Source organism: Lemur catta, chromosome 4 (assembly GCF_020740605.2).
Source record: "Lemur catta isolate mLemCat1 chromosome 4, mLemCat1.pri, whole genome shotgun sequence".
NCBI lineage: Eukaryota > Metazoa > Chordata > Mammalia > Primates > Lemuridae > Lemur > Lemur catta.
In genome coordinates, this window is record NC_059131.1 from 12684532 (window position 1) to 12756620 (window position 72089).

At 38.5% G+C, this 72089-nt stretch overlaps 2 protein-coding genes and 1 non-coding gene across 10 annotated transcripts; all 3 read right to left on the reverse strand.

Moving 5' to 3' along the window:
- Window positions 1-16866: 16866 nt before the first annotated feature.
- RDH14 (retinol dehydrogenase 14) lies at window positions 16867-21851 on the reverse strand. The gene is made up of 2 exons (XM_045549082.1): window positions 21353-21851; window positions 16867-17564 (listed from the first exon to the last, which is right to left on the reverse strand). The coding sequence occupies exons 1-2, from the start codon at window positions 21740-21742 to the stop codon at window positions 16947-16949; spliced, it is 1008 nt and encodes a 335-aa protein (XP_045405038.1). The 5' UTR covers window positions 21743-21851; the 3' UTR covers window positions 16867-16946.
- A 2521-nt stretch (window positions 21852-24372) lies between these two features.
- NT5C1B (5'-nucleotidase, cytosolic IB) lies at window positions 24373-45835 on the reverse strand. Of its 8 annotated transcripts, none has more exons than XM_045549076.1 (10): window positions 45785-45817; window positions 44899-44987; window positions 44393-44522; window positions 43669-43800; window positions 41895-42332; window positions 41468-41635; window positions 40201-40330; window positions 37845-37967; window positions 37267-37451; window positions 24373-24733 (listed from the first exon to the last, which is right to left on the reverse strand). In XM_045549076.1, exons 1-10 carry the CDS (start codon window positions 45815-45817, stop codon window positions 24401-24403), a joined length of 1761 nt encoding a protein of 586 aa, XP_045405032.1. In that variant the 3' UTR covers window positions 24373-24400. The 8 variants fall into 8 exon arrangements, with proteins under 8 accessions (XP_045405032.1, XP_045405036.1, XP_045405030.1 ...); XM_045549080.1 differs by lacking the exon at window positions 44393-44522 and adding an exon at window positions 42708-42710 and having other exon boundaries at window positions 44898-44987; XM_045549074.1 differs by having other exon boundaries at window positions 44393-44572; window positions 44898-44987.
- Window positions 40704-40807, reverse strand: LOC123637574. Its single transcript, XR_006734942.1, has one exon. It is a non-coding gene; the product is annotated as a U6 spliceosomal RNA (small nuclear RNA).
- Window positions 45836-72089: the final 26254 nt, after the last annotated feature.

A 72089-nucleotide genomic window follows, 5' to 3' on the forward strand; every position in this document is an offset into this window, starting at 1 on the left:
ATTAGCTGCCATCTCTCTGCCCCACCCACCGCCAGGGTCTCAATTTTCTCATCTCTGGAAGGGGTTAATGATACCCATCTCACAAGATGTTACGAAGATCCCAGGAAAAAGTCAGACACTTATTTCCATATATGATAAGCTTCTTAGATGTGTGTGAAAGTCACATATATTTAAGTTGAACAAGCAAATTTGATACATATTATGATGAGCGGCTGGTCCCAGACAAATATAAATTACAAAATCCCTAATTATACCTTATTATTTTTACACAATCTTCAATCTCAGAAAAAATATGTTCAGCATTTTATTACTGTTCTTTAATAGTTGTTTAAAATTTTATTTTACAATTGAACACAGCAATAATAAGCTTAAGCCCAGTGAATATTGAGGCTCATTCATTGAGGTTATAGATTGTTTGCTCTCAGTACACTCATTTCTCTTCATTTCATTCATTCACTCATTCATTTATCCAATCATTCAATAAGAAAAACGAGTATACATTACTTGGTGATTTAGTCTCAAGTGTGTTAGGATTATGAGACTTAGGTTGCTCTGTCACTTTCTTTTTTAAAATTATAACCTATTTTTTTAAAAAATGATAAAATGCAGTCAATATCCAAATAAGTCTACAAACACTGCAGAACATAGATAATGCCACTACCAGACAGAACTATTGGCCAGCAGCAATGGACTAGGGCTAGTTCAAATGTTTTTTATTAGTGATGGTGAACTAAAAGACATGTGCATACTAACTGATCAGCACTATGGTGCTCACACGATAGTAATATTCTCCAGGGATTAGGCAGTTGGGGGGGAGGTAAACTCACAACTAAGGGACACGGTGTGCATTGTAGAGGGGAAGGGCATGCCTCTAAACCTCGTATGGGTGAGGCAAAGACATAAAATGTAACCAAAATGTTTCTACCCTCATAATATCTTGAAATACAATAAATAAATAAATAAATACATAAAATAAAAGACATGTGCATAGACATATGTTTTTAAGTGTGTCAATGTAACATATAGATAGTAGAAGAGTTAAGAACCATCAGTAATGTATCTAAAATGTTTTGGTTAAGACACCACCCAAATCTAAGGAAGTATTAGAAATGGGACATCAGGGGGTGATGATGCCGGGGAGAGAGAAGAAAGCAAGAAAACATGCAGAGGAAGGGGAAGTCCTGTTCAGACACATTGTGCATTTCCCGAGAATCAGCTTAGATCCAGGATAGAGATGGCCTGCTTTCACCATGGGAGCTCACTTTTTTCTTTTGTTCAAGGCAGCTTCTTTAACGCAGTAATTCTCAACGCTAACTGCTTATTCAAAACATTTATAGTCCCTGTCAAATATGGCAATGCCTGGGCCCCACCTGAGATTGATTAAATGAGAATTTCTCATTTAATTTAATCTCATTTAATTTCTCATTAAAGTGGCTACAGGTTCCTACTTCACAGACAACTGTCTAGGTTTATACCTGATACCTAGAAACTGCTCAAAGTATACTATTTTCCTCTGTATTTGTAGACAGTGCTAAAATGGGCAGATGGGAAGAGCATTTCTGAGAGAACTTACATTATCAAATGAAGCAGGCTGGTAGGTTGAGGGGATACAGATGCCAGAAGGAGCCAGATTAAAGAACATGCTTCTATAGGAAGTCCAGCCATTCACATACCATCTTCCGGGTTCCTCAGTCATAGACAGGTGAGCATGACTGCTCATCTGACCTGTCGATGGAAAGCAGAAAGAGAGAGCTTGCTGGTAGGGTATGGTGGAAGGGGCTCAGCACACCGGTGTTTGCTGACAATTCACAGCTGAGTTTTTCCCCAGAGATTTCCCTGGGTTAGAGTGTGCTGCTTTACCCCCCAAAGACAGTTCAAATCTAGGGACTGACTGAGCAGGATGAAAAAGCCCCACTCACTTGCCTCAATTGCAGACATGCCTGAAGGGCATCTCAGGTTAGAAGTGCCCTAGGGGATTGATTGCCTGAAGCCTCCATTGTTTCTCTAATGCCTTTTCTCTTCCAATTTTCTTTTCCCTTTTCCCTTATATGTGTGTTTCCTGAAAGCAATTAAACCACTGGTTTGTAGATTTTTGTCTGAGTCTATTTTTTAGGCATCTCTTCTTAAGACAGTTGGTGTATTACACATTTTCATTCTATCCATCACATTTCTTAATCTCTCTTTTAAAATTTCAATCTTCTTGTCTTTCTTTGCAGCATTCTGGATTACTTCATCTGACTCCTTCAATTCATTACTTCTCTTTTCTATTTTGTTTAATGTGCTGCCAAATCCGCCTCTGAATTTTCATTTCAGTTATAATAATTTTCATTTCTAGACATTCGATAGCATTATTTCCCAAATCTGTCACTTTTATAGTTTTGTTCTCTCTTCTGAAATTTTCAAGTTTATGTTTATTTCTTTAAACATAAGTACAGTGACTTTATCATCATGTTTGATAATTCCCATATCTGAAATGTTTAGATCAGTGCTGCTGATTCTCACTCATGGTGCCTGTACCTGTATCCTTAGTGCTACTCATTGTCCTTGAAAAAATTATTTACAGAGGCCGCCCAAGCCCTTTTATAAAGGTATCTTCCTCTGAAGAGCATTTGCATTTTTTTCCTGTGGTCACTTAGGGTACTATCAGTCCCTAACAATTTTAGACCTAATTGATGGTTTAAGCTTTCGTGGATTGCTTTGGTGAAATCATTTGCACTTCTGCATGGGGGACAGTGCTTCATTTACAGCCTTCCAGGGAAAGGTTTTCTTTTTTTTCTTTTACACATTCCTTCTTTTGCTCAGGGTTAAGGCAACCCTCCTGTTCCATGGGATAGTTGGGAGTATAACAGTGCAAATTCACGCATACCCTTACCTCGAGTGTGTAGTCCTTCAGAATCTAGCTTAACGTGAACCTGTGTGGGTGTCTATCAAAACCCAGATTTTGTGCAGACTTTCACTTCTGTTTCCATTCTATACATTTAAATTTCATCCAGAATTTTTAGTTGTTCTTAAAGAAGTATTGGTCTATGTAACCTACTAGCCTGTCATGTCCAGAAGCTGACATTCTCTCAAATAACATTTTTGAAACAGAAAACACAGAAAAGCTTTTCTCTGTCACCTCTCACTTTATTCAGAATATTTTACAGGAAATAAATAATATTGGTATGCCAAGTGTTATTAATTTGCATAGTGGAAAACTATTCTAAATGTTTAGAGTCTCTAATTAGTGTGTTTTCACTAATAAGATATGTCTACTCTCTGAATTCTCAGCAGATGTTGAAGAGTTAAAACTGTTGCATTTCAAACGAAATGAATCCATTTACTATAAAGAACTATAATATGGTTCTTTTGATCATTGTATTATGATTTAACTCAGACATCCTCATTGTTTGTGCAATTTCCCCAAATCCCTGAAAGATGATACATATCCCTCTGGCAGGAAACCAACACTCTAGGTTGGGCACTGCATTATTTAACCACTTGATAAGTAATTTACACATGAGGATATTATGCAGAAACCTTTTCAATTAACTTTTTTTGATAGAGAAACTAAATATAGTAATCAGTGAAAAAAAAATGTTAACACATTCTTGACTTATCAGGCAGAAATAATGTTATCTAAAATATCTATCCTAGAATATGAATATATTAAAGGGAAACATTGTAAATAATAATTACAAATATGAAAATTAAATATTTAATATTATTTTAATTTCAGAAGAAATTTCAAATTTTTCCATGTACACTATTTTAGTTGACTCTGGGAAGTACCTGCTGGTATGGTAAAGGAGCTACAGGCTCTAAATTCTGAAAGATTTTGGTTCAAATCCTGGGTTCATTAGGCTTTAAGCATGTCACTTAAGTTTTCTGAAGTCTGGTTTTCTTATCTATAAATTAGGAATAAGAATATCTTGCAGTGTTGTTACAAGGATTAAAGGTGATATATGTAAAATATGTCAGGTAAATGGTAGTTATTATTCTAGAAAGAACTTCTCTAGTGAGTTTAATTACGTGTCCTATTTTATTCTTATAATTGATGAGCCATGGTCTTAGAGATTTGTGAGAATGTGGCATTATTTTAAAAATAAAATAAGCCCTCTTTAGTTTTATATATATATATATATATATATATATATATATATATATATATATATATATACTTGCTTGAAAATTAATTAATGGACACAGTAATATAGGTTATGGCAGAATTAATTGTGTTGGCTTTAGCAAATCATATCTAATCAGCTGACGGCAGGCTGTTTACTAGAATATATAGGCGTCTGCAGAGAAAGCTTCCTGGAGAATTTGTGGTAGGATTTTCTTTTTCTTTTGTGCCTTCTTTGTAGACATTCTAGCTTCCCTGATACTAATTCCCAATTACCATTGACTCTATTTGTCAAAAATGATGATGTACTTACCTAAGGGTCTTTGATACTTATCATTTTGACTACTGAGTAAGGGTGTGCAGGAGAACCTGGCACTGGTTCACAAGCCGGAGGGCCCTCTTCTCCCTGGGAAGATTGAACTCATTTCCTAGGGTGTACAAGAGACCATCTGCCAGGACAGCTAAATCAGCTCCATCTACCCTGGCCATCAGTAGGGTGGTAGACATCTTGGCTTTCAAGTTATTTATTAACTAATTAATATGTCAGCCTAATATTTTGTGAGCCATTGACATACGACAGCCATATGCCAGATGTTAACAGGATGCAGAGAAGTTTCAGACTCCTTCCTCAGTGCACTCAGTCTGGTGCTCGACCACTCACACCTAGCCTCTGAACTACCTCTACTTCTCTGATGATTTGCAGCAGAGAAACAGAAATAAATATTCCTGGGGTAGCCAGGGATTCAGTTATGAATGCCTTTCTAATCCATTCACACCACCCAAAACACTTACACAGGATTATCCATCACAAGTCATTCTACAATCTTAATCACACAGCCTGCTGAAGGAAGCCCAGTACTTAATACATTTTTTCCTAAATGGAAAACAGCTGTGATAAATTAATCCATTCACCAGAAATATATTAGAAAAAGACATCCTTCTATTCCTCATATAGGAATATCTACCTCCTCATATAGATATTTTCTTAACTGTCAGTCTGTTCAACTATGAATAATATCTTCCTCTATGCTTACCTGTGTCTATGTGTGCAGCTGGTTCACTTGGCTCCTTCTATTTCTCTGTGAGATACGGTAGGGACAAAATGTTTCCTGGACCAAAGAATAGCAAGATTTAAATGATAAACACATATTTTAACTTTAAAAAGTCACTCAGAAGGCAGTAAAGTCAGCAAAACAGAACACATAATTGTAAAAACCACTTAAAGAGATACAGCCAGAGCATAAATCTCCTGCTTAAGGATTCATCGAATGCAGATATTACTGCTAATGTCACCAAACATTCAGTCTCAGAATTCACTTCCTGTCTCTGAATCTGTAATAAGTAATCAAGATTCTGATTATAACTTGGTTGCCCAGATGGATTTCCTTATTGGGATTCACTTTGCTACCAAAAGGAAAGAAGTTTTCTGTTCTTTTGTTGGTTTTTCATTATTAACAGAAATTTTGACAAATTCAAACATCTAAGGCTGCAAAGCTAAGGCTTAACCATCAAACAATTGTGATTTCACCAAAGAAATGCCATGCTGGCTGTCTCTCTTTCATGGGCTCCCTGACTCCACCCAGGTCCCTTCATAATCAATGTCTTTGTTTGTGCCTTCCATATATTCCAAGGCTTGGCCATTTGCAAGGTGGTTTTATTTACAAATTTATGTTTTTCCTTTCTGGTCAGTAATCCTCATAGACTATTTTCTTTATATAAAACTATAAGATAGTTTTATAAAAACTATTTTCCTTACATAAAATCCATCCCAGATATTTTAAGGAAAGAGGAACGGAAAACAGTAAAGTAGGTACCTATAAAATAATGGGAAGGACTGGAAGAATGGGATAGGTTGTAGAAACAGGAATGACTCCAAAAATATTAAAGAAGTGACCTGATAGGGGAAGCTACTACTTCTGCCATAATCAGGAAGGTGGAAAACCTGGAGGCTATCAATGAAAATGCAAGTTATAACACATGGCATCACGTGTCATGCTATAATCCAGGGATCAGGAAACTGGGATCAGATGCCAAGACCACTGAAGCCGCCTCTCAACACACATCGGGAGGTGAGTGGGCATGGAATCATTGTAGAGTCTGCCCCAATTACCTCTTATTATTTAAACAAAACAAAATAAAAAGCAACTCAACTTCTATGACCTTTCTTGTCAGCAGAAAATAACCAAAAATAGTATGAAGAAGGCCTCTTTCTCAATTCTCCTCTCAACCCACTTTAGGGGCATCCCTAAAGTGGTGGAAATTGTTTTTTATCTATGATGTAGGCAATGCAGTTTTTTTGTTTTTGTTTTTATTTTCAACTGCTCAGCCAATGCAAGATACTGATAAAATGGGCACTCTCGATGTAGGTAGGAAAGAAAACTGAATACCAATTGACCATATCCAAGATATTTTATGTTTCATTTCTCTTCTTATGTCCCCTGAAACTTAATATAAGTTTACGCAAGATACCCTATCTTGCACAGCGAGTACTGTTTGCATGTAATCTCTTAATGAAGGTGTATGCATGCATTTGCAGATGTGATCCACATTGTGCCCTGGAGTTGGTTGCAAGTTATTGAAGTTAGTGTAACATACTGCATGAGATTCCATGTAGTACTATACCTATGATGCTACAAATAATGATTAAATGTGTAATAAGTGTATCATTGAATGTCCCTGTGTCATATATAAAGAAAAAGCAACGCAAACTCCCATCGAAAAGAAGGGCACACTCATGTAACTTCTTATACTCCATATTTACATTAATGAGATACAGACCCCCAAACATGCTGTTCCTTTCCTTTCTACCCCACTACATACTTTTCTTATTATAGGCACTTTTTTGTAGCTTCAGTTATTTCATCCAAAATATCCAAATACAGTTATCTTTCTCTTTTCCTATTCACAAAGAAAAACCTACAGTGAAAAAATATGTGTTCAGAGAAGAATGAAAAATATACATCCAAGCTTTCTCCAAAAAGGCCTCAGTGACTTTTGCAACATCCCCAACTTCATTTATCTATAGGATGGCTCTTGATAGCTTTGTGTGAGCTTTTTAAAGTTCAGCCAAGCCAGCTGCATGATCAACACAAAGACAATAGCTCCCACACACGGGGTTACATGGATTAAAGAACCCGATCCATCAGTAAATCTGCCAGATGGCAGTGGAAGAAAGCTTGTAACTCTCTCACTTTCATTTCAACAGCAGCAAACAATGTTCAATGTTTAAAATAAACTCTTCCAGATGAGCTAAAGATAAACTCTGAGGTGGGTGGACTTGAGCTTGCTAGGCTGCAGCTCTGAAGTGTTTGATTACATTAACACAAAACCCCTGGGTAGAACCCGCTTCTGTCAACAGAATGCCTAGACTCAAACACCTACTACATGAAGCCATTTCCTGTGCTTTCATGGCTTGGTGGCAGAAACTTGCTTTGCTTTTTTCACAAACTAATAATGATTATATATTTCTCTGTGCTCAGCATTTTCTCAAACCATGTGTACAACTTCAAGCTATACCTAAACTGCCAACATGAATGTAGATCTGCATAGATAAAAGCTTTTAAATCTGTTTACAACTTACAGTTCTACTTACTCATTGACCCTACTACTCTAATAGTAGCAAAGAAAAAAAGTTGGGAAGGGCCTATTGATAATTTAGAACCAATTCCATTCTGCCAATAGCTAGATAATGATCTAGATCCATGGAGTATGCCAAAGGAAAGAAAAGAAAGAAAAGCACAAGTACTTTTCTTAAGTCTGACTTTACAAAGGAGGGTAGAAACCTTTTTTGTTGTGGTTGTTTTTAATAGACTCTACAAATCACAACTTAGGGCAGACCAGGATATAATACATAAATGTAACATGGCAACTTCTGAAGATAAAATGACATACTGAAAAATAATTGTATTAAATATTCAGGAACTCACCTATGTAACACAATTAGTAGGAGCTTTTCAAATGAAGGAGACAGAAAAAAAGCTGATGATGAAACTACATATTAAGATCTGACTGCAAAAACACTTCAGGACCAAATATATCAAAGTATCAATTAAATATATTGGTGTATTAAAAAAAGTTTCAAATTTAGATTGGAAGTCTTTGGAAAAATGTGATTCATTACACAGAATACATTTATTGTCAATCCCTCTAAACCCTTCTGATATGTCAATGATAGCTCTGTTTTACGATATAAGTCCTCTTATTTGGAATGGATTGGTTACATAAAAAAGTTGATTAAAGCAGGAAATTCTAAAGATGAATCATATGAACCACAAAATTATTATATGACCTTAAAATATATAACATGTTTATTCACTTGCCCATCTTCTGGCATAAGGCTAGGGGGTTAATTGGCATCTTTGTTGTTTTCTGAGCATGGATCTACTTGGAATTTCACTTTACAGTATACAGGCATACCTCATTTTACTGTGCTTTGCTTTATTATGCTTTACAGATAATTACATTTTTTACAAATTGAAGGTTTGTGGCAACCCTGCATTGAGTAATTCTATTGGCACCATTTTTCCAACACCTTGTACTCACTTCATGTCTCTGTGTCACTATTTCAAATTTTTTCATTATTATTATATCTATAATTGTGATCTGTGATCAGTGATCTTTGATGTTGCTATAGTAATTCTTTTGCGCACCATGAGCCATGCCCACATAAGATGGCAAACTTAATTGATAAATGTGTGCATTCTGTTCCACCAATCAGCCATTCCCCCATCTCTCTCCCTCTCCTTGGGCCCCACCTATTTCCTCAGACACAAAATTGAAATTAGGCCAATTAATAACCCGATAATGGCCACTAAGTATTCAAGCAAGAGTCTCACCTCTCCCCACTTTAAATCAAAAGCTAGAAATGATTAAGCTCAGTGAGGAAGGCATGCTGAAAACTGAGATAGGCTGAAAGCTAGACCCTTGCACCAAACAGTTAGCCAAGTTGTGAATGCAAAGGAAAAGTTCTTGAAGGAAATTGAAAGTGCAACTCCAGTAAACACACAAATGATAAGCAAGTGAAATAGCCTTACTGCTGATATGAGAAAGTTTTACGAATCTGCATAGAAATCAGCCACAACATTTCCTTAAATGAAAGCCTAATCCAGAGCAAAACCCTGACTCTCTTCAATTCTATAAAGACTGAGGGAAGTGAGAAAGCTGCAGAAGAAAAGTCTGAAGCAAGCAAAATTTGGTTCATGTAGTTTAAATGCAATGCTAAACAGCAAGTGTTGATATATAGGTTGGTGCAAAAGTAATTGCGGTTTCAGACGTGACTTTTAAATCATTATAACTAGGCTGAAACACATCTTTATTAATCAAAATAGGAACCATTACAATCAACACATTGTTGCCAATGAGAAATAAGTTTGTCTATTTCTGTAGCATAAAAATCCATGCTTTAGGATTCCACAAACTCTTGGAAAGCATTTTCTGCACCCTTTTGGTTGTAGAAGCGTTTTCCCTGCAAAAAGTTGTTGAGATGCTTGAAGAAGTGGTAGTATGTTGGAGAGAGATCAGGTGAATGTGGCAGATGAGGCAAAACTTTGTAGCCCAATTCATTCAACTTTTGAAGCGTTGATTGTGTGACATGAGGTCAGCCGTTGTTGTGGAAAAGAATTGGGCCCTTTCTGTTGACCAATGCCAGTGGCAGACATTGCAGTTTTCCATGTATCTCATCAATTTGCTGAACATACTTCTCAGAGGTAATGGTTTTGCTGGGATTCAGAAAGCTGTAGTGGATCAAATGGGCAGCAGACAAACAAACAGTGATGATGACCTTCTTTTGGTGCAAATTTGGCTTTGGTAGTGGTTTGGAGCTTCTTGGTACAACCACTGAGATGGTCATCGCTGGTTGTCACATAAAATCCACTTTTCATCACGTCACAATCAGAGAAATTGGTGTATTGCTGTTGCATACAAGAAGAGATGACACTTCAAAACAACGATTTTTTTTGATTTTTGTTCAGCTCATGAGGCACCCACTTATCGAGCTTTTTCACCCTTCCAATTTGCTTCAAATGCCCAATGACCATAGAACAGTCGACGTTGAGTTCTTTGGCAACTTCTCTGGTTGGAAGAGGATCAGCTTCAATGATTGCTCTCAGTTGGTCATTGTCAACTTCTGATGGCCGGCCATTGTGCTCCTCATCTTCAAGGGTCTTGTCTACTTTGCAAAAACTCTTGAACCACCACTGCACTGTAGGTTCATTAGCAGTTCCTGGGCCAAATGTGTTTTTGATGTTGCGAGTTGTTTCTGCTGCTTAACGACCCATTTTGAACTCAAATAAAAAAATTGCTCGAATTTGCTTTTTATCTAACATCATTTCCATAGTCTAAAATAAATATAAAATAAACAGCAAGTAATAAGGCATTAGCAAAAAAAAAACATAAAGTGAGAAAGTGCATTAAAATGATGTATAACATAATCCCATTTACTTAAGAATGTATTCCAATATCAAAAGGCAAATTTCAACAATGCTAAAACTGCAATTACTTTTGCACCAACCTAAATAGAAGCCACAGCAAGTTGTCCAGATCTAGTTAAGATAACTGATGAAGGTGGCTATACTAAACAACAGATATTCAATGTAGACAAAACAGTCTTCCATTGAAAGAAGAGGCTACTAGGACTTCTATAGCTAGAGAGGAGAAGTCAATGCCTGGCTTCAAAGCTTCAAAAATAGGCTGACTCTCATTAGGGGCTAAAGCATCTGGTGACTTTAATTAGAAACCAATGCTCATTTGCCATCTTGAGAATCCTAGGGCCCTTAAGAATTATGCTAAATCTACTTGGCCTGGGCTCTATAAATGGAACAACAAAACCTGAATGACAGCATGGTTTACTGAGTATTTTTAAGCCCACAATTGAGACCTACTACTCAGAAAAAAAACATTCCTTTCAAAACATTACTGCTCAATGACAATGCACATAGTCACACCCAAGAGCTCTGATGGAAATGTACCAGGAGATTAGCGTTTTAATGCTTGCTAACACATTCTGCAGCCCATGAATCAAGAAGTAATTTTGACTTCCATGCCTTATTATTTAACACATTAACTGCCATGTGAGTTGTATTTAACTCATGCTAGTTTTGAGCCCGGGGTCTTGTGAAGCATTTGCAACTGTAGTTGGTTCACGAAAATCTTACTTGTTGATGTTTTTATTGTTACAATTAATACTGACAATTTAATTGCATATAACTCATGCACAGAAAACAAAACAAAATAAATTTTTCATTAAATTAGAAAGGATCAATTTGTTTTCAAAGTTTTTATTCTATTTTCATAATAAAACACCATGGCCTCAAGGAAAAAAAAAATTTTTTTTCCTAGTGTAGCAGTCAATGTGTTAAGAAATATATTTCATAAGGCTATAGCTGCCATACTTAGGGATTTCTCTGATGTATCTGGGCAAAATAAATTGAAAACTTTCTGGAAAGGATTCCTCATTCTAGGTGCCATTAAGAATATTTATGAATCCTGGGAGAAGGTCAAAATATCAACATTAACAGGATTTTGGAAAAAATTGAGTCCAACACTCATGGGTGACTTTGAGGAGTTCCAAACTACAGTAGAGGAAGCAACTGCAGATGTGGTAGAAATAGCAAGAGAACTAGAAGTGGTGCCTAAGGATGTGACTAAATTGTTGCTATCTTATGATAAACTTTAACAGATGAGGAATTGCTTCTTATGGATGAGCAAAGATAGTAGTTTCTTGAGATGGAATTTAATCCCGGTGAAGATGCTATCAAGAGTGTTGAAATGACAACACAGGATTTAGAATAGTACATAAACTGAATTGATAAAGCAGCAGCAGGTTTTGAGAGGACTGGCTCCAACTTTGAAGTAAGTTTTACTATGGTAAAGTGCTATCAAACAGCATCACATGCTACAGAGAAATCTTTCGTGACAGGAAGAGTCAATTGATGTGGCCAAATTCATTGTTGTCTTACTGTAAGAAATGGCCACAGCCACCCCAACCTTCAGCAACCACCATCCTAGTAAGTCAGCAGCCAATAATTTCGAGGCAAGACCCTTCACCAGCAAAAAGATTATGACTCGCTGAAGGCTCAGATGATTGTTAGGCATTTTTAGCAATAGAATATTTTTTAATTAGGATATGTACTTTTTTTTAGACACAATGCTATTGTACACCTAATAGACTACAGTATAGTGTGAATATAATTTTTTTTACTCTGGGAAACCAAAAAATTTGTGCAACTCACTTTATTGTGATATATGCTTTATTGTGGTAGTCTGGAACAGAAACAGCAGTATCTCAGAGGTATGCCTGTATTCAAATAGTATAGTCCATGACTTCCACCTCTTGTGTCTTTAAAATGGACTCAAAGTTTAAAGTTACTTGCAAAATCTAGACTCCTTTTATATTTTTGTGATTATTTAACTTTAGTATTTGACAGTTGTCTTGAAACTTTATTCAACAATAAATTTCTAATGTTTTGCATTCATTTAATTTTTGCAAAGCACTCAACTTACCTTTCATAGAAATTCTCTTCGTACTCATATTTCATAGGTTTGTGATATGATTAATAATCTACATTATGACTAATATCAAGCGCAGATGACACATGCACACACAAGCTGTGTTTTCCTTGTTGCCTCCTGCATCCCAAGAGCCTAGCATAACGCCTGGCACATAACGGGCACTCAGTAAATATTTGTTAAGTGAATAAATGAATGGAACACAACTCAGAAGGGAGCAGAAGGGCTGTTTGTGTGCTAGAGGGGAGGCTATCAGCCTAGGAGGTTCACATGCTATGGGCATTAGTCAGTATATTTTTCAAAAAGCATGGAGAATCAGTTATCATAGCAAATCTGCTAGATGGTGGATGCTTAAAAGTGCTTCCACTGTACTTTGATTAAATATCTGTCTCAGTAAAAACTCTTCCTTATTGTCTGCATAAAACTGAGCACTACATCTAAGTTTCCTCTAGGAATAAACTACCTTCCTCCATGTTAACCTGTAACTAATTCAACTCCCCATTGTCCAGAGGTTTGTGAAACATCTGAAACTGTCTCTGGGGGCCAAGCTCCTGAAGGGTGATTAGTAACATGTTCTCTCTTCAGCGATCCTTAGGACATTTGGAATCAATTAAATATTCAAATATAGATTCTCTCAGATCTTTGGCCAGGCCCAGCAGGTTTGTCAGGGGAAAGAGTTGAAGGCAGATAACTGCTATTCCTCACACCAGAATCTGTAGCTGGAGATAGATTTTAAAAATATACTCTCTAGACTTCCTGGGTCTGCAAGCAAATAGTCACACAAGATTAGAAATAATATGGAAAAACAATAGCAGCTCTATAGAGCAATAAGAGTTACACCATACGGGACAACTATTCTTACACATAATATCTTAAAGACAAATCAGTGAGTGCACTGGGTTTGGAATACTGTACTAGTCACATAATTACAACAGTAAGTATAGCCTGCACTAGCTACGAGTGGTTTTATAATTTTAAAAGATTATAAAATAAGCCACTATATAAGAATATGTAATACAGATTGTACACAGCACAAAAAAACTTAAATATTTACAATCTGACCTTTTACATGAAGTTTGCTGATCCTTGGCTTAGAGTTTTTTTCCCATCATATATACTCACCTGATCATTACTACTAATTACTATTACCATTAATAGTAATGATTGGGTGCACTGAGGAAGGAGAAATGGATGTGTGCCCACGTGTGCCAGGCACTGTGCCAGCTCCTTTAACTTCTGTCACTTCCATTCACTGAGCAATCCTTTAAAGTAGGCAGTTCTATCTCAACAATGCAGCCAAGAAAATAATAACTCAGAGAGGTTAAGTAACTTGCCAAAGTCATAGGGGAGTTAAGTAGTGGAACTGTTAATCAAACTCAGTGTGATAGTGTGTTTAAGCTGTGAAACCCCTTTTCCAATTAAATGCTATTTAGAACCCCACTATATACAATAGTTACTCTGACTGAAGTTGAGGCAGAAGGCCCAGCAATCTCACCCCTTTTTGGAACAAGATGCTTGAAATAGAAGTCAATTTTTAAAAAAGTTAAGCCAAGAACCAGCATGGAAAATGGATTTTCAACTCACTTATTCCATTATCTGGCACATTGCTGAGGATGAGAGCAAGTATCAAGGTAACAGGATTGCCTTTTACTTCTTTGTCCCATGAAATGGTTAAAAGTGCATCAACAAAAGGGAGAAAGGGAGAGAAGCAAAGGGCTTAAACAATCTTCAAAATCTAACTAGTCATACTGGAGCTGTTTTCCTTGATTCCATCAGACACAGTGGTGGGAAAGACATCTTCCAAATGGCAGCTCATTTTGCCTTAATAGTTGGTGTTTCCAGATAAGTTTTTAGTGTTCCATCAAGATAAATTAATATATCCTATTTTATTATGGTGCCACAAACAAGAACTCTGAAAGGTTCAACTCTTACAGAAGGTCCAAATCCCCTGAAAAGCATCAGGTATCAAAATGAGGCCAGAAAAGATGGTATTAAACAAAAAAAGGGGGCTCCTTTTTAATGAAGTTGAGGTGTAGGACAGATTTATTAGTTTCCATTTTTCCAAGTTGCATTCTGTGTATTTCCTGCCCATATTTCTAAATTCAGCAGGTCTCTTTGTAGGATTACTTTTTAAAAATACAATGTTTCAAAGAACATGATGCAGCTATACCCACTAGACCTGCAGAGGCACACCTGTGATGATACAAACAGTGTTTCTCCTATTCACAAGGTAATGGTCTAACAGAAAACAGACCTTCCACATGATCTGCCAAGATCCTGCCATTCTCAAAAAGAACTGATACTGGTAACCAGATATTATAAATAGTCTTAAAAATAACCAATTAAGCATTAGCCCTGTCCAAAATAGTTATTAAACTCAGTGTAGCTGTGTATCCTTTAGTGTCATAATTCCTCTTTCCAATATTAGATGGAAAGACAAATAATTCAGATTATTAAGTAGATACTTTTGATGCAATAACACAGATGCCTACAATATTCCTATTTGGGATCAATTATTTTTATGCACACTATTCACTCATTATTTATTCAATTTTTACAAACATTGTCAGGCACTACACTCAACTCTTGAGGGAAGAAAACTAATAAATCTCTTTTCCTTAGAGAATTCCTATTCTAATAATCTAACTGGACCTGTGAAGAGATAACTCGTGCACTAAACTCCTAGCAAAACCACCAACATCAATGAAACCAAAGTAGGAGAGAATTCTGTCTGCCCACAGGGATTAGGGAAAAGAACACACTTGAGAAGAACCTAAAGGGTAAGTTGTACTCACAAGGAAAAGTAGAGTATCCAGACTGAAAGAACAACATGAAGAAAGGTCCAGAAGCAAGTGAGTGGGTGACTATTCTATACTCAGGGCTGAGTAATCCTAAGGAATGATTAGAGGTGTGATGGCCAAAATACTAGTCACTAGACATGTGCCTATTTAATTAACAGTAAATAAGATTAGAAATTTAGTTTGTGGTTGTATTTCAAGTACTCAATAACCACATGTGTCTAGAACCCACCATACTGGACAGTGCAGACAGAATTTCCACCACTGCAGAAAGTTCTGTTGGATAGTACTGAGTTTAAGGGTATAGGGTAAGCCTGTTGCCAGCTCACGGAGAGTCTCAAATGTATACTGAAGTCTTTAAACTTTAGATATTAATAGAAGTAGTTTATAAACTACTATATTCTACAAAGCCCTTTTAGGAATAGCCTTGGGGACTCCACCTCTGCAGCAGCTATGATCCCTTTCACACATCCAGCTTCTACATTTGAGCAAAAGACTTCTTTTGAAGAAAGAATTCTGCAGATAAAAAAAAAAAAAAGGCTGAAAACACACTTTTTCAAGTGCGGACGTGACAGCATGACACAGATTTGGGTTTTATTTTTTATTTTATTTTATTTTTTTTTTTTGAGACAGAGTGTCACTTTGTTGCCCGGGCTAGAGTGAGTGCCGTGGCATCAGCCTAGCTCACAGCAACCTCAGACTCCTGGGCTTAAGCGATCCTACTGCCTCAGCCTCCCTAGTAGCTGGGACTACAGGCATGAGCCACCATGCCCGGCTAATTTTTTTGTATATATATTTTTAGTTGGCCAGATAATTTCTTTCTATTTTTAGTAGAGACGGGGTCTCACTCTTGCTCAGGCTGGTCTCGAACTCCTGACCTCGAGCGATCCACCCGCCTCGGCCTCCCAGAGCTAGGATTACAGGCGTGAGCCACCGCGCCTGGCCAGATTTGGGTTTTAGAAATACCACCTCAGAGCAGTATGCAAGACAAGTGGCAAGAAGAGACTGGGCAGCCCAAGATCAGCAGAGGTTAGTGAGGACATGATAAAGGGCTGTGTTCAGTGAAAATTCTAAAGAACTACACAGTTCAGAATTTGCATCAGTAGATTTATTCCAAGTAAGATTTGTGTGCACACACCAAGTATATTATTTTCACACAAAATGCAGCATTACAGTAAAAATATTTAACACTTTGGCCATAAAACTCTAAGATATTTGAAAAGCCTCTTAAGATAGTATTTTAAGTTAACAAATCCTTTAATATTTGTCATCCATGCTTGCTCAGATATAATTTTTGAAATATATTTTTCATTATGCTTATTACTCATTATACTTATTACATATAACATCTTTGCTGAAATTTTATGCAAAAAATAACCTTTCAGTAACTTCAAAATATCCGTATGTACCTCTTTGCTAACGTAAAACCAAAATTGTTTTTTATTCAAGTATTAATGGCAAGTGCTCAAGCCACACCATTCCTGATCACAAATAAAACTGATACCCAGTTTTATAAATAGCTCTTTTACTCCCTGTTTCTATTTTAATATGCCAACCATGACTTCACTGATATCCCAGAGTTTTCTTGCAACAGACTCATCCACAGCTTTGGGCAATAGTTCTTCCTCTTTACAATCTCCAAAGTACCTTCCTGACACACCTTCTACCTCAGGTGAAGAGGCTAAATAAATGGAAGTCTGGGCACCTTCTACTGGAGTTTTAAAAAAAGCCCATGACACCAAATTGAAGAGTGGTTTGACCAACAGTGGAATGTGTATGTGCCTCCCAAGATTAGTCCGTGTAATACCAGGATGTAATACGTTGACAGTAACGTTTGTGCCTTCTAAGCGGCGGGCTAGTTCCCTAGTAAAAAGAATGTTAGCCAGTTTGCTCCGACTATAACAAAAGCTTTTATCATAGCTTTGTTCACTGTTCAGGTCTTCGAAGTTGATGTCTCCATATTTATAAAGTTTGGAAGAAACTACCACAATCCTGCTGGGAGCTGAACTTTTGAGGAGTCCAAGGAGAAGATTGGTGAGTAGGAAGTGCCCCAGATGGTTCACTCCAAACTGCATTTCAAACCCATCTTCAGTCTTCGTATAAGGGCACTGGAAGATCCCTGCATTATTGATCAAGACATCCAGCCTAGGCTCTTCCTTTAAACGTCAAAAAGAGAATGGCAGAAGTAAGAAAATATGCCTTTTATTGCTTTTTCTCTTCATGATAAATATGTTTTAATAAAAATAAGAATTTGAGACTAAAAGTATTTAATTTTAGTTGTTGGCCTATGGATCAGAAAACTACTTGAAATATTGGCAATTTTGTTTTTAGTTAGTGGAGGAAGGGATTCCTTTGCAGAATGTTCCTCAAATACTGATATTCATGATCTTTCACTCAACAGCTCCTTTTTCTCACTGAAATGATATGCAGAAAGATATTTATCCACAGAAATCTGCCAGCAAGATGTGTAGAAACTCAATCTAAGACTTAATTTCTGGTTTGAAGCTTTTATAAAAATATTTACAAATACATACACTTTGACATTTCACTACAAAGTTGACTACCTGATCAGTACCAAGACCTTTCTTGAAACAGAAATACAGACGATTTGGGAACAAGGCACTCCTATGATTCCAGATTTCTTCCTTTAATTTCAGTTGAACTAGGAAAATATCAATTTGGGAGTTATCATGTTAATACTGAGATCATATCAAAATCATAATAAAAGTGCCTATGATAAAAATTTTAAAGATTCTTTTAAACTACTAAAATTATGTAAAATGCTTCTATGGGCTTCTAACAAGTGAGAAAATGAGAAAACAAAAAGATTTGCAAGCTTAATAGCGACCTATCCTTGTGCTTTTCACATGTTACCACGTCTACTTCCAACAACTCTATAAGCCAATGGAAGCACAGATGCTAGGTGACTCCAAGGCCCCTTCTCTTAATTAGTAATCTACCTTGGCTTTCCAATTGGGTTTTCGAAACACAGCTAGAGAGGCAATGTGAGCTAGAGAGACCATACGCAGCAGAAGACAGGTGAACACTGTTTACTCCCAGAGCTACGAGTATCAACCAGGGGCAAAATTATGACTGCTTTATTCTGTGTTCTCTTAAGGGTAAATGGAACCAAGGGGATGGAGAGATTGCAAGTCATTTCCTTAAAATTGCAATGCACAACAGAAAACGTCAAGAATGCAAACTTAAGACTACAGAGAACATCATGAATAAATCAAAGGAAGATTAAGCAACATTAAACAGGTAATATAAAAATATTAGAAACAATGCAGTGATTCATAAATAATAACAGCAAAAAAGATAAACGGGTGAAGGTAGGTCAACAAATGCCTTTAACCTCTACTACGACGCCAAAATCCAGTCATTTTTTCCTCTGCATAAAAACCATCTCTTTCAAGCTTCAAGCAGCCCCCAAGTTAGGAAATCTATATAGTGAGAATTTTGTACTTTGACCGTATCTCTCTGCATTGTTCCAGGTTAAAGTCCTAAAATTTAGACTGTTCTCACAGGGAAGACTTTTCATTCCTTAAATCAAGTAAGTTGGTCTTCTCTAGCCCTTTCATGGCTCCTCTGTGTCTCTTTTGATGGACACAGAAAAAGAAATGCACAACGTGTTTCAGGTGTAAGGACACTGTGATGACCCACGATTAAATTAATATGAGGTCAAATTTCAAATTTCACTGGCCTCTCTGCCAAGTATAAGTGAAAAGAAAAATGTGTTAAATTTCACAACTGTTATCAAAGCCTGTCAGAGAATTAACTATTTCTCATTCTGGCCTATCTAAGCACCTTTAGGTTTTCCAATAGTCAACTTCAAAAAGAAGGCAAGAGTTCACCCATGGGGGAAAGAAAGGAGTGTTCTATTTCACTAATCCTTTGGAAGGGTTTCCTGAATTAATCATTTCTGAGCCATCATTCTTTGCTGGCCTTGTGTTATTTTAAGACTTTATCATTTACTATTTTTTAAATTCTAGGAGATAAATGACATAAATACCAAGAATACCAACCTGTGGGAAAGCTACACTTCCATTTTTTTTTTTCTTCTAATTATAGTCACTGAATTTCAGAGCCAGCCAGGAATTGTAAATACTTGGAAGCAAGGACAACTTACTTATCTCTTTGTGTCCTTACTTTTTAATTGCTTCTGCCTCAAGTGGTCAAAGTAACAAAGTATCACAGGTATCACAAATGAGAAGCACACCCAGCCCCATCTACATTTCCATGAAGACCTTCTAATGCTCCCAAAATCTCTCACAGATGAGTATTATTTCTTATTTTTTAACCCGTGTTACACAATAATGAAATACTAGCAATAAGAAGACAAAAAAACAACTCTAGATCTGCAACTGCTCCCAAATTGTGACTCAAGGTGCCCTAGAGCACCATACGAAACTCCCCGGGGTGCTGTGGAATACTTCAGATTTTCAAAGGAAACACAATAGTGCTCTGCTCAATACCTCAAAAACTACTAGGTCCAGGTGGTTCACAGTTTCAGCATTATATTGTGCTATATTTCTTTTGATGAAATAATTTCTTTGTGAAGCTGAATTTTTAGCCATTGTTAACAGTTGCTATAATAAAAAACAAGTACAACGCTAAAAATTTAAGTAGTACAGGAAATGAGGGTGGCAGGGTCTGTTTGGGAAGTTGGTGCAGTGACCAACAGGCACACAGTTTCCATTAATAATTATGGTTATTTAAGAAAAAATATGCTTTTTCTTTCAATTATGTGTATTATTTTCTCAAACAGCTATTAAGTTGTTAGGACATAAATACTTACTAGGTTGTTTGGACCTAATTACTTAATAAACAAACCAGATCATTCTTTTGGCTCAAGGCTACCATAAAAAGATTACTGAGAAAGTCTGGGAACCTCTGCTTTAGGCTCAAGAGACTCCATTTCATTATAGGCATCTTTCCTGTGCCAGGTAATTTTAAATCTCACTCTTCTGAATGAATGTCCTCTTGCAAGTCACCCCTGCAAAAAACCCTTCTACTTCAATTCAACAGACCACTTCAGTGGAATATTTACCAACTGCACAAAGAAATCCTCCCACCTCACTGCCAGGGAGCAAGAGCATAGAATAGGGGTTAAAAACAATGGCTCTGGAGATACTAAGTCTACCTATGCCTCAGTTTCCTCAAGTTGTAAAATGAGGATAATAATGCAGAGTGACTATGAAGATTTCAGGACAATACCCAGGGGCATTTAATTGCATTTAAAATTTTAAAAAGAGAAGACTATCTGAAATGATTGGCCCAGCTCCTGGCATACAGTGAACCTTCAATAAAAGTTAAGTATTATTTTTCTGTCCCCTTTAGAGCATGAACACTAGAATTCCAAGCTCCATTCTATTGGAAATCAGACCAAAGTCTTGTTAAGGATGGTGCTATTGAGTTCGCCAGTGGCAGCGAGCTACACTCCCTACTCCAGCAGAAAAGGAAAAAAGAGAGAGAGGGAAAGAGAGAAAGAAAGGTGGGGAGGAGAAGAAGAAAAAGAAAGGACTGATCTAAGGTCCTTGGCTAGCAATTTTCCCCAGTGCTCTTGGGCTCAAAAGACACGGCTTAGTGCCGATTCACTTCTGACACAGGAAAAACTCAAGAGCCCAGAGGATCTCCTCCAGGAACGTCTTCACATAACAAAATGAAATGCTCAGAAACCGATTCATTTGTTATTTTCCTCTTGGGCCCATTCTTTCTTAACATCCTTAGAAGACATACGATGGCCCTCTCAGCTCTCTTTCCTTCTCAAGCCGGCGACTTCACAGCCCCTCAGAGTGGCTGTTTTCCTCTCCGCAGTCTCAGTCACACCCCCTGGACTGCAGGGCGGCCCCGGCCCGGCCCCAGGCTCCTCCTACCCCGCGCCCGGGCCCAGGCCTTCCCGCCGCCCCTCCGCTGCTCGGGCCCCTGCCCCCGAGACCCACACCTGCAGCATCTCCTGGCAGAAGGCGCGTACTGAGCGCAGCGAGGCGAGGTCCAACTCCCTGACGACGAGCTCGCCTGCCCCGCCGGCGCCGGGGTCTGGCCCGGACTCCCCAGCCTGGAGCTCGCGGCGGAGCTGACCCGCCGCCTCTTCGGCGCGCACGCGGTCCCGGCAGCCCATGATCACCCGCGCGCCCAGGCGCAGCAGCTCGGCGGCCGTGGCGCGGCCCAGGCCGCTGTTCGCCCCGGTTATCAGCACGGTCTTCCCGTGCATGAGGCCAAGGGCCCCACCTCCGTGCAGTCGCTGGACCCTGGGCCCCACGAACCGCCGGGCCGCCAGCCACAGCGCCCCACCCAGTGCGGCCAGCAGTGCCGCCGCGGTAGCCACCGCCATAAGCTCCGGGTCCGAGGGCCCACCGGCCCCTTCGCGGGACTTCCGGAGCCTCCGCCTTCCCAGAACCAAGCCTGGCACCTGCACGCGAAGAACTCTGGGGCGCGGCCCGTCGGCCCCCAACGCTGCACGCTGGGCATGCCGGGACTTGTAGTTTCCCTCTTGAGGGCACCTGATTGGTTGGGAGAATTGCGCGCTCTAGGTCACGTGCCCTCGATGGAACGTGCTCCCAGTCCAAAGGTGGCAGCTCGGCACCCGCGACAGTTTTCAGGCTACTGGGGTTCGTGACCGTCGAAATTCCAAAGTGGTGGCAGCCTTCCCAGTGGGCATGCCAGATGAATACTTTGAGTTTACAAATTTTTCAATAGTACGGGTTACAAATGCCACTCTTCAGGGCATTTAGTGTGTTCTCCTTTAAGGGCTTCTGTGACTTGTAAACTCAGTTCAATTTACTTTTACTTCTGGAGAATGGTCCCTGCCCAGCTGAAGTCCGAGGAAGGACCCTTTTTTTCATAGGTGAGACTAAGAATTTAGTAACACGAATCAGTTGGAAATACCATAGGGTTTGGTGTCAGGGGGTGGGGAGACGAAACAAAGTAAAAAAATTCTGGGTTCCAGTACCAGGGTTTCTCATTCAGTAGGTCTGGGATGGGGCCTGAGAATATGCACTTATAACAAATTCCCAGGTGATGCTGATGTTGCTGATCTGGGGACCACACACTGAGAACCACTGAAGAAGAGCATTATGGCATTGGTCCCTAAAGAAAAAGTCATCCTCAAATGATCCTATTTGACACAATGGGAGTAGCTTGGACTAATTATAAACATAGACTTCTGAGCAGGCCCATTCACAAATACATCCCTGCTCCCTCCATGGGACTATTACATCTAACAGTGGGGGGCAAAGTGCTTTGTAGATTGTCTAATGCTTCATAAATGTCAGGGATTAGTGCCACAGAAACCCATCTTCAAGCTGCAAACTTCACAGCTGTAGACAAAACTACTCATGAAGGTGCCACTCATTCATATACTTCCCCATCTAATATGTGTCGGGCCTTGCCTATGCCCTGTGGGAGCCACAGAGAAATAGGACACCATTCCTGTCCTCAGGGTGCTTATTGTCTGGTACAGAGATCTTCTGCCTTTACTGGCACTGAGGACAAACAGCTCTCTAGGGTTGGCTATTTGAGTTTACACATTTGACTTTCTCTACCAGACTGTTAAGGTTTAACTTTCCTAAAGGATAGGGTTATGTCTGAGTTCCTCTTGTGGTCCTCACATAGGAGAACACCTAGAGAACAGTAGGTACTTGATAAGTATCACATGTCATGACTGATATATTTTGGGCTGGCTTACATCTAATTGAAGAACAAATCAAAAGATGTGTTTCAGTTGTGGTCTCTCAACTAGAGCCAGGGGTGGAATATGTATGTACAGGTGGGGTAGAGATGGAGGCAAGGATAGAGGGAGCTGGAGAGAGTGTGATGAGGACAAGAGGAAAAGAATCCTTAGACCTGCAGTGTAACTGCTGTGTAGTCTATGCATGGAACTTAGAGGAATGATTAATCTGTTCCTGATGGATCCAAAGTCTATGGAATTAATTACAACAATTAATTACAACTCTATTTGGAAGAGAAGAAAGAGACATCATACAGCTTTTGAAGTAAGATCTGAATCTGAATCTTAGTCTTACTGCTTATTGGCTCCACATCCTTAGGCAAGCTACTTAGTCCTTCTGAATATTAGGTTCCTCATTGATAAAAAGGAAGGTAATAATACTATTTCACAAACATTTAATTTGATAAGAAAATGAGGTAACGTGAAAATAACCAGTTCACTATGCCTAATATATGGAATATTATGGTTAATAACCAATACATTTTTGTTGCAAATGAAACAAAAATCAAAACAGAATGACAATGAAGGGCCAAAATACTACACTTCATGTCACATTTTGAAGTGATGGCCAAGGTTTTTTGTTTGTTTTCCCATACAAACATTGGGTCAACCTGCCAGGCACAAAGCCAGATACTTCAAATATGAAGCTTTGTGGTCCAAGGGCAATTAACTCACCATGTAAGTTTCAAAGAATCTTTCCCAGGAGGTTCTGTCTAGAGCTCCTCTTAGAAATTACCCTGTGAGAACAATCAGCTGATTTATTTCTAAATAAGCAATGTCAAAATTGGTACACTTACGCAGGTGGAGTGCATTCCCATTTTGTATTGGTTAAAAAGCTGGTCATAGAGGCAAAAGAATTAAAAGTTTCAGTTTTCAAGAGTGTACTTAATCATACTCTTTCCACCTTTTAACACCACTACTCTAGAATGATCATGGGTAGCAATGTTTTGTGAAACTAAACTTCTGAAACAGCCCCTTAAGCATGGAAACATTCAAGTTCTAACTTATCCTAAAGAATCATAATTATAACTTACACAGAGATAGGTGTAATGGCATTCAACAGTATTGACAGCTCAAAAAGTAGTGCTTTAAAGGTAACTTGAGGGTTCAAAATGTTTTCCAAAAAATCAAGAGAAAACCTTTTCAAAGGAGCTAAGTTCTGAGGTCCAGTCTACTGAAGTATCTATCTAATTACCCTAGAGAGCCAAAAGAAGTGGCTTCTGTGATATCAGAGTGTCACTGCTTTATTTCTCCTCCCTGTCCCTAAGTATTGAATTTTTGACCATAGCCAAAAGGTACATGAGCTGTAACGGTGCCTAATTTCTGTGCCCCTTCAATGTGGAACATGTGGTCATCAAAGAAGATGTGGGGCCGGATCTTCACCAAGATGGGACCTTTGGGAGCTCCAGCAAGGAAAAGAGCTTCATCTATCTCTAGACCCCAGCGGCGAAGGGTCTTCAGCACACGGGCACCTGAACTGGCTGCACTCCTTGCTGTTACCAGGTAGGTCCTGATGGGACAAAGTAACCGTTCATTTTTGGCATAAAACTTCTTTTGCAGTCTGCCTAAATCTTCCAGAAAGCCTTTCAAGGGACCCTGTAAAAGGAACATATATCAGAGCTGTGATTCAGTGAACCAAAGAAAGTGAGTGCTGAAAAAGCAGAGGCTTATAAGAGCTTATAAAAGGATATACTACAGCATGGCATGCAGTATTTTGAGGCTGATAGCACAATGTTAAAACTCCATGTATTTATGTGAATATATTTCCTGATGTGCAACTGTCCTTGTATTCCTGGAATAAACCTAGGATGACCATGTGATTTATCATTTGAACCCAGGTATTTTAAATGTGAAAGAATGTTCTATAAATAATTAAACCAAAAACAAGAGACATCATCTATCCATGGTAAACTGGGGTAGGTGGTCACTCTAAACAAACTCTAGTTGGTTGCCTAAAGCACTAGTCTTTTTATTTGCTTTTTGTGAATTGCATGTGTTAACATCATGAAGTATATACCCTTTTGTCTAGTTCAATGGTTTTTGGCCTGAATCCAATCATGTCTTATATTTGCAATTGCTTCACATATCTTCACGCTTGCTTTCAATTTCAACCTTTCTAAACACTTAGCTTTAGCTCTCTTTCTTATATAGAGCTTAGAATTGGATTTTGCTATGTGATCCAATCTGAAAGTTTTATTTTTTAAAAGAATAGTTGAGTTTTAGCCCATTTACATTTATTTATATTGTAAATATACTTGAGATTGGTTTTGTCTTGTGATTTTTATTGCATTTTCTATGTTTAAAGATTCTAAAGGATTGTTCATTGGCTTGTATCTGTCTTCTTTGTATGTGTGTATGGGTGGTTCTTCTGACATGTAAGAAGATTTGCATTATTTCCTTCATTGAATACTTTTATAAGTCTAAATTTTAATCCCAGATCTATTATTCTTTACCATGAAAAATAATAAAATTAAGATATTTGTTCAATGTCTCTCTAAGCCTCTATTTCTTCTCCACCATCTAATTTTAGTCATTTATTTGATCTTCCTGAGTGTGTAGATTTGCATTATTAAATATTATTTTATTTCTGTTTATCAACTTTACATTTTATCCTTTGGCCACTGTAACTGAAACTGTCAACATACTTTTCCATAGACCTTCTTTTCCCCATATTTTTTCATTTTTTGTTAGTTGTATAATTTCTACATTGTTAGGACACATTATATTTGCTTTCTTTTCTGCCATCCTAATCCCTACAGTTGTTCTAGTTTTAATTGTATGGTTAAATATAGTCTATTCTCAGTTGTGCTTTTGTACTTCCAGTCACCCACACATTGGCTGAAATTTGTTCTCTAGTACTAATTTTCACAAAAACATCTTATGGAAATAATCCCTGAGAATATAGTATGTTCTCAACTATATATCTGTTTCCTATGTATTTAAATGAAATTTTGCCTGGATATAGAATCCATGGTTTATATTTACTCCCCATGAAATCGTATAAGTAGCGCTCCACTGTCTTTTCTATTAAGAAGCTTGAGGGCAGCAGCTTGGTCTCCCTCCCAACCCTTCCAGCACTTATGGTGATTGTTCCTTGTGGGCCATCAGCCCAAAGAATTATTTCTTAATTTTGAAGTCAATAATTTCACTAGGCCATGTCTCAATGATGATCATTCTGATTCTATTTCCCTCACACAGTGTGGGCTTTTAATCTTTAATATTTTAACAATATAATGTATGTATTAAAATCTTGTGATAATTTAGGAATGTTTTCTTGATTTATATTTTTATATAAATTTGCATCTTTGTATTTAACCACGACAGCCCTCCCCCTAAATATAATTTCAGTATTTTTCTTCAGGGATTCCACTTATGCAAGTGTTAGGTTTTCTTGACATGTTATCTATTTCTGTCATTTTTCTCTCTAAAATCTTATTTTCAGTTCTTCTCATTTACAGCATTCTACTGTCTCACACTTGATTGCCTTTTCCTTGATTACTGCATTTCTACTTTATGATCTTGCTTTAAGTTTTTAAAAGTCATGACATCTGTTTACTTACAGTTGCCACCTGTACTGTGTCAAGTTTTTCTAGAGAGAGTTGTTCATCTGTCTGCCTTTTTCTCATTGTATCTTTGCATATGTTCAGTGCTGGTTCTCTTTTTATTACTTATACTGAATTAGATTGGTTTTCCTTGGGACAATTGGTGGGTTTCTGGGGAAGGTCAAGGGGATTAACTGAAGACTGATTTGTTTTCACAATTCATAGGCTCCCTTCTTCTCTACTGTCATGGAAACAACCAGTGTTCTATAATATGATGTGTTGTGTGATCATTTGCTTAGTCTTGCTTTCGCTAAGGCTACATATATCAGAAAAGCAACTAAGTTTACTTTCTAAAGGTGAGAAGCATACATGTGTGTGAAAAAAACCTGTACCTTTTTTTTGCAACAGCCCCAATGTCGTTGTAGTGACTATTGGCAGCAGCCGCTTTGGTTGCAGTTTGTCTCTGAAACACAGACAGGCACAGCTCTCCTTGCTGCTTTTTTTTTTCTTAATACATTGTTATTGCTTTATTGATTGGAATTAATTTATTTCATTGTTCATTTTCATAAGTGCTCCTATTATGACAGTGATTGTGAAAATTGCAAAATTTCTCCTACTCACACTTTTTGCATTCATTCTCCATAATTTTTAGTTTATTTTTTAAAATTTATTTTATATTTTCAGAATATTAGGGGGGTACAAACTTCCCAAAGGAAGAAATGGGAAAAGCTGAGTTTATGTCACCATATTCAAACCAGGGACCCATCTCATTCTCTTTTACTTCTATTTTTAGGTATGCTTTATAATTTATATATTTGTACAATAGTTCAAGTATGTATCAAAATATAGAAATATTAGGGAAAGTGACTCAAAAATACTTTTTTTGAGGAGCTGTATCATTTAAAACATTTGGAATCTGCTTAAGATGTAGAATTCTAGACAGGCTGTTATTACCACCCCAATAACAAGAAAAATCTAGATAATATGAAAATAAAATCTTCGCTTTTCTTGAGCCCATCAGAGCACTGAGATCACAGGACAAACAACCAACATGAAACCTAAGGAAAAACAGGCATCTTCAAGGAGAGATTGGAATGGAAGAATTGGCACACCTTTGGCAGAGCATTGAAGAAAGAGATAGTAGATACCATACAAACAAGTATAAAAATTCAAGTAATTTTTAAAAACAAATTGAAAAAGGACAAGTGTGAACTAATGGGAAAACACAGAAGACCCAGGATCCACAGACACAAGAAGCATACACTCTCTTTCAGGCTTCTCCATGGGCTTCCACTAGGCACTTCTGAGAAACACTGAAGGCACAAGAGAGAAGAAAACCTTCCTCAGTGGTATAGGCTTGGAGGAGGAGAGCAGCTGCCACTGTGATCAAAGACTAAAACGCCACCTAGGTCCTTATACCCTAAGGAGCAAAAGCCCTAAATTGCTGGAAGAAGGGCTTCAAACACTGTTATCTCCCAGGGCATGAATCAAGATCCACTGTTATGAGGGAAAGAGGAAAGGAAAACTATTCTAGCTCTGGATGAGGGATAAGAAATGTCATGACCCAGACCATTAGATATCACCTATCACTGGGGAAAGGCAGGATCCAGGAGCAATCTTCATCCCTAAATCATAGGGAGACAGCAGGCAGAGACAATGAAGCAACAGCTCAGGAGGGATAAGGACGTGGAGGCCTTCCATGAGGCACAGACACACAGAGAAGGCAAAATGCAGAAAGTGGAACAGGAAAATTGAGAAAAATCTCCTGACAAACTAGCCTGCACCCTAAGAACAAGGTGAATCCCAAAATAATTTTAATCCTGTGGCATAATGAAGACAACTATAGCAACAATAAAACCTACAGCCAGTTTAACTGCTGTTTAGATTGACTTAGTCTACCACAGTAATTGCTCATGGAAGAGGAGGCATGTCCATTACCAGACTATTTATCAAAGCCTCCACAACCACACACAGTCACTGGCAATAAGTCAAATATTTATAAGATCACAGAACAAAACAAAAAGTACAATCCATTTTCAAGAGACATTAAGAGAACTAGACTTAGTTATCTCCCAGATGTCATAAATATAAAAGGAGATTGAAACTAACTGTGATCAATATCTTTGAAAAGCTACTTTAAAGGTGGACAACAGACTAGACTAGTAATTTCAACAGAGATTGAAAATATATGGCAATGCTAAAATGGCAATGCTAAAAATAAAAATTACTGTATGGAGATGAAGAATGCCTTTAACTGATATATCAGTAGACCTGACATAACTGAGGAAAGAAGGAGTGAACTTGAAGATAGGTCAATTATGCAAACAGAAAATAAAGAGAAAAAAGAGTATAGAAAACAAGAAAAGAACATTGAAATGCTGTGGGACACACACATACACACACCTCATATTCAAACTGCTCAAACCAAAAGAAATATAGAAAATCTTGAATGCAGCCAGAGAAAAATAGACACATTACATACAGGGGACCAAAGATTAAAGTTTAAAAACATTTGTTATCAGAATCTATAAAAGTCAGAGAACAATAGAAGGGCATCTGTAAAGTGCTAAAAGAAAAATACAGCAAACCCAGAATGCTAGAAATGGTACAAATAAAATATTGTCTTCAAAAATAAAGAAATAAAGACTTTTTTAAGCAAATAAAAATAGAAGATTCAGTACCAGCAGAACTATACTACCTGAAATGTTAAAAGAAAAAAAAATATGGGAGAAGGAATATGATAACAGAGAGATACCTGATCTACACAGAAAGGAAAATCCCTGAAAATGGTTAAAATGAAGATGAATATAAAAGATATATTTTGTCTCATACTTATTTACCCTATAGATATTTGATTACCAAAAGCAAGAATAGTTATACGGTATTATGAATTTATAGTATAGATAAAATTGAATTACATGACAACAATATTACAAAACAGATGGGAGAGTTTGGAAGAACACTGTTACACAGTTCTTATGCTACATATGACTTGGTAGAGTAAATATTGTTTGACAGTAGACTGTGATTACTTAAAGTTTTACACTGTAAACACTAGTGTAACTACTGAAAAAAATTTAAATGAGTTATAAGGCAATGGTGGAGATAAAATGGAATCTAGGAAAAACAGAATCTAGAAGTAAAAAGAAAAAATAAAATAAAAGAGAACAAAGAACTGGTGGAACATATAGAAAAAATGGGAAAATAATATTTTTTAATCCAACCAAAGAAATGATCACATTAAATATAAATGTCCTAAAAACATCAATTAAAACACAAGAATTGCCAGATTTTATGAAAAAGCAACACTGACTATAATATCTACAAAAAAATTAGTTAAATATAAAGAAAATTTAGGCTGGGCACAGTGGCTCATGCCTGTAATCCTAGCACTCTGGGAGGCTGAGGCGGGAGGATTGCTCAAGGTCAGGAGTTCAAAACCAGCCTGAGGAAGAGCGAGACCCCGTCTCTACTAAAAATAGAAAGAAATTAGTTGGACAACTAAAAATATATAGAAAAATGTCAGCCAGGCATGGTGGCACATGCCTGTAGTCCCAGCTACTTGGGAGGCTGAGCCAGAAGGATTGTTTGAGCCCAGGAGTTTGAGGTAGCTGTGAGCTAGGCTGACGTCATGGCACTCTAGCCAAGGCAACAGAGTGAGACTCTGTCTCCAAAAAAAAAAAAAAAAAAAAAGAAAGAAAAGAAAGAAATCGAAGTATTAAAGAAAAACCCAACAAATTCTGGAAATGAAAAATTCATTGAAGGAATTACAAAACACAGTGGAAAGCCTTAAGAATAGGCTAGATCAAGAAGAAGAAGAAAGAATTTCAGAGCTTAAAGATAACACCTGTGAACGAAATTATTCAAAGTGAAAGAACAGAGAAATAAGAGGAATGAACAAAGCCTACAAGAAATGTGGGATTATGTAAAGGGGCCAAACATAACAATTATAGGCATCTCTGAGGGCGAAGAAGAAAATACACAAGGGTTGGATAATTTATTTGAGAAACTAATTGAGGAAAATTTCACTGGCCTTGTTAAAAATCTGGGTATCCAGAAAGAAGAAGCACACAGGACCCCTGGGAGATTCATCATCAAGAGGCAATCACCACAACATATAGTCATTAGTAAACACAAAAGAGGCACTCCTACAAGCAGTACGGCAAAACAGCAGGAAACTGACAAAGGAAAAACTATCAGACTAACTGTAGACTTCTCAACTGAAACTTTAACAAGCCAGAATGGACTGGAGACCCATCCTCAGTTTCTAAAACAGAATAATGGCCAGCCTAGAACTTTGTATCCTGAAAAACTAAGTTTCTCATATGAGGGAGAAATAAAGAGTTTCTCAGGCAAGCAATCACAGAATGAATTTCTGAAGATCAAACCTGCCCTGCAGGAAGTACTCAGACCTGCATTATACACTGATCAGCACAACAGAGTAAAATCATCCAAAGCTACAGTTTGGAGCCCAGATACAACAATGGTTCAAGAGATAAAACAAAACAATAAGCATCTATCCAACAGGATGAACAGAAGAAATCAGATACCATGTATCAATTTCTTCAATAACTATGAATTGGTTGAACTCCCCACTCAGTAGACATAGGCTGTCTGAATGGATAAAAATATAAAAGCCAAGTACCTCTTGTCTCCAGGAAACCCATTTAACCCACAAGGACTCATTTAGATTTAACTGGAAGGAATGGAAAACAATATTCCATGCAAATGGAAACCAAAAGAAAGCTGGTATAGCTGTTCTCATATCATATCATATAGATTTCAAATCAATAAAAGAAACACAAAAATGGTGAAGGGAACAATTCAACAAGAAGACTTAAAAATCCTAAATATTTATGGAACTAACACGGGAACACCCAGATTCATAAAACAAATCATACTCAATTTAAACAAAATGATAAACAGCAGTGCCATAATAGCCAGGGACTTCAACATCCCACTGACAGAACTGGACAGATCCTCAAACAAAAAATAAGCAAAGAAACAATGGATTTAAACAGAACTCTAGAATAAGTGGGCCTAACAGGCATTTACAGTACATTTTACCCTAAAACAACTGAATATACTTTCTTCTCATAAGCTCATGGAACATTTTCTAAGATGGATCACATCTTAGGCTACGAAACATGTCTCAACAAATTTAAAAAAATATATAATTTATACTATGTATTTTGTCAGACCATAGTAAAATAAAATTAGAAATCAATTACAACAGAAACACTCATCTCTACACAAAGTCATGGAAACTAGCAAACTTATTGCTGAATGATAGTTGGGTCAAGGAGGAGATAAAGATGGAAATCAAGAGATTTTTCAAACTAAATGATAATGGGGACAAAGGTTATTGAAATCAGTGGGATGCAGTAAAAGCAGTTCTGAGATGAAAACTCATATCCTTAAATGCCCACATCTAAAAGAAAGAAAGGTCACAAATCAACAACCTAATGAGTCATCTCAAGAAACTGGTAAAGGAAGAGCAAACCAATCCCAAACCCAGCAGAAGGAAAGAAATAATAAATATCAGGCCAGAACTAAATGAAATTGAGAATAAAAGAATTATGTAGAAGGTTAATGAAACAAAAAGTTGGTTCTTTGAAAAGATAAGCAAAATTGACAGGACTCTTGCTAGATTAACCAGAAATAGAAAATAGTGGAGTGTAATAAGGTCAATCATAAATGAAAAAGGAGAAATCACAACTGATATTAAAGAAATACAAAACATCATCTCTGAATACTATAAAAATATCTGTGCTCATAAACTTGAAAATGTGGAGGAAATAGACAAATTCTTGGAAACACAAAAATTCCTTAGGTTCAATCAGGAAGAAATAGAACTCTTGAACACACCAATATCAAGCACCAATAGAAAATCTTCCAACAAGAAATGTCTGAGTCTAGATGGTTTCACATCCAAACTTTCCCAAACCTACAAAGCAGAACTGGTACCTATACTGCAGAAATTATTCCATAGCACTGAGAAGGAAGGAATCTTCCCAAACTTTGCAAAACCAATATCACCTTGATACTAAAGCCAGGAAAGGACACAACCAAAAAAGAAAACTACACACCAATATCCCTTATGAATAGAGATGCAAAAATTCTGAATAAAATCTTAGCAAAATGAATTCATCTGCTCATCAAAAAGAAAAAAAATTCACTGTGACCAAGTAGGCTTCATGCCAGAGATGCGAGCATGCTTCAACATAGGCAAATCTATAAATGTAATTCACCACATAAATAGAAGCAAAAACAAAGATGACATAATCTTCTCAATAAATGCAGAAAAAAGCATTTGACAAAATTCAGCACCATCTTATGATATGAACGCTTAACAAAAGAGGCAGAGATGGACTTACCTAAAAATGATACAAGCCATATAGGATGAACCCACAGGCAACATGATACTGAATGGGGAAAAACTGACAGCATTCCTGCTTAGAACTGGAACCATACAAGTTTGCCCACTATTACCACTTCTCTTCTATTCAACATAGTGCTGGAAGTCCTAGCCAGAGCAGTCAGATAAGAGAAGGAAACCAAGGGTATTGGAATGGGGAAAGGAGATCAAGCTATTGCTCTTTGCTGATGGTATTATCTTCTATCTAGAAAACCCCAAAGATTCAACCAAGAGACTCCTGGAATTGATGAATGAATTCAGTAGTTTCATGTTACAAAATCAATGTACACATATCAGTAGCTTTAATATACACCAAGAACAGCGAAGCTGAGAATCAAATCAAAGACTCAATACCTTTCACAATAGCAACAAAGAAAATAAAATACCTAGGAATATATTTAAAAAACAAGGTAAAAGACTCGTATAGGGAGAACTACAAAACACTGAGGAAATAAATTGCAGAGGATGTAAACATATGGGAAAACATATCATTCTCACTTATAAGTGGGAGATAAAAAAGGGATCTATATGGTCATAAAGTGGTATAATGGAAATCAGAAACTAAGAAGAGGGGAGGTTGGGAGAGGGATGAGGGATAAAAATCTACCTATCAAGTACAGTGTATACTATTTTAGTAACAGGTATACTGAAAGCCCTGACTTCAGCATGCTACAAGAAGATAACATGTTACCACCAATGCTAGCAAGGATACAAAGCAACAAAATCTCTGGCACATTGCTGTTAGGAATGCAAAACGTTATAGTCATTTTGGGAAATAGTTTGACAGTATCTTATCAAGTTAAACATATAATTACTGCATGATCTAGCAATCCCACTCCTAGGTATTTAGACATGAAATGAAATCTTATGTTTACACAGAGCCCTGTATGAAAACTTTAAAAAGTGGCTTTATTTGTAAATATCAAAGACTGGATATGACCTAAATATCCTTCAATAAGTAAATAGATAAAAAAATGTGGTCCATCCATAGAACAGAATACTACTCAGCAATAAAAAAGGAACAAACTAGTGATGCATGCAATGACATGGATGAATATCAAAGGCATTATGCTAAATGAAAGAAGTCAGATTGCATCCTGTATGAGTCCATTTATGTTACATCTGGAAAAGACCACGCCCCCCCCCCCAAAAAAAAAACACAGTAGGGACAGACATCAGATGAGTGGTTGACAGGGCCTGGATATAGGAGACTAGGATGACTACAATGGGGCATTCGGGAATTTTGCAATTTCATGAAAATGTTGAGTGTTTCTGTTTTGGTGATGGTTTCACAATTGTATGCATTTGTCAAAACTCAGAACTATCATGAAAAATGATGAATTTTACTGTATTTAAATTACATGTGAACAGCTCTGATTAAAACACCCCCCACACACACACACTTGGGGGCCATTATTCTAGAATGGGGACAGAGAGAGATCAAATGAGGAGACATTAGTTGCATTGTCACTGTACCACACTGGAGATTGGAAGCCTATAAGCTGCAATGAGAGTTGTCAAATTAATCCTCTCCAGCTGCATTATTTGCTGGTGACTCTCAGACCTCCTCCATCTGAGAAAATTGGGACATTGTCATGACGAAACCACAATTTCCACTCCCAGTGTCCTTGAATGTCTTTGGTAGGAGGTGTACCTCATAACTTCTTTCTCATCAGTGGAACGTACCTGGAAAAGCCTTCTGGCCTTTATGGAAAAGCCAACCTTGCTATGTAAAACATAGCATTTCTTACACTGGCAGAGGGAGTGTATAATAAAAGCAACCATACTTACTAGAAATTTTTTGGATATTCCTGCAATAACTAGGGTTGGGCTTCATAATTTCAATTGTTTAATGGGGAAAAAAGGTGATTTAAAGAGCAAAAATAGACAAGTGGAACCCATAAAACTAAAATCTTTCTGCATAGCAAAGGAAACAATCAATAGAGTGAAAAGGCAACTGACGGAATGGGAGAAAATATTTGGCAAACCATATGGCTGATAAGGGGTTAATTTCCAAAATACGTAAGGAATTCTTACAACTGAACAGCAAAATAAAAATTATGGTTAACAAATGGGCAAAGGACTTGAATAGACATTTCTGTAAAGAAGATATATAAATGGCCAACAGGTATATGAAAAGGTACTCCATATCACCAATCATCAGATAAATGCAAATCAAAACCACAATGAGATATCACCTTATACCAGTCAGGATGGCTAGTACCAAAAAAACAGAAGATTAGTGTTGGTGAGGATGTGAAGAATTTGGAACCCTTGTATACTGTCGGTAAAAATGTAAAATGGTGCAGCCTCTGTGGAAAACAAAATGGAGGTTCCTCAAAAAATTAAAAATAGAACTACCATGTGATCCAGCAATCCCACTTGTGAATATATATCCAAAGAAAATGAAATCAAGATCTCAAAGAGATAACTGCACTCTCCTGTTTACTGCAGCAGTATTCACAATAGCCAAGATTTGGAAATAACTGAAATGTCCATCAACAGAGGAATGGATAAAGAAAATGTGGTGTGTGTGTATCCACACACACACACACACACACACACACACACACACATACACACTGTAATACTATTCATCCTCTAAGAAGACAGAAATCCTACCATTTGCAACCACATGAATGGGCCTGTAAGACATTATGCTAAGATGAGTAAGTTCTAGAGATCTGTTATACAACATAGTGCCTATAGTTAATATATAATAAAAATACAGTATTGTACATTTAAAAACTTGTTTAGAAGGTAGATGTCATGCTAAATGTTCTTCCTACAAAAAATAAAATAAAATAAAACATAAAGAAAAGGCAAGGGGACAAGTAATGTTTTGGAAATGATAAGTTTATTACCTTGTTTGTAGTGATGGTATCATGGGTATATGTATATGTCTGAACTTATCAAAATGCATATATTAAATACGTACAACTTCTTAAACATTAAATACCTCAATAAAGTTTAAATGAAAAAATAACAAGGTAAAACATGGAAAAAAGAACTGATAAATGCAAAATCTAAAAGAGATTTACATTATTTAACTAAGATGAGAAAATGGTATTTTAACACTGTCCTGAAGTAATTCTTGATTTGAAGTGTTTTTGTTTGTTTAAGTGTTCTTTTTTTGAGAACTTCTATATTTCAATAATGGTGAAAACCTCTGAATGTACAATGGGCTCTGAACTTCTAAAAAGTAGACTGATATAAAATATAACAAAGATTTTTCCTCTCAATAGTAAGATTTGTAAATAACAAACTACTTCATAACACTAGGTCAAGGCTTCAAAAGGAGCTGTTTAGAGAGGAAATATGAAGTTTAATACACACACACACATAGTTTAAATATTGCTTGCTATAATGCGAGGTGGCAAAGTAGTAAAAGTTTTTAGCTTTCAATTAGTCTATTCATACTCTCATAAATTTAAGCAAAAATGACAATATTTAACTTTAACTTAAGTTCATGAAGAACTGAGAAAAAAGGGACAATTAAATTTCTTGGGAAAATTCATAGTATAAAACTAAATGAGCCATCAGGTCAGATTCAGATTAGAGACTATTTTGATGTTTCAAATTTCTTTTAGTTCAGAAGTTATAGGTTCTGTTCATTTTAGACCTTGATTTTAACAGTTCAGTTCATGGATAGATTCCAAAAAACCTAAATATTTAATTTCAGTTTGATTAAGTGTTCCTAGTTTGCACTTGTTTGAAGCTTATTATTTGATTCAATTCAAGCTGTCAGTTTTGCAGCTTTTATCAATTAAGTGATGCTTTTCTTGAGTTTGAGATCAAGGACCGAGAGATTCAACAAATGTTTTCTAAATTGGAAATGACCTTACTATTTTGAGAGCCTGTTGTGTAGAAATGGCTTATTGACAATCTGTATTGCCTCTGTTACTCATAATTTGGAGGGAGTGGACTCATTATCATAAGATCATAGAGGAATTTCCAAAAGGATAGATAAAATAACGTTAAAGTTAAAAATGTCAGTAGCTAATGCTTCAAAGTGAATAATTCATGAATAAAAGGGAGAAAGCTTCAAAGATAAGACAGTGAGAGGGAGTGACCAGCTTAAAATAATTTAAAAAGCCATCGCAATGAACAAATATCTGTATTTATATGTTAGAAAATAAATACATCTAATGAGAGCTCATTGTACTTACCTGAGCAAGAGGCTTATTCTCAAATAGTGATTCGTGTTGAAAGAACTTGTCCAGCCCATGCTTTGTGGCAATATGGTCAGACTCATCAGAGAAAAGGACAGCATCCCCATCAAAAGCCACACGGAGCTGGGTGTCACAGTAAGCCATGTCTTTGGCTCCATCAAACATTGTTGCAGAGGCGATACCTGACAGATCATGGGGATTAATTAGTACTCTTCTCAGAGCCATGAGTTTTAGTTTCTTCCATTAAAAAAAAATCCTCCCAGACCTACGTTTCCTCTCTAGCTATACCCTGATGACTCCACTCCTCTTCACAAGCACACATCTCAGCACGCATCTCAGCACTGCCTCCCCTCAGTGGGGAATATGTGAATTGAGTGGCAGGACAATTACTGAGGGTATCCATTTCCAGGAAAGCCAAAGCTCTAAAGAACAAACTTAAAGGTTGCCACATGTGCATATACCTTGGTAGAAAATTCATTAAGAACATAAGCTTCATAACTACATGTGAAACCCAATGTAAGTAACCATTAGTGCAAACCTTTTTATTAACGAGAGGGATGAAATCAGACTAATACCTTCTTGTATTGCTTCTTGTACTTTTTCAGAGTCCGCAGAAAGATACAAGTTGGTAAGATAGGCTTTCAAATAGCCAATAGGGCTCTTCCCACCAGTCAGACAGAAGCGGTCAATCAGTAAGCCTATTACCAGGCAATAAAGACTTCGTTATGGCAGAAACTAAAGACAAAACAATGTAAATCCAAATAATAGCAACCTTAGAAATAACTGAGTTTATCTGTAAATCCAAATGACTTCATTTATAAATCTAAAGGAAAATTACTTTAGAAATAATTGAAATTTTAGAATTATTTTCATAATACCAAATTGAAAAATTTCTCAGCTATTTCATATAATAGTAGGTATGTTTGGTGCATTATAGTCTATGAAGTATTAATATATTCACATAGATCATGCCAATTTACTTTCACAGCTGTACCATAGGTATAATTATACTCATTACAGAAAAAGAAATTGAGACATAAAGACTTGTCTAACCCACTGGTTCACACGCATAGGGAAGACTTGAGCCAAGTGTTTGACTCTCACCTACAACAGGGCAGTGCTCTTTCCCTTCAATTATAGCCTGCTACTTGTTGAAAGGGCCTGTTAAGATGTGGCTCTATTTTAAGTGCCATTTCTGCATTTCTTTAGTAGCAATACAATAGTAACAACAAATAGTGCTAGGATTTAATCCATTTTCTAAAACAACATCAAACATCTGAAATTTTCACTCTTTTCTGACTTGAAATTTTTAACACAATTATTATATTAGCAGACTAAACATTAATATACTATAAATGCTTTTCAAATTAAAAAAACACTGGCTGTTAGTGAGAGGTTTGTAAAACAGGCACCCCCATATACTATGGGTGAAAATATAAATTGGCACAAGCTGTCTAGAAAGTAATTTGACAATACATATCAAGAGCTTTTAACAGGTTTATACTATTTGACCTAGGGTCCTCCCCTTCCCTTTTTTTTTTTTAAAGAAATTTATCCTAAGAGTATAATCTGAAACTCTGGTAAAGATTTATGTAGAAAAGTCTCAGTTTAGGGTTATTTATGAAAGCAAAAAATGTTCAGCAATGTGAGACTAGTTATGTACACAAGTACAACACTATGTATATGATAAAGTATGTACTTATTCAAAGTGCTTTTTAGATATATAATGAACCGGGTAGCTGCACATGATATAAAGCAGAATATTGAGTCTAGTAGGTTGTTTATCATCTGTATAGACCAAGAGAGTAGGTAGGATCCATCAACAGTTGGGGTGGAAGTGTCTGCTTTGGCATTAACAAAATATTCTCACTTTTTCGCTTAAGCCAATATTGGGCATAGATGGCACAAAAGTGTACTCTGCAAATTCTTAAATATTAATTTAATGATTAAGAAATTATTTGGTGACACTGGGACTTCAGGGGTTCTTAAAACAAGCAGCCCTCTTCTCAAGGAGATCATAGTTCACTGAGGAGCCTGGCATGTAAAACATTTATTATAATAGAACAAAGACCACAGCAGAGAGAGATACAAATTGCCTTCACCACTCAGAGAAGGGGAGTAACTAACTCTTGTGGATGGAAGATTATTATTCCATGAACAAGGGCTGCATGAGAAAGTACGTCTAAGTAAAATACCAGCCTTGTAATTAGGAAAATATAAAACAAAATTCATAATTTGTAATATATCTTGATTATTTACAGATACATCCAATTTAGACCTTATTTTGACTTGACATACCCACAAGATTGGGTATGTTACCTGGAAGATAGGCTAATGTTGCCCCAAATAAAAAGACAGGTAATTCCACAATAGAAAAACAATGGCAACTTTCTCTTAAAAAATTCAACACACTGATGGAAACGCTATGAAAAGTCAATCAAATTTTCCATGTAAAGAATAAGGACAATTTTGCAGGCATGAGTATGGATTTGATTTGTGGGGAGAGAGAGCAGCTGGGGCAATCATATTTTAAGAGTGGAAAGGAGAGGTGAAAACCTTTAAACCTTTAACACGGATCTGTGGTGAGCAAGAAGTTTGATCACAGAGAAAGCCTTTGGGTTGACGGCTCCTTGAAGTCAAGTTCAGAAGTAAAAAACATAAAACAGAGAAATATATTGCAGGACCTGGGATTAAGACTTTGAAATTCACACTTGACAAGTTAAGTCCAGAGCTTTGAGCCCAACTCTGCGCTAAAGTTAAAAATGAACATGGCCTCTCTTGTTCTGACATAGGCAAATAAACATTCCTTGCGCAGAAGGGGGTGTCAGTATCAAAGACACTGCATTGGTTAGGCCACAGTTAGCAAAATAACATGGCTTCTCTCCTCCAGAGCCGCGAGCTGGTCTTCCACATGGTATTTATTTTACTTACCATAGTGATTGACGCTGTTTATAAGCCGCACTCCCACTTGGGCATGGTTATTAGTCATCAGTACAATATCAAATAAGTCCTGTTCATTGGGATACAGCTCACGGAGTCTAGAATTGACATGCTGCAGTGCCTGCAGGTTACAAACATGAATGTGTGTAAAGAGAGGCAGGAAAGGTGGGCTTTGGGAGGCTGGAGAGAAAGCATCTCATCAGGGTCAAATTCAAAATCTGAAGACTCTTCACTGAGAGAGTATGGCTCCTTTAAGGCTGAGTTATGCCATGCATTTTTGTATTTTCAGCTTCTCATACATAGGACCTGAGTTAATGTTCACTGACTACATGGGTAATGTAACAATTAAAATTGTTACAACATTTGGTTTACTAGAATAAGCTCTGGGGGATAAATACAGGGAAGGATGAGGCTACCATTCATGCTTTGTATATGTTTGTTTTTGATTTTTAAAATCTGGTTTTATCGATCATCTAATGATTATTTTTATTGTGAAAAATCTGTAATGCTTCATGAGTTTGCATGTCATCCTTGCACAGAGGCCATGCTAATTGTCTCTGTATTGTTCCAGTTTTAGTACGTGTGCTGCCAAAGTGACTGTTTTGTCTATTTTTTAAATATAGGTCTTTAGACTAGGTTTGTGATTTCCTTTCATGCTTCTACCACATCCCATAAGTATGTTCTACCCACAACTTGAAGAGGTGTCACTTGTTTTTCCATGTTTATGATGTTAGTGCATAATATTTGTATAAGTTATGCAGGGGATCCAAGTGGTAGGTGCTACATATTCCAGTGTAATTTCAGAGAACCTTACCTTCTCTGTTAAAATCATGCCCCTAAGTGCCAAGAATATCTTGATTTTCTTAATATGCTATGTATGGGGTCAGAACAGGTAAAGCAAACTTCATCTAATTTTAATAAGGTGTTTTATTTCTACTACTCAGGACTGTGAACTCATTGTAGCTTCTTCCTACTGCTTCTAGGAAGGGGGGGCCCAAAGGCTGCTGTTAGAGGTCTCCTGGTGATGACTCCATTTAGGAAAGCCCAATACCCCAAATAAAGGGTTGTGGGCTGGAGTCCCTTCCTCAACAGTCTGGAAACCTTTGTGAAAGCATAAACCTGGGTCAACTAGAAAGGGGCAAGAATGACAACGGTGGACTAGGAATTATCAGAGAATCTGGACGAGCTCCCAGGGTAGGCCCGGGTCCTTCCCTTGCCATCCAGGGTCCTGGCGGGCCAAAGACAGCTTGCAGAGTACCTTGACGAAGCGGAATGCGGGCCCCGGGGTCAGGATGACGTTCTCGTTGTTGAGCTGATACTCCATGTACTTCTCCAGGCCCTCTTCCTCGTAGACTTTCCTGGCATCCACCATGTTGAAGAGCGCGCGGGAGGAGACCGCGATGGTGACGGCGTGCTTGGGTTTGGGCTGCGGAGAGGAGCGCGCACGGGAAGAGTCACGCAGACAGGAAGGAATCAGGGGTGGGGCTCACCCAGGGTAGGGCGGGAAGAAAATGGCCAGGCCCCTGCTTGGAAAACTGGGATGCCGGGCCAGCCGAGGCTGGGACTGCGCGAGGTTGGGGCAGGAGAAGCAGAGGCTGGCACGGACTTCCCTACGCGGCGCATGGGAGCTAGGCTGGGGGAGGCTGGGCTGGGGGGCTGCCAGGACCGCGCCCAGGGTCCCTCACCGGCCGGGGGCGCGAGCAGCTCGGGACCTTCTCGTAGAACTTCTTCAAGGACTCCCAGTAGGCTTCCTCATCGTCTTTCTCTTCCTCCGTTTCCGCCTCCTGCTGCTGCTGGGACATACAGTCGGCTTCCAGCTGGGGGGCGGAGGGGTAGAACATCCTGCGCTGGGAGTAGGACTTCCACTCTGTGGGGGCCGTGAGCGTATAATCCCGCTGCTGTGAGGTCCGCATGATGCTCTGCGTCCGGGACTCCGGAGTCTCCTTAGTCTTGGTGCTGGGCCGCCGGGTGCTGGGCTCGGGCTCCGGGGGCGTGGGAGGCCGTGAGTCGAATGGCAGGGACTGCTGGTTGGGTTTGGACTGCCGGGCCGGGGTGGGCGGAGGCGAGTCATGCTGGCTGGGGGAGGTGGATGAAGTCCGGGAGGTCGTGGAGCTGTTGGGGAGCTGCGGCAAGAAGAGGGGCATCTGCATTTCCAGGCCAGCCGGAGTCCTTACTCCCCACACCCCAGTCTCTGCCCAGTTCCCGCCTAGGAGCTGTCCCCTCCCGCCTGTTCCATGGCTAGACCTTAGATGGATCCTGCTTCATCTCAGCTCCTTTACATAGGGATAAAGGGACTGTGGCATTTCTAGGCCCCAGCTATTCAGTATTTCTGTTGAACAGACGCAGAGACTGTCGTCTGCTTTCATTTTTCCCCAGCTTCCGTCAGCACCTCACACATTTTTTTGTTGTGTTTGTTTTGAATAGATAGGACACAGGTCCTCCTCCTCACCCTTAGAAGGCTGGCACATAGTTTTGTTCCTTCCTTGCCATATATATACCTGCTCAGTCAGAGGCCTCCAGGTAGGACAGAGGGCCTGAGTAATGGACCTTGGCCATTGCCTCCGTGTGTGCCCTCCATTAACTTGATGAGCAAAGTGGGTCCTACATTCCCACCAGAACACTCCACATAGCACCTTGGGGCCGTCTCCCTCCGGATTCACCATGTGTACAATGCAGTGAATGGCTGCTGAGAAGGTGCATAGGAGATGGGGAAGCTCCAGCGTCTCCCCATCGCCTTCAGAGCTTCCCGTGCCAGTGGGAACATGATTACAGAGAGTCATCTTCCTGAATCGGAAGGGACTATCCTAGAGAAAGGACCCCTTTACCAAAGTGGGTAAGAAGTTATTAAGCATATATATATATTATTTCAGTTTTTATGATTGTTTCCTATGTGACTCAAAAGGGATATTCTTGGTTAGATTATTGAGCCAAACCTAACAGAGATGGATGGATTGGGTAGAAATACGTATTTTCCCAATGGCTGGGTCTGTATCATTCTCTCTGCATCCAAAAACTTAATTTCAAAACTAACTTTTTTTTCTTTTTTCTTTTTTACTTATGTGGTCAGGCTTAGTTAAGAGCTCAAAGCACCACACAATATAACACTCTTTAATTTTTCTCTTGTGGTTTACCTTTCCATCCTCTCTTCTGAGAGTCATAGGTAGTCAATAAATATTTATTGAATGAAGGAAGGAAGGAGGAAGCATGCAGCCTGTAGACCTAGAACCCCTGGTTTTAATCCTAGCTGTACTACTTACTAGTGTAAAACCTTAGGCAAGCTACTCTGTGCTTCCATTTTCTCAGTGGTAAAATGGGGTAAGGGGAGTTCTCATGAAGGCTAAATTAACTAAAACATGCAAAGTACACAAATAGAGCCTGGCACATAGAAACCATCTGTAAATGTTAACAATTATTATTGTTATTCTGTCATCTACCCCTCCCTTTCATCTCTGTATCCACCTTAACACTGTTGTTCTTGCTTCTTGGCTCTTCTGATGCAGCCTTGATGGATGGGGTTCGGGATGTTCGGGACCATTGATTTCGCACGAGGTACCCCCGAGAATCAGTCTTTGTCAATAATTCTTGTGATCCCTGTCAAGGAGAGAAGAAACCCAGGGGTGTAGTACCCTACCACCCACACTTTCTATGCATGTGCCTACAGAAGAGCCATGTCAGGCTAAAAATAGCAGCACCCAATGAGATCCCTGGTCTCTATGACTCTCAGTTCAACCTGAGCCCTTCGTACTATTCTAATTCTGGCCCAGTCCTAACTTCTGTTTGGAGCAAAAAAGTGGGGATCCCCCTGGAAGAACATCCAAAACCAAGAAGCATATTGGATAGCTCATACTTCTTCACCTGTGACTCCTGTTCTATGGAACTTACTAGAGTTGACCATTTTTCTTCCCTTTTCCCCACTTCTTCCCTCAAGGATGAGCCTGTTAACAGATGCTAAAAAGACAAATGCACCATTTTTATAAGCAGTAAAAGTGAGGGCAGCTGGTGGCTTACCTTGGGGCTCTAAGGCAGCTGCATGTAAGTGAATGGGGCCTTTAAGCATTCCTTCAAGAAGGAAGAATGGAGACTATCCTGAGGCAAGTGAAAGTGTTTCTGTTCCCCAGATCCTTCCCCGCACCCAGATTGCCTGAGACTCCCCTCCAAAATCAGTAGTATGATCTCTGCTCACCCTGATCATGGTGATCTGCTGGCCCTGCTCCCACAACAGGCACATGTGAATGTAAATATGTAATGTGCGGCAGGGGCCAAGGACTGTTCCCAAAGCTGCACAAAGGCAGTGTCTACACGACGAGTGACCCCGCATGGGGCAACATCTCAGCGAGTGATTCGGATTGACTGCACGCTTCATCTGAAAGATTGTGCAGAAAATGGTCAATGCAATGGCCAGACTCCCCTTCCCTCCCTGATTTGAACAAAGACTACTGTCCTCCCATAGGCTGAGCAGAGGAGCCTGCTGTTGTGCCATATATTCTCCAGGAACGTGGTGGGTGTGGACTGGAGGGGAAGGCAGGGCCCAGCTTCTCCTAGTTTTTCCTTAATCTCCTCATGAAGACATCAGGTATCCCTTAAAACAAATCTCAACAACTTAGTCTTCTCTCCCAGAACTCCCTGTCCCTTAATATTTTCCATTATGCTCTTTAATGTTCTCACCACCGCTAGAGAGATCAGCTCACCTGAGTGTTCAGACGAACTCCCGGTTTGTCAGAATCCTTTCTTTGTTCTCCATCTAGACTCTCTTTTGAGTTCCTCACTCCGGTCTCATTCTTAATATGGAAACAAAGAATGTTTATTAATTTTTAGTGTCAGGGGCATTAGAAACTTTGGGTTTGGGAATAAAAGGCTAAATATAAATAAAACATAGAATTCATCTCTTTGCCAATATAAAAAATATATAAACTTTAGGTATTATTTTTCCCCTATTCTGAGCATGAGTAAAAATAGCACATATTTTATAAACAAGAATTATGTGAACAATTTTTAATATAGAAATATGTTGGTTCATAGATTTGAGATATGAAGCATTTATCATTTAAAAAAATGATAACATGGGAAATGCTATGGGAGAATTTTTCAGGGCTCAGCAGGACTTGGATTTAAATGTGAAGTTGCTTACACAGAGTTCCTACTGTGAAGATTGTTACTTATGGAAATTTTTCTTTTGCATATAGAATTGAAACCTTTTTTTCCCCCTAATTATCTATAGCTCTAGTTTTCTGTGGATGTGTTACCAATATTAGTCTGATTTGTCATTTGTTTGTGTATTACATCCTACTAGTCTGTAGGTCCTTTAGAGACAGCAACTGTGTTTTTACGTCTTACCACTAACATATGAGCATATGCTCAATGAATACTGACTGGATTTACTTATTCTGTATGCTTTAATCTCCTTGTTTTCCACTCTCTTCATTTCCTCGACTTCCCCTCCTTCCCTTTTCCTTTACATGTTGCCATTATCCGAAATTATTTGGTTGTTGCAGAGCCTTCAGAGAGGTAGATGATGGACTGATATTTATATTTCCTAAGCTCTGTGGCAAGATTCTAGGACACTCAATTCACTCACCTTCTTTTTCTGTTTCACAGATGTTTGACTCATTTCTTCAACTATTGAAATTCTTTGTTGTTATGCAGGTTTTTGTCTCCCCAGCTCCATTTCCTGTTCCTTCTCTTGCTTGGTCTAGCTGTGCATTTAGAATGTCAAATTTATGACATCATATGTGGTGCCATAGTAACAAACTGCCTCTGTAAATACCTGACTATGCTTTCTTTAAATAAAATAAAGTAATAATATTTCTTCATATTTGAGTATATCTTCTCATAACCGTTGTATGTGTTTTTAGGAATCGATGTCTAAACATTGTTCAAATATTTAATATGTGGCAATATCAATATTACTACTTTCTTCTTTTTAAATCTTTTTAGGCATCACTCTGTCACTCATCATATCAATCCCATTTGTGGCTTTATGTCTGGTACTGCCAGAATGAATGCCAAACTCATTTGTGGACTCAATCATTTATCATTGCATATCCAACCAGATTTTGGAGGGCTTTCTGCAAATCTGGAGACTATTTTTTACAGCTGAGATTTTGTTCTAGACTTGTAGTTTAGACTTGAGTTTAGCTTTAGTATTTGGTGTTTCTTTCACAATGGCAAAGCCAATTGAGAAAGACGCTGTCAAAGTTTCTTCCCTGTGGCTGGTAGAATGTTACTTGCGCTGACTTTCCTGGCATTTGTCTTATCCTTAACCCTTTTAACACCCATTTGTCCCTCCCGTGTACACAGAGAGAAGAATATGTAAAAGGCAGCCCCCAACTCTGGTTTACAGAGTCCAACATATTCTGCATTTTACTGGTTTTTTTTTTGTTTTGTTTTTTTTAAGACAGAGTCTCGCTCTGTTGCCCGGGCTAGAGTGAGTGCCGTGGCGTCAGCCTAGCTCACAGCAACCTCAAACTCCTGGGCTTAGGCGATCCTACTGCCTCAGCCTCCCGAGTAGCTGGGACTACAGGCATGCGCCACCATGCCCGGCTAATTTTTTTTTTTCTATATATATTTTTAGTTGGCCAGATAATTTGTTTCTATTTTTAGTAGAGACGGGGGTCTCACTCTTGCTCAGGCTGGTCTCGAACTCCTAACCTCCAGCGATCCGCCTGCCTCGGCCTCCCAGAGTGCTAGGATTACAGGCATGAGCCACCGCGCCCAGCCTACTGTTTTGATTTTATCTTTACCCAAGCTTTAGGTAAGAGACCTGTGCCGTGCCAACCTGAGCAGGTGAAACACTGCAGGTCAAGCACTGAGGCAGATTTCTGGCCTCTCTTCATGGGAGTCAATAACAAAGATCGAATATTAAGAGAAGTTTTTGATGGTTTTAACCAGTTATCTAATGAGTCTTTTTTTTTTTTTTTTGTATTGGAGGATCGACTTTTATTTTATTTTATCTTATTTATTTCAGAAATTACAGAGGTGCAAATGCTTTGGTCACGTAAATTGCCTTTGCACCCTACCCCCACCAGTCAAAGCTATAAGCCTGCCCATCCCCCAGACAGCATGCACCTCACCCAATTGGGGGTGAATTTACCTATCCCCTCTTCTACCCTCCCACCTGCTCAATCCCCAATGAATGTTGTTACTTCCATATGTGCACATAAGTTTTGATCTATTAGTACCAATTTAATGGTGAGTACGTGTATTATTTGTTTTTCCATTCTTGTGATATGTCACTTGGAAGAATGGGCTCCAGCTTCATCCAGGATAATACAAGAGGTATTAGTTCCCCATTTTTCTATGGCTGAGTAGTATTCTGTGGTATATTCTTTAACATGTAGGTTCTAGGTTTGACTACCTGGGTTTGAATTCTTTTATCTCTCCCTTTCCCAACCCCCTTATCTATCTGTGATCCTGAGTAAGTTGTTTAATTTCTCTAAATCCCAATTTCCTCCTTTATGAAATGGAGACAAAAATGGTATAAACATCAAAAAGTTGCTGTGATGGTGGAAATACTATGAAGTACTTAAGACTGGCATTCATAAGTGATTCATAAACATTAGCTATTATTTTTACTTATAATTTTTGCTACAGCTCTACTACGGTGCTCAAATAGAAAAATTTTAAATATTGTAATGCCATTGCAATCTAGTTCTAGGGACAGAAGTTTTAAAATACTTATTGTTCATATATATCTGTAAACAATCAAATGTCAGGTTGATGATTCTTCCTATCTCCTAAACTCTAGACTTAGTGGTACAGACAGATCAAGGAGAGCAGGCTGAGAAGGAGCTGGCATTGGAGAGGCAGTTTGGAACAAAAGCAGGAGAGCTATGGCTTGTGTTCCATGAAACACAGAAGGAAGATTTCACAGGTATGAAGTATTGAAATAGCCTGTGGTTTCTGACTGGTCCTTCCAGCATACACCTAAGATCAGCTTTTGCTTCTAGTTCCTTTTATGACTCCTCCATGTAATTCAGCATTCATATATTCAATATATTCTTTAATTATTTGTCTTCTCCCATAGTACAAAGACTAAGGAAGAATAGGAGCCTAATGAGTGTTTTGAATTATTTTATGAGTTGATGTATATAAAACTATATTGTTTTGAGTGCTAATGATGAAATTTAATAAATTATTTTTTTCAGATTTCCTAAATTGTTTTTCTTTATTATCTTCTAATTCTTAACTTGTTATTGAGCATGGAAAACTACACATCCACATAGGCATTATATCTTTAGTTTGCATTGGATTCCTCTCTCCATGAGTCCAACCGTGGTAATGAAGCCAATATGCTACCTTATTATGATGCTGTCAAATGGCCTTCCAGATCCTTCTCAATAGAATTATCATCATTAGTTCTAGTTGTTGATAAAACTTTTAAAAAGAGCTCCATAAAATGACTTAACAGACATTTTAGGGAACCATAACCATGGACAAGTGTAAGTAGGCATTCTCCATCTATTTTTGGCAAATCCTTTTTGATTCTTGCTGGGGTTCCTGAGGTATATACTCATTTCCTTCACAGTGCTAAAAGGTTATGGCAGAGTGATTTCTGAGATCTGGCTTCCATTTGGCCATACTTCCACTGGTTCTTATTTTCTTGGGGAGTTGTGATATTATTAAAAATTTCTGGAGACACTAGTTGACTCCTCTTTAGCCAGGAGCTTTTCAAAATATAGGACACAGATTGAGTAATACAACTAGGCACTAGTACCCTGAGAAGACTCCAAAGAATCTTTTTCTTCACCGTGGCCACCCGATAGAAGTAAATATAGAAAGTGGCTCTATTGCCTTCATAGTTTTTCTTCCCTGAGTCTAAGATATAAAAGTTACATGTCAGAACATCAATAACATTTGTCACTATTTTAAAGTGTTTATGGGTATGTAGATAGATAGGTTCAAGGATAATGTCATTAAGTAAAAATTAGAGAGTTAGAAAAAAGAAGGCATCTGTGAACTCACTATCCTAACACAGTCATTATTACGATTATAATCTTCCAAAATCTTTTTCAGGTATTTGTCTCAGTTTAACCTCTTTTTCCTTTGTAAAATATTGTTAGAATTATATAGTATATACAATTCAATATCCTGATTTTTCCTGTGCAATATTAAATGTAAATATTGAGTAATCATATTTTTAATGACTCCATATTATTAAAGAGTATGTACATGAAAATTTGCATAAGCATTTTCCTACTATTGAATAGTTTGGGTATCTTCAAGTTTTTACTATTATACATAATATTTCCTGAGTATCTCTGTTCTTTAGCTAAAGTACAAGTTCTTTAGTAAAAAAGTCTTTCTTTCCACCATGATTAGTATTTTCAAACAAGTAGTTTGGATGATTAATAGCATCTTTAACTTGGCATATCCAAATCAGCACTTCTGATGCCAACCCTTGAAACCTGCTTTCCACTCAGTGTTTGCCATTTCGATAAATGGTAGCTCATTTGCCCATTTTCTAGGACATACATTTTAGAGTCATGTTAAACTCTTCTTTTTCTCATGCCCTCCATTCAGTCCTTCAGAGATTACATTTGCTCTATCTCTATACAAAATTCAGCCACTGATCATCATAAACACTGGTACTAACCTTGTCCTAATCATTGTCAGCTGTCACTTGGACAGCCGCACTAGCTAGCTAACTGATTGCGCGTGGACATGTTTACAGAGACAGATACAGAGACAACAACAAAAGTAATCCTTTATAAATGGGCATTAGACCATACTCAGAACCCTTTAATATCTCCAAATGTACATATGCAAAGGTAAATGAAATCCAGAATCAGTTCTGTGGTGTCTTTCTGATCTCATCTCCAACAGTTCTCTCCTTTGCTCAGCGTCTCCAGGTATACGGGCTAAGCATGTTCTCCTCTCAGGACTTTTAAACTTGCTGCTCCATCTGCCGCAGTGCTCCACATATTTGCATGGCTTAGTTCCTCACTTCAGTTAACTCTCTGCACTCATGCCATCTCCTCAGAGAGGCCTTCTCGGAGGGCCATCAAAAGTGGTACCCTCATTTCCTTCATGTTTAACCCTTACCCAGATTTATTTTTATTCATAGCATTTATTTATACCTGAATTTATTTCATAAGACTTTTTTTGTCGTCTCCTCTGGCCCCACTAGAGTGTGTTGACTAAAGAATAAATTCATGCTTTTAAGAATTAAAGTTAGTTTTATTCAGAAGACTTACTGAGAGCTATAGACTGAGGACTACAGCCCAGGAGGAGTGTTTCAAGAGGTTCTGTCAGACTGTTCTGACACAGTGTTTCAGCTCACTGTTTACCTACAGGTTATGGAGGTTCAGCATGTGCAAAATCACATCAAAGGGTACATCTAGTTATAGATTGCAGAGGCATAATCACTAACCCTATTGGATATTATCTTATGTGCAGGGAAAGGCAAGGAATAGGGTCATTTATCTTTTAAGGCATATAGTGACTCAGGCAAGAGACAGTGGGGGCCATGTGTTCTATCCTGTTTTGTCTTCTAAGCATCCTTCCAAAGAGCCCTGTCACAGAGTCAGGAGCTTTGTGAAATTATGCTGGCAAGCAGAAATGAGCAAATATGGCTTCTTACATTCGCTACTTTGTCTCACAAGGGAAAACTACTTGTGAGCAGGAAGCTGCATATCTTTTCCACTGCTATTTTCCTATTGCCTAGAATACTTACTAGGTATTACCTTCATAAATATTTGTTAAATGAATACATTAATCCCTTAAGAAATGCATTTGCTTAGCAGTGTTAAGCAGGATACAGAGTATTGTGTTAACAGTAGTGGTGGAGATGAAAAAAAAAAACAAAAAACAAAACATCATTTCCCCCTGCCTTTGAGAAGGCCCATTAGGTCAGTGAGTGGGGAGAAAAACTAAAAAAGTGCTGCATTTCTTCCCTGTTTAAGCTCTTTGTCTAGAGATCAGTGATTCTCAAACTTGAGAGTGCATCTGAATTACCTGGAGAGCTTGTTAAAGTGAAATTGTAACAGGCTAATGGTTAAATTGTGACATATCCTACCATGGAATACTATTCTGCAATGCAATAAAAACCCAAACTGTTGATACAATAACCTGGGTGACTCTTCAGAGAAGTATGCTAAGTAAGAAAGGCCAATCCTCCAAAGTTATATATATGTATATCAATAAAAACATAATCATGGAAATGATGCTCCATTGTATTTCCAGGGTAGGGAATTATAAAGAAGTGAGGATCTTTGGAGGGGCCGTCTTAGAATTTTGTCTACCACACTCATTTAATTGACTTTGTCTGGATGAGCTTTCAAAATAGGAAACTAAATGAATAAAATCCAGGCTAGCAAATCAGTGACCACCACTATCTATTTCAGTGAATGTGGGCTGACTGGGGCCAGTCTGGGCACTTGAATTGAAGACATGTTTTGTTTTTTAAGAGTATAGATTAGGAAAAGTAATATGTGGGGAAGTGTCTGACCCTGTTGCTAAGTCTCTGGGATTCATGTGTTTGGATATCTTTTGAGGAGTAGTATAATTTCCCCTGTACTTTTCTGAGGTCTATGATTGTCGAGGTGGGCATGGAATGGAACTAAAAGCACCTTGACGCCTAAAAGAGAGTTTACACATTCAAGATATTGTCTTTGGAATAGTCCTAAAATTAAATATAAGGGTAAAGTAATATATCCCTCATAGTTCGTATCTATAGAAATAGAGGTATCTCTCATGGTTGGCCTCTAAAAAAATGTATCTGTGATAACATTGTTGGTTTGGGAGTTAAATAAATCTGAGTTTAAAATCCAGCCCTGCTACTAAACACTTGTTTAATATTAGACAAGTCCCTTAACATCTCTGAATCTTGTTTTTCTTGTTTTTCTTGTTTTTTTTTTTTTTTTTTTTGTGTGTGTGTGTCTATATAATGGGTGTTATGATACCCTCATAGGAGGGTTTTAGGAAGAAATACATGGGTAGCACATGTAGTGAGCTTGGCCCAAAGTACTGGTTCACGGTAAGGGTCTGTGGTGGTCTGAATCATGCACGATAGTTTGCAGCTGTTCCCATCAGGAACTGCAGTCTGTTTTCCACCCTTTGAATCCCAGCCTGCCTTGTGATTTGTGTTAACCAATATACTGCTGGGGAAATAACATTGTGTGAGTTCTAGAGTCCAGGGCTTCGAAGGCTTACAGCGACTGACTTTATCTATTTGGAATGCTGCTGCCAGGGGGATGGCTTGAAATCTTCACGGCTGAGAAAATATGGACAATAAGAACTAATATGTTTTAACATATGTTAGACACATTACATATTTTATAATTTTTGCTACTTTTTAATATTTTTGAGACAGAGTCTCACTCTGTTGCCCAGGCTAGAGTGCTGTGGCATCAGCCTAGCTCACAGCAACCTCAAACTCCTGGGCTCAAGTAATCCTACTGCCTCAGCCTCCCAAGTAACTGGGACTGCAGACACATACTACCATGCCCAGCTAATTTTTTTCTATATATATTTTCAGTTGTCCAGCTAATTTATTTTTATTTTTTAGTAGAGACAGGGTCTCACTCTTGCTCAGGCTGGTTTCAAACTCCTGAGGTCAAATGATCCTCCTGCCTGGTCCTCCCAGAGTGCTAGGATTACAGGCATGAGCCACTGCACCTGGCCTATTTGCTACTTTTTTAAATCACCAAGCAGTGTAGAGTAAAACACCTTGTCTAAAGTTAGAAAATGATAACTGGTGGAGTCAAAATTCTAATTCAATGCTGTGTCCTCTAAAATTTACAGTAGCTTATTTGTTTAATCATATTTCCTCTTCTCCAGTGGCCCAGTCTTCTAAACCCATCTTAACAGTGATCAGTCAGGAATCCTATGCTGTTAATTGGACAGTCTAAACAATTGGATCAGTTAAGTCTTTATAGTTTCTAAATATGAATCTATCTAATGAGACCATGTCTCTACAAGTCTCAGAGCATGATTTTAAGGAGCAGCTTCTCATACTGACTTCAGTCATGAAGGCTCTTCCCAGATGGCACTTACATCAACATTCTGCCTATGAGGTCAAGGATGCAAAGTACAAGTTCTGGGAAGGTTATCCAGAGAGGAGAGCATGCTACTCAGAATTAACCATTGAAGAATGTTTCCTTTGAATTTCATAGCTCTTGACTCAGTTCATCTTATTATCCACACGATTCAGGGGTTGCCATGGAGTCAGAGGGAACAGAGAATGGCCTACCAACACTGGGATAGAATGTGTTTGATGGAGTGGAAAAGAATTTAAAAAAAATGTAAAACACTTGTACTTTAGAAAAGAATTTAAAAGCATTATCCTGAGGAAGGAGTCTCAAATGTAAAGATGCTCTATAAAACAGAAAGCCTTGAAATATAGCAGTGTCACTTACATGCGATGTAGTTTAGGGCTCTTAACTTCAGTCTTCTCATTTGTAAATTAGGAATTAAACACATATAAACATCTTAACAATTCTGTTGTAAAACTTGAATGTGGTCATGCAAGTAAAAGCATGTAGGAAATTCACATGATGTTTTTAATAACACATACCTCCCAAAATCTGCATGTTGAACAAGGAAACAGGTTAATTGGACTATGGCCAAAGGGCTTGAAAAGCGGGCAGGCTAAATGGAAATTGGTGGCCACTTTCTCATAAAGGCGAGGGAGCTTGGTGACAGTGTCAAATCAGTGTCTTGCTCTTTTTAAGTAAAGCATGAGGAATTTTTTCCACATTTTATAGGCTTATCCGAAATGATCCATGTTCACCTTTTTTCCTCCATCCTGCCTTCAACACTCACTTTCGTAAGTAAAATTAACAAATGATCCCATTTCTCCCATTAGTAACAGCCATTAGCAGGAATGTTCAACACTCACCAGCATTAAGCAAACCCTAATTAGCCCAGTACTGTCTGCTGCCTCCTTCTTACAATGCACACCTTTCTTTCCCCATGCCTGCTATGGCACTCCTAAAAGAAACATGTGTAGAACTGCCCTCCTTGGTCCACTCTCCCTCACATCATTAATCAGCGTGCTATGCCTCATCCAAAGGAAGGAAAAAAATCCAGTTTCCTGCTCCACATGGCCAGATGAACAAGTGCTAAGTAGGACTTACATATGTGCCCTCTTTATGTTCAGGGCACATAAGCTGCCCCACCTGGAAGGGTGGTGTGTTTAGGAGGACGTGTCCTGGGTCTTGCAGAGGTTGTCTTTAAGTTGACTGGTTCTGTAGGAGGTCCTGATGCATCTGCTGCCCAGAACCAAGCCTTGAGTAGAACAAAGCAGGAAAATACCTCCTGGCCTCAGACCTCCAGGAGTTTTTCAACTTGCTAGGAGAACCCATGATCTGAGATGGACTATGGAGACTAAGGGGCATTCTCTGTTAGATAGCTCTAAAAAAAGAAAACAGACAAAAAAATAGAGAGGCTTGAGGCATCTGCGCCTATGCATACTTCATCACACTATGCCTGTACTGTCACCAAGTTATTTCCTTTGTGGGAGAGGCCCTTGCAGGAGCTTCACTTCCAGGCACCAGCAGCTCCCAGGTGGTGTACTCACCTTCTTGGGACAGGCAATATGTTGCCGAGAAAAGAAACGGTTTCATATTCTACAGATCTGGCTTTTCATATTTGTGCTGCCACTTCCTACGTGTCTCTGCAAGTTGTTTAACCTCACAGCCTGTTTCTTCGTTTATAAAATGGAAATGATAATAATACCGACTTCATAGAGAGAAAGGAAACAAGAACTGTGAAGGATCAAGCACAATGCCTGGCACAGAACAGGCACTCAGTAACCCTCGTCTTCCCAGGTCCCCTGCCTTCCAATTCACCTGCATAAACATATTTCAGGGGCTCTGGGTAGGGTTTTATCTGGACCCCGTGACCACCTAGGGAGGGCTCTGCCCTGAACTCCAGTGCCCCATGGACAAGAGACTGAGAGTCTTGTCTGTTTGTTTTCCTTTGGACTGTTTTTTATTTTGGGTCTGTGTGATTTCCTGGCAACAGCCCTGTTGGTGGTGAGAAAATATGTGTGTTTGCTATTTGAGGAGCAAGCAGCTTGTTTCTAGAGGTCCCCCCAACCCCCTTACATTGTTGCAAAATATAGGTCAGTGATGGATGTCCCCCAGTGTAGCACAGCTCAGAGTAGAGTCCTGAGTGTGGTCCAGCTTGGACTCTGTATTTTTGGTGATGCAAATGGACAGAATTGGCTTTAGTGACATTTTTCAGTTTTTAAAGTTTGGCTTTGGCATTGAGTGCTTTCCCTTTCGTTTCCAGTCACTACCCTTGTCTGCCCATTCCCCCCTCCCCAGTAAAATAAAAAGCAAAAGCTTGCTTCTACTCCCATGTTTCTGTTCCTGTGGATGGCATCACCATCCTTCCAATCAATAGCTTGGGTGAAATCCCAGTATTTATCCTAAATCCCTGCATTGTCCTCCCTGACACTCCTGTCACTCATTAGCATCTTTTGGCTTGACTTCCTTAATACCCTTCAAAACCAGCCATGCACCTCCATCACACATCCATTGTTTTACTTTGGGTCCTCCCGGAGCACCCTGTGCATTCTCTATCCTAATTTATGATCTTTCTGTCCTTTTGATGTAAGCATTTAAGGTTATGAACTTGCTGCTTTTGCACTATCCCATAGATTTTGGAAGCTTATGTCCTCTTCGTCCTTCAGTTTGAAAAGTCTTTTTATTTCTATCTTAATTTCATCATTGACACAGGGTCATTCAGCAGCAGGTTGTTTAATTTCATGACTCTGTGTAGATTTGAACATTCCTCTTGGACTTCTAGTCCACTGTGGTCTGAGAACAGTTCTGGGTAAAATGTTCTGTCAATATCTGTTAGGTCCATCTGTTCTAGAGTCCTAATTAAATCTTGAATATATTTTTTAAACATCTACATTACTGGTAAATATATGTCCCTAAGGTTCTCCTCCTTTCAAGTAAAATTATAGGCTCGTGAGAATATACATTTTTCTGAATTTACCAGAGTGGTTAGCATTTTGTAGGCATTTAATATCTGTTTTGGAGCTCACATTTTAGAAATTTAAAATTGAACACATTCCTCTGTATTAATAATATACGAGCTACAAAACGAATTTTATAAATAAGGCAAATACTTTAATAAGCATTACCAGTTGTTTCATGATTTGTCCTATTCCAACATCATATTTTTTCCATGGACACCATTTTGTCAGAGAAAACAAATATGATGAAAGAAAATATTTTTAAAAAGAATATTTATGGAATTCTGTTAGAATAATACTGTCTTCTGTTTTATCAAGTACCTACCAAAGTATATACAGACAGCTAGGTTATGTAGTTTTTATAATTTGTCTTATTTAATCCTCAACACCCACATAAAGTGAAACCAGTTATTTATATTTTGCAAATGAATAAATCAAAGCTCAAAAAAGTCAAACAATTTGCTGAAAGTTCAACAGTAGTGAAATTCAGCTTCAAGCCTAGGGAGCTCTGTCTCCAGAGTCCTTATTTTAAACTATTATTTTGCCAACCAAGAAATAATGAAAGACAAAATGCAAAAGACATCTAAAGAGAACTTAGGCAATTAAAAAGTACAAAAAAAAAATTTTAAAAGACAACTTAGGTCATTTTTATTGAGAAAAATATTTGAAAGCAGAGTTAACACGTACTATGTTGATAAGCATTAGATTAGAACTCTGCCAATTTTGCTATCAATTAGCAAGTGTGTCACTGAAGATAGTTGTCCTATATAACAGCTATTTACTATTATATCTCAATTATATTCTACTGAGAGAGACTTCTTAGCTATCCATATGGACTTTGAATATATTATAAAGATTTTGAGGCCTTCTGAAATATTTGTGTGCAGGAACATTATTATGGTGATTAAAAAACCCACAAGGTCTATATATTTTCATGTATGAGATCTTTTTATATAGTCCTTTTGTATACATAGTTATCTGTGAAATAATTAGTCAACTAAAATTCCATTACTTATATTTCTATGAAGGAAGTTAATTTTTAACCTGCTTTAAAAATACCCTCAGGAGAGATATGTGGGTGTTTCCCCAGCTCTTTCACTAATGCAGACAAGAGGGTTTTGAAACTACCAAGTTCTTACCAGGTTTGGATGCTCCTGGATACTCCAATAACATCATGTACATTCCCCTATTATAAAACATTTTCTACCACATTTTAATTTTCATTTTATATGTCTGCTTCTCCTTCTATACCATGAGTTCCTTAATTGTATTTTTTACTCTGATGCTTCATCTTGGCCCCCAATAAGTGTTTTTGAAGGAAAGAAGGATGGGTGACTGATGAATGAATGATCTTCTCTCTCTCCAGAATCTATTTAACCCATTCATTTCAAGGCCCAAATCTCAGGCTGGGAAGCTATGGGATAGGAAAGGAGGGCATACACACATGCATTTCTGAAATAGGATCCAAATGGCAACAGATGGATTATAAACTCTAATATATACAACCTCCTAAGATGCCAGATGGCTACTTTATGTGTTTATCTTATTTCAGCATTACAACAACTCAGTGATGAAGGAAATGGGAATCTCACTTTGCAGATGCAAGTTTCAGAGAAGCTAAATAACTTTCTGAGAAAATTATGGAACCAGAATCCAAATTCTGGTTGGCCTGACTTTAAAACTTGAACTCATTTTGCTATGTGACTGTGCCCATCAGAAATTGGATTATATTGGAACTATGCCAGGTAGGAAAATCAAGAGGAAATGGAACCCAAAAGTTAGCTAATGGACAAAATTCTCTAGAGGGACATCACCAGAAGAAGAAAACTTATCAAATCACTATAATGGTGAATATAAGCACAGTTTATTGTATTGGAGAGGAAGTGTGACATTTCTGGGAGGACAATAGTCTTTTTAAAAAATTATGGGCTAATATAGCAGGTGACATTTCAAATGCTGTCAAGAGAAGTGAACTCATGTAAAATGAGATGAGAAAACTGAGGCCTAGAAGGAATAAAAGACTTACCTAAAGTGACACAGCAAGTTGATGATGGAGCCAGGACTAGCAACAAGGTCTTTGGGTTCTATCTCTTGTTACCGTACCTCACTACTTCCTGTTATTTTATTTCCTTGTCTCATAGTCAGTCCACCTTTCTCATTTGCTTCAATTCAACCACAAAACATTTACTGAGAACTGGCTTTGTGACAAGCACTGTGCCAGGCCTGTGAGAGGCAAAGGTAGGAGTGCAGAGCTTGGGGTGAGCAAAGCACTTGTCTCTGCCTCTCCCTGGACAATGCATGGGTTCCTCCCAGAGTGCAGACAGAGGTTAGAACACGCCTGCCTGTGAGCCAGGCCTTTGTGTTTTGTGCGCCTGGTCACTGTGCATATGTTCTGAGGCTCGGTGTCACATTTCGCAGTGCCCACTGACAAACAGTATGCAGAGAAGGGACGAGAATGATTATGAAGAGGGAGAAAATGTCCAGATGTTAGTAGCTCATAATGTTTTAATTTAGAGTAGTGCTTTCTCCCAACACCATCACTAAAGGTTTGTCTTTGGTTTATTTGTGTTATCACAACAGTGACGATGGAGTTAAATGCAGCCTTTGAAAAGAGGATTTTTGCTTGTTTCATTTATATTCTACTGTTCTTTCATGAAACATTTCTAAATATCCATGGGGCCCAATTCTTACAAAAATAAATCAGATAAACCTAGGGTTCTTGCCAAGTTAAATATCTACAGTTTCTGGCAATTATGTAATTTCCAACTCTGCTGCAGTAACTATTGCTGATAAGTCAATCGTCATAAAGAGAAATGTTCCAGACCAATCTTTATTAGTGTGTCCTTCACTGATATATGCAAAGTCTTTTTTTAAAAGTAGAGTTGTAACTTTTTTTTTTGGTCCCTAGTGAATGGCTTCTCATCATAACAATTTATATCTGGATAATGTCATAGTAAAATGTGAAAATGGTAAATTAAAACCAATGAAATTAGGTTCTGCTGTTATTAATAAAAACTGCTCTGGTTTTCACCATTTTGTTATGATGGCACTGTCTTATAACACAACTTTGCAGTAATGTCTTTCTGGCGTTGCAATTTGATTTGGCCCAGACAAAAGCAATATTTAGAAAGTTACTCTGTGGAACATCTCTGGGAAGAAGGAACTTGAGATTCATTTGCTAATTTAAATACCTCCTTAAAGTTGAGGTTAAACACATTATTGATTAGAGAGGGCTTTCATGGAGCAAGGAACTCTGCTATTCCTTAGGAGTGGTATAAAATAAACAAACTGAAAATACCAGCATGCTTTTTTTTTTTCAGAGTCACATATCTGTTTGGTGCACACATACATTGTTTAAAATGCTTATATTAAAAAGTATTACTTTTAAGTCATGATTTTTGCCCATGCTTTGAGAAGGATCCCCTGAGACTGACCCTCCTCTGTATCTGGCACTAACAACAGTATGAGCTTTTTTTTTATTGGGGTCATTACAGTTTGTACAATATTTCCACTCATATTATCTCATTTCTTTCCTACAATAGGCCTAGGAGGTAAGCATTTTTTAATTCCTATTTTATAGATGAGGAAGCTGACACTCACACTAGCCTTGCCCAAGGTTCCTTTCAGTACTTATAAGTAGCAGCCCTGGAATTCAATCAGACTTTCTGCCTCTTGACAACACTCTAACCCCAGTGCTATGCTAAAGGAGGCAAGTGGTCCTTTAATGCTGTACAGCAACAGAGTTTCACTCTCTTGATGAAGATATCCAGTAGACTAACCCTAATCACAGATAGGTGATTTCTGTGAGTGATGGGAACGTAGCTTGATAGGGCCATCTTAGTTTAGATGCTATCCTCTAAAAGAGTGACAACGAAGATAAATTAAAAATCCTTTCCCAGCTCATACTCTCGTGGAGGAAGGTGGATGTCTTTGTCAATGAAGACTCTAGACTTACAGTTTCTCTCAGAGCAGGCTTGATTTACAGATTATCAGAAGTATTCTGTTGATGGAAACACTACCTTTCAATTTCTTGAAGATTTTCAAAGTCAGCTGGTTGTTGTCCTCTGTGGAAAAACATCCTTCCTTGTCAGTGTTAGTGGGAAAGAAATGAGAAGAATAGAGCTTATTCTTAATGGCTAAGAGTCATTTGTTTCAGGTCACTGCTTCTTGAGGCATGATGCAGGGCTGGTTGAAGGGAAACTTCCAGCTACAGGATATTTGGAAATAATGAGCCTAGATAGGTGAGGAAATTTCAATAGAGAAGCCAGACTGGGTAAAGAAGACTGGGAGCAAGGTTTCTACAGGCTCTTAAGGCAAGTAATAAAGGTATGCTATTGCAAAGGATGGGGCTCAAAGAAAATATGCTAAACACACACCCGGATAACATTGGCTTTGAAGAGAAATGTAAAATGTATATACATATATATGCACATACACACATACATGTGTATACATACATACACACATATATACATACACAATTTTTGAAAGCAAGTGATATTTAAATTGCAAAAAGTAGCTCCATTTGGCACAGATGTTCGTTCCTTCCTTGGGCCACTTTCTTTGTTTGGCTTACTGTGAATTTACTCTTGGTTCTTCCCTAAAGTGCTGGCTCTTCCTTTTGTGTTTTCTTCCCATGACTCTTTTCCTGCTCTGTGCTTGCAAAAGATGAAATACCCCAAGGATTTGTCCACTGATTTCTCCTTCGTTTGTATATTCACTGCCTGTATGAATATATGGGACTGGTTTTAAGTGCCATCTATATATCTTCAGGCTCATACTCTCTCTTTAGTCTCAAAAATGCAATTTCCCTATGTAATATTTACATGTGGATGTTGAATCGGAATCTCAGAATAACAAGTGGAAAATAGGGTTTTTGATATCTAGCACCATCTTTACCCCCAAATCTGCATATTCCACAGTATTCCTCATCTAAATAAATGGCACTTCTATTCACCCATTCATTCAAGTCAAAAACCTTGATATCAACCTCCCTACTCCATTTCTTTCACACAAATTCATCCACAAATTATGTCAGCTCTACCTTCAAAATATATCCCTTCTGTACATATATTGTCTTACTTCAATCCATGATTAGCTCTTAATTAATGCAATAGCTTCCCTATATGATCTCACTAATTGCTAATTCTACTTTTGCCCCCATCACTGAGCCTCTTCTTCATGGAGCAACCAGAGTGATCTTTTAACCCATAAATAATGCTATGTCATTTCTCTTCCTCCTCCTTCCAATGAAAGATCATCATACTTGGAGTAAAAGGGGCTTGCCCCCTTCTGTACAATCCATACAATCTGACTTCTGGTCATTTACCAGAAATGGATGCCATTTGCCTCTTAGTCTTCTTATTGCTCCCTGCAAACAATATTTCTGTCTAAACACCTGTTCCTGCCTATTTCATTTTTCTAAAAGCTGTATTTCTAGAGTCTCATGAGCTCTTGTCCATTTTGTTCACTGGTGCAGGGGTGCAGCTGAGGCTACTCTGAGAGAGAGGGAAGATTGCTGGGCTCCTACATATTTCATTTAGCATTAGTTTGGAAATGAGGGCGCTTGGATTCCCTGCTGCTCTTGTTTTATCTGGGACTGTGCAACAGGGATGGAGACAGGAAAAGGTCTGCAAAGTCAATTATCATGCAGCGTACACAGCAAGTTTTACAAGCATGGAGTCTCTTTAAGTGTTCTCCCTGGGAGTGTTTCCCTCTGAATTAGAAATCCCTAGTTTTAGCTTGATGAACTGGTCTCTGGTTAATTCAATTGTTCTAGCCCCTGCTGGAACCAGAATAATGAATATTCAGAGCAGAGAATGTGACTTTTTGAAACATCATCATGAGTGGGGTTGCCAGATTGAATAAATAAAGATACAGGATGGCCAATTAAGTTGGTATTTCAGATAAACAGTGAATAATTTGTTAATATAAGTATTTTCCAAATATTGCATGGATCCTCTCAAAAATTGCAAAGGGCATACTTAAATGAAAAAAATGTTGTTTATTTGAAATTCAAATGTGATTGGACACACTATATTTTATCTGGCAACATTAATCATAAATAATTAAAAATTGATATTGCTGTGTTGTTCGAAGATAATAATTTATTTGATCAATGATTAGGGTCAGTAGAATCAATAGATATATTAGATATTTGTCTCCAGTTTTTAGGTGAATTGCATCAATGGGCTAAAATATGTGTTTTCTCTTTTATATTTTGGAAATAATGAGGATATTCATATCAATATGAGTATTTGTTATTTATATGGTAATGTGCTGTGCAGATTTAGAAGGTTTGTTTTCATTTAATGTGTAATGGAAAATGATGCCTAAATATGAAATTCTTTATTTCATTATTAGTATACATAATGAACACGGTAGATTGCATAAGCTGGGGAATTGCAAAAAAGTTTAGCTACTTCCTGATCATATTAATAATATATGCTTCTAATGGAACATTTGGAAAATACATAATAATATAAGAAAAAATATGCCTGTAATGATTTCTATCTATAATGCTTTTTTTGTGATAAAACTTTTTAAAAAGTTAGAATTATGCTATAATTTTATTTTGTTGCCTTAAAAATTTATCATTACAACATGAGTATCTTTTAATTTCATTAAAAGGATTTATAAAACATAATGGAGATATAATATTCTTTTCCCTTATTATTTTGATTGTTTTCCCTGTTCTAATGTTAAAATGAGGATATTAATACATAATTGTTTTCATCACTGAGTATTTTCTTTGGATATATTTCTGGAAGTACAGTTATTTAATCAAAAGATCAAAATATTTTTAAGACATGGGATATTTGCTTCCAGTACTATTATGTGGACACCTACACTCTCTATGCTTTGTGTTTCAGTGTTCTGGCCAGAGGGACCCTCCTGGCCTTTTTTGTCCTCTTTGCCTCTCCTCACTCCTTCCATTAGGGACTGATGGGACTTATCTGATGGATAAGTTTGGAAGCAGGAAGTTTGGTTCAGTTTCTTTTGGATTCTATTTCTTTTAGATGTAACTATTCCATAGAACATACCTCTGGTTCTTCCCTTTACCATGTGATTAGATTATGAGGGTGGACTCTGGCTGGATAGCTGGGCTGCAGTAGTTCATTCTGCTAATGGGTAAATTGAAAATTGAAAAAAATATTAAGAAGCCCATTGCAACTATTCATCTAATTCATATCCTCCTATCTAGTGACTTTAAGTAATACATATGATGTTTGGTCCTCATCTTTCTGGCATACATATCTAATTCTCAACTAGTTCCAAACTCAAATTGGAAAGACAAGTATAATTAGTTGTCACAAAGTAAAACCCCAAATATAAACTCATTGTCCTGGCAAAAATTGAGTCATAGTTAGAAGGAATGGCATTTAGAGACCAAAATCACATGGGTGTGAGGTTTTGGGTACTATCAACATTTCCTTAAGGCATTGCAGGTTTTGTTGTATAGGTCTCACGGTCTTTGACTTTTAAGGTCGGGGCATTTCTAGGAAACTTCAGAAAAAGAGATTTGGATCTCCAAGCCTCTGATAATTTGCTGTAATTTTCTTTCTCATTCTTAATAAAGATTTACTTTCATGCGTAATTTTATATTCATGATTTTGTATTATTTTTCTTAAGCTTCAGAATCCTCCAAAAACTATATACACCCTATGGAAGAAGATGAAACAGATGAATATCTTTTTCACAGCTTAGATATTGACATGTCTACAATCTAGAATGGAGCTCCAAATTTGGGAGTGATAAAAATGGCCTCTACTAAGAAGAGGAAGTAAAGAGTTGGAAAGTAAAAAATTCAGGCAAAATGTGATTTATCTCTAGAATTCCACAAGATTGACCTGCTGGAACTCGTCTATTGATGCAGTATACGGTAGTTGTGTAGCTGGAATTCATACCAGCTTTGGTAAACATGAGTTGTGTGGTTCTCTCTGTCTCACCTTGATCTGATTTACAAAAGTATGGTTTGACCGAGATAGGAATTAGGTTGCTGGGAAAATGTCTCTTAGTTCCTGCTAAAGATCATTTTAGAATCAGTATATAGGCCTTTTAACTATTTTCTGATAAAAGTTTTTTTTTTTCTCTCTCTCTACAATGGGGATGTTTTAGCATGGACAGCATGAACTTAGCTATTCAATGATAGCTAATTTCTTTGAAGAGTAGATGGCATCAATAGATGAGTTCCATCAAGTCAATCTTGTGGAATTCTAGAGATAAAACACATTTTGCCTGAATTTTTTACTTCCCAACTCTTTCCTTCCTCTTCTTAGCAGAGGCCAGTTTTATCACTCCCAACTGTGGAGCTCCACTCTAGATTGTAGACATCTCAATACCCAAGCTGTGAGAAAGAAATTCATCTTTCTCTTCTTCTTCCTAAGGTGGATATAGTTTTTGAAGGATTCTGAAGCTTAAGAAAAATAATACAAAATCTTGAATATAAAATTAGGCATGAAAGCAAATCTTTATTAAGAATGAGAAAGAAAATTACAGGAAATTATCAGAGGCTTGGAGATGCAAATCTCTTTTTCTGAAGTCTCCTTGAAATGCTTACCTAGAAATATTAACACTCCCTGATTATGGCCCTGCATTTCTAAGAACACTCTGTGACTCCCAGAACTCATAATGGCATGGTCTGATGCTTAAGCTTTATTAAAATCTGTTGTTTTACTTCTGCCTTCTTCAGGGTGTGTCCTTTCAGGGCCCATTAGGTATCTCAGAGAGCATCTACCTCGTCTGAAGGGATTGTAACACACCTTAAGGGAGATTACTCTCCTCACTCAGAATTCTGAGATTCTTCATGAAAAGCAAAAGCTTAGTCTATTGCAGAACAAAAGTGCTTCATTCCATAGAACTTATTCTGGGTGTTATGGACTGAATTGTGTCCTCTCAAAATTCATATGTTGAATCTCTAATCCCCAGTACCTCAAAACTTTTGTTTCTTGGAGCACAGGCTTTAAAGAGGTAATTAATATAAACTGATGTCATTAGGGTGAGTCCTTATTCACTATGACTTGTGTCCTTATAAGAAGAGATTAGGACACAGATAGATACAGAGGGAAGACCATGTGAGGACACAGAGAGAAGATGGCCATCTGCAAGCCAAGTGAAGAGGTCTCAAAAGAAAACAAACCTGCTGACACCTTGATCTCAGACTTTCAGTGCTCCAGAATTGTGAGAAAATAAATTTCTGGTTTTTTTTTATTTCAGCATACTATGGGGGTCCAAAAGTTTATGTTATGTATATTGACCATGCCCCCCCACCCCCCAAGTCAGAGCTTCCAGCGTGTCCATTCCCCAGACCGTGTGCATTGCACTCATTATGTAGGTATACTTCTGTTGTTTTAAGACACCCGGTCTGTGATGCCTTGTTATGGCAATCCTAGCAAACCAAGACATGTGGATAGAGGCAGAAGGCAGGGTCATTGTACAATTGTGTGCTAAATTGGGCAGCTTCTCAGATGAAAAGCATGAGGGAAGCATGGGTTTATTCTGAGTGTTGGGAGCCTCTGGGTGCTGTGTCCTGAGGAGCCCTTTCTGAACAACTGGGTGGATTCCATGTGAGCAGCTCCCAGTGGCAGCTCCTTGTCCTCAGTCTTGCACTTTGCTGACTCACATTCCAATCTGCTGCAAACTTGTTATAACCATCCCTCCTGCTGCCTTTCCAGATCTCATTCCTGGTAGGGGTAACTACTCACTACAGGAATTGACTGTTTTCTAACTGTGCCACCTACTGATCCCTTCTCTGTAAATTCATGCTTAATCACCTGCTACTCAGTGAAATGCTGAATTGTTCAAATAAACATTGCTGGGAGAGCTAAGATCAACAACTTAGGCCTGTGTGTTAGCAGTCACCTCCAAAACAAAGCCAGGAGGCCCAGGCTTCTGGTCTCAGCTCTGCTGTCACTGTCCCTGACCATCCATTGCTTCCATATACCCTCCACCCTGATCCTTGGATGGATTAGGTACTTCCTCTCTGGGATCCCCATAAATTAATGCTATGTTTAATTCTAACCTGCTACTTACCATGTTATACTGTAAGTGTTTATTTGAAAGTCTCCTTTACTAGATTGTCGGTTTCTTTAACTCATGAGCTGTGTCTGATTCATTTCTGCATCACTGGGTCTATCACAGGGCCTGTCACAGAGTAGATACCAAAACTTGAGCCTTGAGATAGCTCATTTGAAGAAAAAGGATGTTTGCATAGCACTGACCAAGACATATTCCTGTAGGCTTTGCCCTATGTAAGAGTCCAAAGGTGAGAAGGTGAGAGTAAGATACATAAGGGGCTGCACGAGAAAGTCTTCCTGGAGAGGGTAATATTGGGATGGTTGAATGGGTAGTATATTAGTTTCTAGGGCTTTCATAACAAAGAACCACAAATTGAGTGTCCTAAAAGAACAGAAATTTATTGTCTTGTTCTAGAGGATAGAAGCCTGAGATCAAGGTGTCATCAGAGTTAGTTCCTTTTGGGGGCTGTGAAGGAGAATCTGTTCTGTGTCTCTTGCCTGCTTCTGCTGGTTTGCTGGCAATCTTTGGCATTTCTGGGTTTGTAGAAACATCACCCCAATCTCTGCTTTCATTTTTACATGGTGTTCTCTCTGTGCCTGAATTTCCCCTTTTTAAGGATACCAATCATTGCACTAGGAGTTCACTTTACTCCAGTATGGCCTAGTCTTAACTAATAGCATTTGCAACTACCCTATTTCCAAATAGAGTCACATTCTGAGGTAGCCAGGGTTAGAACTTCAGCAAATGCATTTTGTATTTGTAGTATTTCCCCTTTATGATGGTAAATTTTATGTGTCAACTGGACTAGGCTAAGGGATACCCAGATAGGTGGTAAAATATTATTTCTGGGTGTGTCTGAGAGGGTGTTTCTGGAAGAGCTTAGCACTTGAATTGGTTAGACTGAGTAAAGAAGATCCATCCGCAGACCACCACGATGGGCGACTAGAGACACAGCCAGTCGGACTGCCCCAGCTGAAGAGTAGAAGGTTGGACTGAGGAGAGCGGAGAACAATTACGGCTTGGATGTGGACCATGAGGACAGACAGCAGAGAAGTCCCGGGACTCCACCAAGAGGAGCTACAAAGCTGAGAGGGAGGAGGATAGAGAAAAGAGACCAGCTGCATGGACCAAATCCAGTGATGCCCAGAGCCCAGTAAAAGGGTAAGGAAGGCTCCTGTCACCCACCTGAGTGCCTCCAGCCAGCAGTGGAACACAGCTCTCTCATCCCACGGGGGTTGGGATTCCCAACCCCCACAGAATCCCACAGAACTGGCATTCTTGCATCTGGGTGGCTCCTCCTCTGCACCTCCTCCATTTCTGGCATCCCAGAAACTCATTTTGGCTCAAGCCAGATTGTAACCACAGCCCCTCCCCAACTTTAGCAATGGTGAAAGTGCTCTGTGCTGAGAGGCCTGTCTTTCAGCAATGAGGGCGCATTCCCAGCTGAGCCTGCCTCAGAGAGCCTGGAAGCTTGGACAGGTGGGCAGGCACCAGTCCCCCAAGAGTGGTACAGGGAGACCACAGCCCCTCGCCCCACCATAGCAGCTGTTAGAGTGCTCTGTGCTGAGAGGCCTGCTCCTTAGTGATGGGGGCATATTCTTGGCCGAGCCTATAGGACAGCCACAGTCTGTGATCTTGTTACCCACAGGCATTTGGCGGGTTCACCCATTGGTGGCTCAGACAGGTGGGCAGAACTTGGTGCCCCTGTTGCCAGATCGCGGAGGGGAGAGGTGGGGGAGAGGTCGCTGTTTCAGGCATGGGTGGTGAGAGAGCCCTTGCGGCTACATCTAACGGGAAGGTGTGGAGGGGCACAGAGGAGGGTGTGAGTGTGCCCCATCCCATACCCCCACTGGAGAACAGGCATATTGGGGAAGACTTTGGGACTTGGACTGAATTAACTTAGCCCCTGGTTCCCATGGCAACTGAATGCTGAACTAGAATAGCAGCCCCACCCACCACTCACTACTATAGGAAGTGCAGCTTGATCCAAGAGACTCATGAGCCATGACTTCTCTCCTGGTGGGAGTGTGCCCCTGGCAGAGACCTCTGAGGATAGAGAGGTCTACATCCCTCACCTTGGTGTCTAGTGGGGAACAGGGTGCATAACTGGTGATCCCATCCACCAGCATCCAGCAGAGATGCACACCACTGGGTCAGACATATGAACTGTGGGGTAGCTCAAGAGCTGGTCTTGGGCTGAGAGGGAACACATGTGAACTGACCAGAGGGGAGAGTGTTGTGGAGTTCCAGGGAAAAAATAGGCAGGGCACACACCCCACCCTGCAGACAAACTGGGATAGTGGACAGGAATGAAAAAAGCCTGGCTTAGGACCTTAGCAATCGCATGGTTAGGCCCCTCCCCTCAGGAGCTGCTGTCTGGGCTTGGAGAGATTGCCCTGAACTCCACATCAGTAGCTCCCCCTAGCGGCTGGATAAGCAACCTCTGAATCCCCCAGAGGCTCAATAAAACCTCTCAGGCTCTAGCAACTCAATCACAATCTGTCCTGTTCCTCCCCCCACCTAAAGGGGAGTAGAAACCAAGCAACTACCTGGGAGCTACAGGGTCCCTCCTAAAACTTGGAGCATTTGCATACCCCATCTTGGGGAACAGATCTTACAACAGGCACACAAAAGAACTTGGCAACTGGCTCTTCCACGCAAACTACAATCAAAGACAGGGGAAACAACCCTATTGCTAAATATAGCGCCTTCCAACTCAAGCAAGCAGGGAACAGAAGATTCAAACCCACAAATTCCACCCACCATCTTGGAGATTAAGCTAGGGGACCTAGGTAGTGAGCTAGGGGACCTAACTCACTACCCACTATTGGGAGGTGAAGACAGCAGGTCAGAGGTAACCCAAGAGGTTCATTAAACCTGCTAGAACATCCCAAAGGAAACTCACCATCAGCACTCCTCTCCTTGACACAGTCTTCTGGGTCTTGGAGGCAGTCCCATAATCCAGCCCTAACCCCCTCAGCTCTTGATTGAGCTGCCAGATGAGAAGGAACCAGAGAAAAAACTCTGGAAATATGAAAAGTCAAAGTGAAACGTCACCCACCAAAGAAAACAATAACTCCTTACCAATGGATGCCAACCTAAACAAAAAGATTAAAATGACAAATGGGGAAGAATTTTGAACATGGATTGTAAGGAAGCTCAATTAAATACAAGAAAATTTAGAAACTCAACACAGAGAAGCCATAAAAACAATGCAAGAAATGAATGAAAAATTCTCTGAAGAAATCAAAGTATTAAAGTAAAACCAAACAGAAATATTCAGGAAATAATACAAAACAAAACAAGGTGGCAATAAAACTAAACTAAATTTGGAAAAAAAAAAAAAAGAAAGAAGATTCACCCTCACTAGTGAGGGGTGCTATGTCATCCAATCTACTGAGGGCCTGAATAGAACAAAAAAGGGAAAGAAGGGGGAATTAGCTGTCCCTGCTTGAGCTAGGTCATCCATCTCCTGCCTTTGGACATCAAAGCTTCTGGTCTTAGGTCTTCCCACTTGGACTGGGATTTACACCATTGACTTGGTTCTCAGTCTTTTGGATTTAGACTGGAACTACACCACTGGCTTTCCTGAGCTGATATCTGCCAATCTTGTAGCTGGCAGATTATGAGACTTAACAGCCTCCATAATCACATAAGTCAATCCTCATAATAAATCTCTTTCTCTATATCTCTGCATATCTTTTCAGTTCTGTTTTTCTGGAGAACCCTAACTAATACACCCTACTCCTCTTCTATTCCTTTACTTACTATTATCTCCTCCGCTGAACTGAGCTCTGAGCTTCTTAGAGGCAGGGACTATGCTTTCTCATCTTTTTATGTTGTGCAGCTGAATAGGTAGATGCTGAGCAAATATTCATTAAATACATTCAGAGATCTCTGAATGAAATATGAGATTTTGTAGACAATGGAAGGAAGCTTAGTGTAGTGGAAATAGAATGCTTTGGAGATGGATAGCCCTGGGTTGTGTTCCATCATTTTGTGCAGGTCAATGGAGCAGGTCACTTTTGAACTTTTTTAAACCTTAGTTTCGTCCTTTGTGGAATGAGGCTAATATCAGCCTCTAGTAAGAATGGCTTCGTTAATCATGGTGATAGAAGGTCAAAGCACAAAATAAGTGTGAAAAATGTCTTGTAACCTGTTCCAGCCTAATGCTCTAGTTATGCCTAAGATTTACCTTTACATGAAAATTTACATTTAGAAGTACATAGACCCAGCTCCAAGATCTGCCTCAGTAAGCTGAGGGTGGGTATTGTTAATCTCAACTTTTATAAATACTGCTAAGTGATTCTGTTGTGTGACCAAATTTGGGAACCACTACTCTAGACTACCCTTACTGATCTCAGAATCTTTCATAAGATAATGGGCCATGTGGACCTTTAGTTGAGACTTACAGTTTATATCCTTTTTTAAAAACATAAAACCCTTTAATCACAAGTTGTCTCATAAGGTTTTTTTTATTTTAATAAAACATGATTGGGAACTATTATAAGAAATATTTCAGATGTTAATAAACTTATATTTGATCATTTTCCACATTTAACTGTACTGAACATAGTAAAATAGGTAGAATCTTTATTGGGAAACAAACAACCAAAAAAAACCAAAAAGCAAAAACAGAGTTATATTTTAAAAAATATATTGTACAACATAGTGATTATACTTAATAACAATGTAATATGTTCTTGAAAATTTCTAAAAGAGCAGATTTTCAGTGTTCTCATGCACAAAAAAATAGTAAGTATGTCAGGTACTCTATTTGTTAATTAGCTCAATTTAGCCATTCCACAATATATACATATTTCAAGACAACATGTTATACATAATAAATATATATAATTTTAATAAAAATCCATTACTTCTCACTAATTTGAATTAAAATTTTCTATAGCCATGCACTTTAATAATCTTTTTTGTGACCTCTTACTTATTTTATTAGCCTTTATTTCTTACTGTCTAGCAGACACAATTAATTGTATGACTTGTCAATTCCTTAATTTCAGCAAAATTTCTTGCCTTGTTTCTACCTTGGATAGTTCTTTTCTCAAGGGAAGTACAACACTTCACTAAGGAATAACAATTTCGTTTGTTAGTTACATCTCCTCTGCTAGATCTCCCCAAGACTGAAAACTTTGTTTGAGTTTGGATTCCTCCTTCATCTTCATCATGCAAATAAACATTTGGATTAAATAAGCATTTCAGTACCCAAACAAACAATATCCAGATAAGCGCCCTGGCAAGTATTCCCTCATACATTTTCCAGGCAGTGTCCCTTTCCCCACTTTCCTCCTTTTCCTTTGCCACCCCTTCACGCCTCTGCCATCCAACTGTGTTACCCATTTATTACAGACTAAACTGTGTTCCCTCAAAATTCATGTTGAATCTCCAACCCTCCATGCAATTGTATTTGGAGAGAGGGCCTTTAGGGAGGCAATTGAGGTTAGATGTGGCTATAAGAGTGGGGCTCCAATTCAATAATACTTTTGTCCTTGTAAGAACAGGAAGAGACACGAGATCTCTCTCTCTGTTTCTCTGCACCTGCGCACAGAGGAAAGCCCATGTGAGAACAAAGTAACAAGGTGTCATCTGCAAGTGGAGGAGCAAGGCCTCATCAGAAACCAACCTAGCTGGAGCCTTAATCTTGTACTTCCTGCTTCCAGAACTGTATGAAAATACATTTCTATGGTTTAAGTTACCCAGATTGTGGTATTTTGTTTTACAACCTGAGCGGACTAATGCACTGTTTGTCACTGTGTGCTGGAGGGAATCAGCTTCCCTGGTTCCAGACCATCCTGCACAGATGTGCACAATTAGTACAGATATATGTTAGTTCTCTATTGCTGCACAGCAATTTACCACAAACTGAGTGGCTTAAACAATACTCTTTGATTATCTTGCAGTTTCGTAGTCAAGAATA

Excerpts from the sequence above, each read along its gene's own strand:
- NT5C1B (XM_045549073.1), bottom strand. The coding sequence starts at position 45,817 with ATGAGTCAAACATCTGTGAAACAGAAAAAGAAG. Across the intron at positions 43,801-44,341 it reads GGGAGTCTCAGGCAATCTGG|GGATCACAAGAATTATTGAC; the intron begins GTGCGGGGAAGG and ends TCTCCTTGACAG. Across the intron at positions 41,636-41,894 it reads GCTGCTCGCGCCCCCGGCCG|CCCAAACCCAAGCACGCCGT; the intron begins GTGAGGGACCCT and ends TCCTCTCCGCAG.
- RDH14 (XM_045549082.1), bottom strand. The coding sequence starts at position 21,742 with ATGGCGGTGGCTACCGCGGCGGCACTGCTGGCCGCACTGGGTGGGGCG. Across the intron at positions 17,565-21,352 it reads TCTGCCAGGAGATGCTGCAG|GAAGAGCCTAGGCTGGATGT; the intron begins GTGTGGGTCTCG and ends TGACGTTTAAAG.